This window comes from Perca fluviatilis, chromosome 19 (assembly GCF_010015445.1).
Source record: "Perca fluviatilis chromosome 19, GENO_Pfluv_1.0, whole genome shotgun sequence".
NCBI lineage: Eukaryota > Metazoa > Chordata > Actinopteri > Perciformes > Percidae > Perca > Perca fluviatilis.
Window position 1 is genome coordinate 32,935,152 of NC_053130.1, and position 72,089 is coordinate 33,007,240.

At 41.2% G+C, this 72,089-nt stretch overlaps 3 protein-coding genes across 6 annotated transcripts in view; all 3 read right to left on the reverse strand.

Annotated features, from left to right (window-relative positions):
• Nucleotides 1-238: 238 nt before the first annotated feature.
• On the reverse strand, nt 239-20,115 carry hells (helicase, lymphoid specific). Its single transcript, XM_039783380.1, has 23 exons — nt 19,735-20,115; nt 17,166-17,263; nt 15,648-15,766; nt 15,183-15,305; nt 15,036-15,077; nt 14,916-14,943; nt 14,684-14,742; nt 14,557-14,598; nt 14,193-14,420; nt 12,531-12,713; nt 11,970-12,113; nt 11,373-11,569; nt 9,960-10,053; nt 9,183-9,344; nt 8,710-8,852; nt 7,018-7,162; nt 6,409-6,492; nt 5,582-5,701; nt 3,755-3,871; nt 3,342-3,501; nt 1,777-1,873; nt 1,567-1,643; nt 239-1,016 (listed from the first exon to the last, which is right to left on the reverse strand). Exons 1-23 carry the CDS (start codon nt 19,740-19,742, stop codon nt 928-930), a joined length of 2,559 nt encoding a protein of 852 aa, XP_039639314.1. The 5' UTR covers nt 19,743-20,115; the 3' UTR covers nt 239-927.
• Nucleotides 20,116-27,320: 7,205 nt separating this feature from the next.
• Nucleotides 27,321-50,690, reverse strand: LOC120547744 (ras-related protein ORAB-1-like). Its single transcript, XM_039783381.1, has 6 exons — nt 50,274-50,690; nt 40,581-40,653; nt 38,424-38,519; nt 30,329-30,424; nt 28,756-28,887; nt 27,321-27,744 (listed from the first exon to the last, which is right to left on the reverse strand). The coding sequence occupies exons 1-6, from the start codon at nt 50,285-50,287 to the stop codon at nt 27,544-27,546; spliced, it is 612 nt and encodes a 203-aa protein (XP_039639315.1). The 5' UTR covers nt 50,288-50,690; the 3' UTR covers nt 27,321-27,543.
• A 4,157-nt stretch (nt 50,691-54,847) lies between these two features.
• cep68 (centrosomal protein 68) overlaps nt 54,848-72,089 on the reverse strand; it is a 21,041-nt gene continuing 3,799 nt past the window's right edge. For 2 of the 4 annotated variants that reach the window (XM_039784221.1, XM_039784222.1), the window contains exons 2-9: nt 66,143-66,222; nt 65,739-66,040; nt 63,531-64,541; nt 61,034-61,184; nt 59,375-59,574; nt 59,042-59,164; nt 55,891-55,987; nt 54,848-55,802 (exon numbers count right to left, since the gene is read on the reverse strand). In XM_039784221.1, coding sequence (XP_039640155.1) covers nt 55,627-55,802; nt 55,891-55,987; nt 59,042-59,164; nt 59,375-59,574; nt 61,034-61,184; nt 63,531-64,541; nt 65,739-66,008 — 2,028 coding nt within the window. In that variant the 5' untranslated portion in view covers nt 66,009-66,040; nt 66,143-66,222 and the 3' untranslated portion in view covers nt 54,848-55,626. The remainder of the gene's footprint in view (nt 55,803-55,890; nt 55,988-59,041; nt 59,165-59,374; nt 59,575-61,033; nt 61,185-63,530; nt 64,542-65,738; nt 66,041-66,142; nt 66,223-72,089) is intronic. The other 2 variants (XM_039784223.1, XM_039784224.1) reach the window with 2 other exon arrangements.

Genomic DNA, 72,089 nt, shown 5'->3' on the forward strand with positions numbered 1-72,089 from the left:
GGCATCAACTCAAGCAAAACAATTATAGTTGAGCGAGCGAGCTGTTGAAAACCAGTTTCCATTCAGCTTTCACGTCACAAGGATCTTTTTATGGATTTAAAAAGTGGGACCGTTTGTCGAGACGTATGGCAAGAACCAATGTGACTCAACGTGCACTGGAAAAGGCCTTCCAGGAACGCATCACGTTTTCTGGAAGTTTGAAAGTCGATGCTAGAAACCGAAGCTGACAGGACAATGGTTTTCAGCAAATGCTGGGGAAAAACAAAGTTATCATAGTTTATTTATATAAAAGAACATGTAGCTTAACCTGCAGGAAGGTGCTTAGATTACAACATTGTTAAAGATAATAAAGATCTATTTTGATTGGCTGACTGTTTTTGAAGCGAACAGGACTAGATCACGTCAGTACAACTTTGTCTTGTAAAACCGATGCATAGACAAGCACACTAATAGTCAGAAGACAGTTTGCGTGAAGACCCAAAAAAATAATAAAATAAATAAACTTCTTTTAAGAAAAATGTGGTAATAATGTGAACAGCATCCTAAAAGTGAAGACAGGATCTACACCAGTCAGTCTACTGGTCTAATTTACATTTGGATGGCTTTAAAAAAATGAAAGGTTGTCTTGTGCGTTTCACTGGCAGGTTCTAATGTCCTCCGATAGTCCTAATGCCACTGCCAGCGTATGGGCAATATTAACGAAACTTATCAAAATAGCTCAACGGCCATCAAAAACCCAAATGATAGTGAAATAAAAATTATACAGTAGTTACACAAAAAGCTCATTTAACAAAAGACTAAAAAGGCAGTTGAAGTAAAAGACATAAAAAGGTCTACAAACAGCAGTTTTTAGGTTTTCTATACAACAAGTGACAGCAGTTGAGAGCCGTCTAAGGACTGGGGTCAAAAGTTCATGTCTGAAGCGCTTCAGGTCAACGTGATCTCAGACGTCTCTTCGGCATCGATCACTCTGAAGACTCCCACTTTCTCTTTCTTCATTCTCCCCTTTTCTTTGTCTGAAAAGAAATGACACATGCCTTCAGCTCACTCGTTAAACTCAATTCAGGTAAGAGATGAAATCACAATTTCTACCTGCAAGTAGTCAATACACAGAAGAGTCAATGTCAATAGAAAGTGTACTATGACAGTCAACTGAAGGGACAACGTGGTCAACACATTACAGCTGTATTTGCGGCGGCGGGGGGGGGGTATTGCGCAAAGGACCCTAGGGTGAAATTACTGCGAACCATCTCTTTAAGCTTTTGGGATGGTGGAAAACTAAATTAACAACCGTTTGGTTCCGGAAACTATTTGGTGAAAAAAAGAGCTATATGAGACAAATGGCCAGACAGTATTCGGTGTTTTGCAAACACTGGGATGTTCTATTTAAAATGTAATGTGGATTTTGTAAATTTAGAGGCCTTGAAGAGTTACAGAAGAGCTTTTTACTGTAAAACACATAAGCCCGTTAGTAGGGGAACCTAAATAAGTAGAAACTCTGCTGCCCTGCAATCAGTTCTTCTGCAAGTCCCCCCTGAAAAATGAAAAAGTGGTTTGTCTCCTCACCCAGCAAGTCACTGCGATCCAACAAAAGCTCCAGGTCCTGGTCGCTGATCACCTTCCCCCTTGAGGCCTTCACCTCTCTGAGTGGAACAAAGTTACAGCCAAATGTCACTCGCCACTCACGTCGACACGTTTGTCCCAGTGAAGAACCAGCGTTAGTTATTCTTCCCATTCTCTAGATAGAGAGGATATAGAGTAGGGAGGAGTTCTTACTTCTCAGTGCCTCTGGCTTTAAGCAGCTCCTTCAGCTCATCCAGATCAATGCAGGATTTACTTTGGTTCAGCTCTGCCCTCCCACCTTTGAACTTATCTGCGGGGAGAAAAGCAACAAAAGAAATCAAATCATCAAAAGTCTACATTTGGAAAATATATTTCAGACCACCCTTGCAGAGAGTATACATCGGTTTTCCTCACAGTGGTGTCCCTTCCACCTAGGGTTGGGTACCGAAACCCGGTGCCAATATAGCACTGGTGCCTTAACGACCGCTACCTACCGGCTCATTTCAGCGACAGAAATGCCTGCGCTTCTCTGATGCTCCGAAAACGGACGTTAGAGGCAACAGAAGCATCGCTGCCTGTGACCCTAGCTAACGCTACACTTGGCAGCAGGTAGCGTTAGCCTACCGTTAACTAGCAGCTGGATTAAACCCAGTTAAGATGCTGACAGCTAAAGTTAAACAGTGTAAAGTGTGTCTGTATTTCATTGTAGAGGACTAACACCGGGACCTAACAGACTGGGCGTGTACAGGGCGGGATAAGAGGCTGATCCACGTACACACACTTGTGGGTAATCTGTGATCTGTAAACAGAACATTGCTTACGCACGGTTTTATAAATCGGAATTATTTTTTTGGCTTACGCCATTTTTGGCTTTTGGGCATGCGTACACTTTTCGTAAGAATCCTACGCACAATTTTATAAATGAGACCCCAGGAGATTTAGAGGGGTACAGGAAAACCAGGTATGTGCTCCAGAGAGCTATTAGCAGTGCCAAGAGACAAAATAGAGTGGGAAAGTGGAGTTAGGTTATACGTGCACGTGAATAAGCAGAAGTAGTAGAGAAGAAGTACACACTGGCCTAAAGTACATTTAGAACATTTAAAAAATGTGCGATTAACACACATTACTTCTCATTATGCATGTACTACATTCATGTTTACATTCAGCTTATTCATTTGCAATTACTGTCCTTTATATGAGCTTATTTCACATTTTATTACGTATATTTTTTTCCTTGCACTTTTTATGGCTTCTGTCTCAGATTGTATTTACTTGGCGTCTCCCTTAGAGAACGGGTGAGAAGCTCAGTCGTGAGGAGCTCGGAGTAGAGCCGCTGCTCCTTTGCATCGAAAGGAGCCAGTTGAGGTGGTTCGGGCATCTGGTAAGGATGCCCCCTGGGCGCCTCCCTAGGGAGGTGTTCCAGGCACGTCCAGCTGGGAGGAGGCCTCGGGGAAGACCCAGGACTAGGTGGAGGGATTATATCTCCAACCTGGCCTGGGAACGCCTCGGGATCCCCCAGTCAGAGCTGGTTAATGTGGCTCGGGAAAGGGAAGTTTGGGGTCCCCTGCTGGAGCTGCTGCCCCCGCGACCCGACCCCGGATAAGCGGACGAAGATGGATGGCCTTTACTTGTGATTTTTTGTTTTATACAAAATTTAATTAGCGTTGTTTGAGGGAGCCGGAGACTGCAGATTTTCAGTAACAACGGCTGCTTCTGAAATAGTTGTGCATCTGGCAAACCTATACACCTAGGTATCCCATTAAAGTGAAGCCACTCACTCTTGTGAATGACCATCTGCTCCAGTTTCCTTTTGGCTGAGGCCTTCTCCAGGATCTTTTGGTCGATGGTGTTGGCTGTGACCAGGCGGTACACCACCACTGGTTTGGTTTGCCCGATGCGGTGACAGCGGTCCTGAGCCTGCAGGTCTGCCTGGGGGTTCTGAGAGGAGAGTGAAGCATAAACACACACTGACCAACAAAACAAACACACACACACACACACACACACACACACACACACACACACACACACACACACACACACACACACACACACACACACACACACACACACACACACACACACACACACACACACACACACACACACACACACACACACACACACACACACACACACACGGAACACTAGTTGACTATACTTTTCTGAATTTTTTAAATCTGCCCCCTACCCAGTCACTGTCGAAGATGATAACAGTATCAGCAGTTGTCAGGTTGATCCCAAGTCCTCCCGCTCTGGTGCTCAGCAGGAACAGAAACACCTCGGGATCGTTGGCGAATTTGGTCATCTGGGGAAGAAGAAGCTGATCGTTAGTAATTACGGACACACTCTAAAGTCTACTGAGGGGTAATGTGTTGTGAATTCTTTAGAATTGCATCGCTCCTAATGAGCTGAATATACTCCGAGCCATCAACAGTAACCTGCTCAAAAAATGCTACTACAATATACCAGGGCTGTCAATAGAGCGAAATATTTAATTGCCATTAATCGCCATGATTGTCCGGAGTAACTTGCGATTAATCGCAAATTTATCACACATTTTTTATCGGTTCCATGTGTACTTTAAAAAAAGGGATTTTTTTAGGTTTTTAATATGGTTAACATGGGAGCGGACAAATATGCTTGCTTTATGCAAATGTCCATTATTACTGCATCAATCCAAATCATCAACAAATACTGTCTAGAATATTGTCCAGAATAACCTCAAATGTACCATATGCTCAAAAAATATGCTATAAGCGCATAATATGGCAAACTCAACTCTTGTCCATCAAGAAACAAGAGATGGACATATTGACATTAATGTAACATAACTAACACAATGTAGTTTCCCACTTTACACTTTGAAAGGTTAACTGAACACTAGGGCTGTGACGCTAGGAATTTTGTGGAAGCAGCAACACATCACTGCGATATGTCGGTACACAGCAACCCTGTTACAAAAGTAGCACAAATTAGACAAGAATGGCCGACAACCTCAGCCTGTCAGTCAGGCAATAGGGCATAGTGAACACAGCGGTGCCTGCCTGTAACAGAGGAAGTCTAACGTTAACCCATACCGTGACAGCTTTCACCTCGTTGTTGGAGGAGCTGCTAGACAAGATGCACCTGTCACAGGGAGATGTGCAACACATTGTGTGATGAAGAGATCTCTTTGCAGCCTTATATCCCACAGGGGCTGAAGAGGAGTAAGTTAAGTAACGTTAGGTGGTAACGTCAGTGACATGTTTGAGCTGTTGCCGAGTTTTGACTAGTATAACGTAACGTTATCGGCAGCTTGCTCGCCGTAAATGCAAACGGCGCGTTTATGTTGCCAGTTGTACAGTCGGTTTTGTAGGTTGTTAAAAAATAAAAAATGTTAAATCACACAACAACAAAAAAGCAATGGAACTCATGCATTACAGCAAAAGACACATTGTAAAGTACACTGGTTAGCTAAACGGAACAATGTCATGTAACTACTGTCATTGTGTTTAACCGCACATCAAAATAAATATGAAGATAAAGGCTCACAAAAAAAAAAAAATCCCCTTTTAATCAAAACGGGGCGATACAAAAATAAATCCAAATAAAGTGTGATCGAAACTGATGAACTGCTCGGTGGAGGCTCTGTGCGACGCATACGCTCAAACAGGAGTTTCCTGGCTGCTGTAATCGTGCTGCGTGCACCGTTGTCAGTGTACGGACTTTATGTCTGGCTACTTGTAGTAAGTGTTCGACCTAACAGTCAAAGCATTCACCCGCAGTTCCCACTGTTGGTCAAAATAACGTGCTGTGAGCCCGAGGTAACGGATTACTGAGAAAAATCTCAGGCGAGTACCGTGCGTAGATGCAGCGCTGCATCGCTTTCGGATTTCCTTAACTATGGATCGGCGGGCGGGACCAAATCAATGAACCCGTGTGCGTTAAAATGCGTAAAAAAAATAAAAAAAAATACAGCCAATATACAATCTACACAAAGCCTTTCTGCACAGCCTTCTTCAACTTCAAAACTCACATTTTCGTCTCTTTCGGGGTAGGACATGTTGCCATCAAGTCGGCTGTACTGGAAGCCCCGCAGGTAGCAATAATCCATCAACAGATCCAAGATGGTCGTAAACTGACTGAAGATCAGAACCTGGATCACAACAACGAATCCGTCACACATACAAGTCAGAAATACGCTGACATACTGTAGAATATAACAGGACAACAAACCGCATTGGCAGAGGATTGTTCACACACCAGCAGCAGCATCAAGCAGGTGTACCTGAGATTACTGCGCTAATACTGTACATGCTACATGCCTTTACTTTGTTTAGATTTTTTAGATCAAGATGGCCCTGCAAGTGGCTGCCTCGGTGTTGTGATCTCTTGCACTTTATTTGTTTATCTCTCCCTCGAATCACATGCACTAGGGAGGAACTTCTAAACCTTTGACCACCCACTGATTCAACTTTCTCACTGCCTGTTACTTAAGCAGAACTTTCAGTTGGAGGAGCAGCAGCTCTCTATAGGATAACCAGGCTAGGTGGTCATCTACTAATTGGAAGGTCAGTGGTTTGATGTTGATGTAGCGAGTTCTAGGTTGTTGTTTTTTGTGATTACCAAAAAACATTGTTATTCACAAAAAAAATAAAAAAAGAAGGACTTCCTGGTGGTTCACAGCAGGTGATTTATCTTACAGTAGATATACCCTGAAGCACCAGAGGTCAAATGCAAGTACTGAGACCTCAACTTAGATCTATTCATTAATTAATAATTCATTAATAGCTGATAAATAGTTACTTAGATAGTAATAGTACTTCATTTTGGCTGACGTTTAGCTACTGGTGTCCTTCTCACCTTATGTCCCCTTTTCTTCAGTGCAAGCAGCAGTCTGTCCAGTATGAGAAACTTCCCGGAGCTCTGCACCAGCTGCTCATCAATCTGCAGGGAGGACAGCACGATGGACAGTATGTCAAGCAGGGAACGTGTCACAAACTAGCATACCAACTGTGCTTCTTCAATTTCATTACTAAATACATTCTAAAAAATAAAAAAATAAATAAAAAGAAAATCATATTTATCGTGATTTTTTTGCAACGATCTTTAAAATCGATTCTTTTCCCTACAATAACTGTTTTATTTTTAAGCGAAGATTCAGCTTAATATTTTCCGTTTATACGATACCGCTGATGGTGACTACATCATATCAGTTTCCAGCAAAACAGAGCGAAAGCAGAAAATGCAGACAATACAGGTTATGTACCGTTTTACAAATGAAATAAATGTCAGACTGACTGACTTGTGTCTAATGATAGGTCTCTAGAAATAATCGAACCGGGACAAAAGCATATCATCCCAGCCCTAATGCATTCTGTTCATCTACTCAATTCCTGTTCATCTAAATGTACCTTCGTCCTCTGTGAATATAAAAAATAAAATAAATAAAAAAAAGTGACTGTGCGCTACCTTAAACTCCTGTGTGGCAGGGTCGAGGGGGTACTCCAACAGGTAGGGGTGGTTACAGCATTTCTTTAGAAGCATGAGAATGTTCTGCAGCTTCAGGTTGATTTGGGCATCCAGCGGGCTCTTGACTTCCAGCACCGGGGGGGGCCTGGAAGAGATAGGAGGATTCAAGTTAGACTGACACACAGTCACAAGTCTGAGAGCATTTTTTGTCTAGAATGGAGATCCTCAACAGAGGGGGTCCTCAGAGTTACAGCAGGAGGACCACCAAATTATTGTTATTTCTTTGAAAGTACGCATTAAGGGGGTCCCTGATCCATCTCTTTCAGTTAAGGGGTCCCTGGCTTAAAAAACGTTGAAGAACCCTGGACTAGAACATGCTTTCAAAACATGGCAAGGTTTGTTAAACAACCAGTACTTAAAGGGTACATTAAATCCCCAATGGTGATGAAAATATTCCAGCAGAGTATGGATGTAACGGTATGAAAATTTAACCTCACGTTATGGTGACCAAAATTATCACGGTTTTCGGTATTATCGCGGTATTTTTAAAAGTGTGTTCAATAGGTTTAGACAGCACCTACATAGGCCTACACAAGCCGACATAGTTTCAAAAAGAGTAATAGTGTTTATTATATTACAAAAATATAGGCAATAGGCTTGTAAAAACTATTTAAAACGGGCTACAGAAACACTGGCACGCTGTAGGGGGTCCGGTAAGAACTTGAACCAGAGATGTCCGACTTTGAGATCCAGGAAGATTTATTTACAACTCCAACATGAACTTAACTATGAAGTTGTATTTGACGTTACATGTGAAGTTGGATGTGGTTCTGAAATATAAGCAAATAATGTACATTAATAAAACATCTGACTTACTATGAACATTATTTACCAAAACTAAATGTTATAGCCACCAGCATATAACAAGAAACAATACTAAGAATTATATTAATTTCTCTGTAATAATTAACATAAATGTAACATATTGCTCGGTAACACAAACCGAGAATAAGCCACATCTATTACGGCACACATATCCATAACGGAGCAAATTGCCCTAACACAACCTGAATATCAACACGTGGCTGCACAAGTAATATTAAACAATCTGCACATCTATCAGCAATGCAATAAGAAACATAGCAACAGCAATATTATCAAGGCGATAATTTATATCTCTCTCTCCAAATAAATGTCTCGTCGTAACATGGGCTAAATTTATCCACATCGTAGCAGAACACTTCAGCTTTAACGTTTACACAGATAACGAGGAAGTAAAACCCATGACAGTTTAGCAAGCTACACAATAGTTTTAACTTACGATCTGGGCTACACACATCACTTCAACAAGTCCGAAAATGGGAAAGGAATGAAAAACAAAAAAAAGTCTGTTTACAGCTGAGCTGCTGCGTCCTGTCCTCGTCTCCTGTCTGAGCGCAGTGCGCCTTCAGGAGACTCTGATGAAGCTGGGAACACGCGGTTTCCACAGCGTGGTAATCCACCGTGATAATAGTGATATTTGAAATGAAAACGGTAATCATTATAGTCAACATTTTTACTGTGGTTTACCGTTACACAGGTAATTGTTACATCCCTACAGCAGAGGCAGGGATATGTAAGACCAGAAAGGGGGAAATCCCACGCTTCCAACAACTAAATAAGCAAGTGAAGGTGTGTGTAGGCAGTGCTGACCTCTCCCCCTGCTCCTTGTAGAGCGCCTCCAGATATTTCTCTTCGTCAAATTCTGCGTATCCATCTGCTTCTTTGTAGTTGACCACCTTTCGATTGCCACGCTTCGGCCTGCCACTTGACGTCAACGCTACAGGAGCCTCCGTCTAAATAAACCAAGAGAGCAGACGGTTTCCATCAGTCAGCTTTTACTGGCTCTTTTTTTCATGGTGACTGACATTTCTGTTAAATGGAGTCTGGTGGTGGTGATTTCGGGGCCGTTTCATGTTAAACAAAAAGGATGTTACTCTTTAACAAAGAAATCCCTCTCTGTAGGGATCCTTTCCATAATGTTGTCAAACAAACACTCTAGTAATAAGACTTATGAGACTAGATCAGATGAAAGTTTATGTTGCAATTTGTGTGAGGTCATGTTCCATAATGCCTGTGCCATCACGGAAAATAAACAAACAGACCAATTTATAGTACAGACAGACCTTTTCCTTGCCCAGCATCTTGGCGATGGTTTTGTTGACCACAGCAGTGTAAAAGGCCTCCTGTTTGGCCGTCAAAGGAGCAAAAACAACGATCTCCTTTTTAGGAGGAACATCCAGCGTAACGTCCGACTTCAGCCTCCTCAGCAGGAACGGAGTCAGAATCTGAAACAAAGAAAACCTTTAGAACAATGCACAAAACCCTTACAGGGCCAATCCAAGAGTGTTCGCAACATCATGATACAATAAACGATGGGATATAGTGTATGTTTCTTATATTACAGCATAAAGCATGTCTTGAGGACAAAAACAATTATTGGATTGAAGAATCATCATGTCTGTGACACAGACACACACACTTATACTTTCTTCTCATGTTGTTCACTCAAACTTGCAACTAAACAACTTGATTTTGTGATTTGCGTTTCATTTCATCACAGTGTACCAAATGAAAAAGGAGGCTGATCCTTAAGAGTAACAAGAAGAGAACTACATTCTATCATTAAATAATAAAAGGTCTCCTGCAGAAGCTGCCTCAGTACATCACTTCTCTGCTCATGAGAGCAGATCTCTGATTCAGACAGTTTAACCAAAGTTACCTCTTGGGTAAATACTGAACTTGGGAATACTTCCGTCCACCAATTTGCACTTTATAAATGGAATTAGAAGACGTTTACATACATAGATACTTATTTTTCTATCAAAACACATATTTAATGCTTGTATAAGTGCAATAGTTTCTAATGAATCTACTGTGTAGTGATGGTTTGGAGGACTGACCTGGTGCAACATGCTTAGGATGTTCTGCTCGCGCTCAGTAGCCACCACACTCTCGGCTTCATTAATGGTGTCGATGTCAAACCACGACTCAAAGCTACACAGCAAACATGTCAACAAAAAGGTTAAATCTGAGCATTGACTTAATGCTGAACAACTGGTCAGAGCAATGTCACATCTAACTGCATATACAGGGTATTCCCTACCATTATACAGCTAAGGACACCCTGTGTGTTGAGCTCTCTGTTTTAGCTACAGAGTGAGGCATCTCAATTCTGTTCCATCTTTGTTGGGAGTCGCACATGCTCAGTACCTAGGTAAGGACTACTAGCCAGTCAGAAGCAGAGTATGAGGGCAAAAACATCCGAACCGTTCGGTTCCCTTGTCTCGGTTCGGAGTGTGTGTGCGTCGCACGGTCCGTCAGTACACTGGTAATGTGAACTAACCGCTTACTGCCGTAGCGCCCACTTTCGACATCATGTTAAAACAGTTACTGGAAGTGACGAGGGGGATGAGCGTGACGAAAGCAACACCTGGCAGCTGATTGGACGAACGCGTCACGTGGGTCTTGCTGCTCCCGAATTTCAAAACAGACTCTAAATGGCGTCTCGTTCTGAATACGATATCGTATTTTACAAAAATAGTTCACCGAAACATGTTTCTGAAAAAATTTAAAGTGAGAAATAGGCCATACAGTTGCTGAACCGGTCTGCTTTTTGATCGACAAAGGTCAGTTTAAAAGATTGGTCAGATTTTGATAGGCGCCGAGCCGACCGCTCCTCAAGTGGAGCGTGGCGTGCTGCTGCAGGTCACGTCACGTGCAGAAATGTCAAGTGGGAGAGATAAGGAAGGCAGCCCGGAGCTGGAGGATGCGCCAGCGTCGTATATAGTCTGGCGTGTGGGAACATTTGGGATTTTATGTTCCCTATGATGACAGCGGAAATAAAACAATAGATAGAACTGCCACTGTGTGCATGTATTGTGCAACATGCATTCTATATCTATATCTATATCTATATATATATATATTTATATTTATTTATTATTTTTTTTCTTGTGTTAAAGATTAAAAGAAAAAAATAAGAACCAAAAACCATAACCCTAAAACCGTGATACGAACCGAACTGTGGGTGTGAACCGCACCACCCCTAGTACCTAGGTAAGGAGTATGAGGGAGTGCCATGCTAGCAGCTAGGCGAGCACCCTTTGGGGGGGGACTTTGGGTTTTTTCACTTTGTAAACCTATAACGTGCACAAAAAAGATATATAACACAATAAAGGAAAGGGAAAAAGCCAAAAAGCTTAATATGAGCAATTTAAGATTTTCTAGTTTTGCTTTACAAAAGTCAGAGCAGTTGCAGTATTGTGATCATCACTCAGTAATCAACAAGAAAAATGACCAAAAAAAATCCATACCTCTTGAGGTCATCAAAGACCTCTGGCAGGAGGAAGTTGAGGAGGGACCAGAGCTCAGCCAGGTTGTTCTGCAGCGGTGTGCCAGTCAGCAGCAGCTTGTTGTCAGTGGGCAGCAACTTCAGCTCCCGCACCAGCCGACAGTTGAGATTTTTGATCCTGTGGCCTTCGTCCACTATCAGGTACTTCCACTGGAAGCGCTGGAACACAATGCAGACATGAGAACAGGAGAAAAAAAAAAAAAAAAAAAAAAAAGGCTTAATATCAATTAATAAAACTATTGTTTTCTCGATTGATCATTTGTCTGTTAAATGTCACAAAATAGTCAGGGATGCCTGCTATAATTAACAGCCCAAGATGTTGTATTTTGTCCAAAACAAACATTCAGTTTACAATCAGATATGCAAATGAAAAGCAGTAATATCACATTTGAGAAGTTTTGGGCTTTTTTGCTTGACAAATGACTCAAAGGGTTAATCATTCATTATCAGAATAGTCGACGATTACTTTACAACTAATGCATCTCTATAGTTAAATACTGACCTGTTGATAAATGAGAGACTATTACTGTTTAAAGTAAACGATGATCATGGATCCTACCTGTAGGAATTTTCTGTCAATCATGGCGATCTCAAAGGAGGTGACGACCACAGGACACATGCTCAGGGGCCCCTGAGGTCTGCGCATCTGCTTCAGCAGCTTGGCCCTCTCCGGCTGGGTACCATGGTAAAGAAGCACAGACACCTGGGACAAACACATGGCTCTGCTCAGACATTAACAGACAAGGTGCAAGACTATTTCACGCAACAACAAAAAGTCCCGTCAAATCTGCAATGAAAGTTCTCTGCAAACTTGACTTAAAGCTAGAAGGTGGAACCTTTGTCTCGCCCCTCTGCCAGTGAGAGTATTTGCACAAATACTGTCGACATGCTTAAGAAAAGCAATTGGAGTCACAATACTAGACACCACAACTCCGGTATACTGAGAAATACAGAGCTTTCTCTGGCAGCGATAGGCTTGATTAGCATTGTGTGACCTTGATTATCCCAATGCAACTGTCTGTCTTTAACTCGCTGAGGTGGGTATCAGTTCCAAGGACCAGTCAGACAAGAAAGTCATTCAGACTTCTGCGCCTGGTGAGATAACAACATGTCCACCTACCTCTGGTGTGAAGCGCTTAAATTCATTGATCCAGTTTGGCACAGTGGAGAGAGGGGCCACCACCAGGAAGGGGCCCAGCACTTTCTTTTCTATCATCATGGCGATGTGAGCAATGCACTGGATGGTCTTTCCCAGTCCCATCTCATCAGCCAGGATCCCGTTGATGCCGTTCTCCCACAGCATCTGACACAGAGGGAACACCACAGGCTGCTGGTTTACACACAAATCTCTCTTGAGCCCTTCATCTAATCTACTTCACATTCTGTTTCCTTCCTTTCCTTGGTGAATAAAACTAAACTGCCGAACAATAAACTGCTGGCACAGGAGGCTGTTGACACGCTCTGGACAGCAGCGAGGGTGGGGGAGGTTTACCGGCTTGGACTGCGGTTCACTTTTTGCTGCTTCCAACGTTACAGGATTGCTGGATATACCACGCAAACTCATCATCACTTTCCTGGAGCATGAGCGGATAGTTGACAGGAAAAATCCCAACTGTTGTGTTGAATAAGGTCGGTGCTACGTAACGCTGGCTTTTCAGTGTCTATTATTTCACTCTGATGAAACGCAATAGTTGCTGTGAGCTGTACAGTCACAACTTCTAAACAGAGGCAGAACAGAACCTAATCTTGGAGCTCCCTCCACAGCTGTGCAAAGCAGACTCTCAGAGTAGCCGGGTTGCTCAAAGGGTAGAGCAGGCGCACATATACTGGGTTGTTTATGCCTCGATGCAGAGGTCCAGGGTTCGAATCCAATCTGCTGACGATTTCCTGCATGTCTTCCCCCTCACTCGCTCTCCCCTTTCCCACCTAGCTGTCCTGTCAAATAAAAGGCGGAAAAGCCAAAAAAATAATCTTAAAAAAAAAAAAAAAAAGACACTCGGAGCTGACCGGGCAAAGACAGCCATTTTCATCAGACTGACCCTGGGTCCGGTTAATTAAGTGCAGTACTAACTTATAACACCAGGCTGATCTCATAAAGTGGTGTATGTATGACACGCCAATTCGTATGCCATTGTGGCGTGTTATCAAGACGCATAATCACTTTTTAGCGTGTTTATCGACGCCGTTCAGCCACCTACATTACGTGTGAATTTTCGCCGTAGCGAGTAGTATGAAAGGATGTAAGGACTTTGTCCCAGGAGAGATGGGGTCGCGTCCCGCGTGTGGCATTTTTCACACTTTTTTTTAAGCCTTCCCCTTTCCTAAACCCAACCGTTTATTGTTGTCCTAAGCGTGTGACGCTGGTCACAGTCGTGTTTTTGTGTTACTAAAGCCTTTCCCAATGTTCTTTTCCTAAACCCAAAGTTTTGTTACACGTGCGCGACGTTCTGGCGATAGTACGGCACGTTCTCGCGATAAGATGCCACGTGGCGACGCCAGTTTACATCCGCTGTATACAGCGTAGACATACATGAGGATAGCTCAAAATGCGTACAGATAACACGTAATGTGTAAGCGTATGTTTACGCAAAGTCATGATGCCACGTTGTATAACACTAACAACATTACAGTCTGCAAAACACCCCGCGAATCAAATCCATACTTCAACGTGTACCGTCGAGCCACTAAGCCTTTCCCAATTTTGGAATTGGGAAAGGCTTAGTGTCTAGTCTCGAGCAAACAAACGTCACCTTCCACAATCCCATTTTCATCAACTACTCACCCTCAGCCACTCGATTCCTTCGATCTGGTAGGACCTCATGACCCCTCCAGTGAAGAGCTCCGGCTGCTGGGCGGGGACCGGCTGGCCGTTCACCTTCCTGTGCGGATGGAGCAGATGCTTGGCGTTGTCGCGCACCGTCTCCGACAGACGGTTCTTGATGTCGACGTTGGAGTCGCTCATCTTCTCGATATCCTCGGCTTCTAGTTTCTTCTGGGCCGGTGCCTGGTCCTGATCAAATGTTTGATATGCACATGTACGGTTGGACGCGTTGCCTTCAACGGCCCTAGTTTCCTATAGCCAATGTTCACCCTTCTGGATTATTAAAATATCTTGACATCTCGTAAAAAGATAAATGAACCATTACCATTTCCTCCACTTTGGTTTTCTTAGCTTGCGACATGATTTCCTGGAAGACAAAATTAAGCAGAACCAATGAGCAGATCAGTAAATGGCAAGTTCCAAGACAGACTAAAAGACAAACGAGAGCTTACTTCTTTTGACATGACATCTGCAATTTTGTAGTCTTCGTCCCTCCTCCTCTTCTTTTTAGCTAGTTCAACAGGGAATAGTCAAAAACTTCACACATATGTATACATATTTGGATTTGAAGTTTACATAAGCAGCGTTTAGCATATTCCTTAAGCTGTTAGTTTGTAAATATCAGTGCGTACTGGAGCTGTACATGTTGTATTTAGTAGAAGAGCCAATAGGAGGCCTGCTCACCTTTCTCAGGCTCTGCACCGTTTGCGTTCTGCATTTAAAAGACAAAAACACACACACCTATGAATAAGAGTACTCTAATGTTCAGCTGAAACAAAAGCTTCAGTAAAAAACTTCCCTTACCTTCTTGGCCTTCTTTTCAAATTTTTCCTTCCTGAGTTTCTCCTGCAATGGTTGACAGAAAAACGGAGTGTAAGGCGTTAGTAGTGATTTAGCCTGCAGACACAGCGCAGGTACTTACTGGCGTTCACACACACACATACACTGTACCTCATTATGTTGTTGCTCCATTTTAGTCAGCAAGAATTTGGAGTAGATGTTGCTCTTCTGAAGCAAATGCTGCAGCCTCTTGAACCGCAGGTCATGAGAATCCTTCTCCCGCGCTTCTCGGGCCTTGTGGTAAGCGTTGCACAACAATCATTTGTTATTGTTTTAAATACTACTGCCAATACCATATGATTCTTTGTACCTATACCTAAATTGACTTTTTTCAATACCTAACTGAGGAATATGTTCTCCAAAACCATTTGTATTTAACAAAGCTAAAGTTGTCAAAAGGTTAAAACTTGTCTCAACACAAGCAGCCGTACAAGAACTTTGTTAATAACATTCAGGGCTCCTATCTCGCACCCGAGTGGTATGGGCGACTCAATACCCAGCAGCAGACTTTAAAGTAGAGTAAAAACACAAAAAAGGGACAGAACACACATCCTGAAGAATTAATAAGCAACACACCTTTTCCATCATCTCCTTCTCTTTCCTCTCCCCTTCCTCCATCAGCTGCTTCTCTTCTTCCTCCATTGCCTCAGTGATGACCACTTCAGATGACATTTCCTCAGATTTCACATTGACATCTTTAAAAAAAAATAAACAGTGAGGGTCAAGCTGGGTCACTGCCTGAAGAAGTCCACATGGCCTCATTATTTTCAGAACAGTACCATATCTTTCCGAACTTGATCCAACTCCCATTAGTTCCTGCACAGGTAAGTTTACTCGTGTAATAACTGTTCTCCACAGGGGTGGGGGGGCACAGGATGTGACAGCGCGCCGTGTGATGGCTGGGTTCAGTAATAAACTAATCAAAAGGTTTATAAACTATTTATTGAAAAGAAAATTAACAGATATTTTTAACTATTTACATATTAAACAAACTAGATTAGAAGATGATACAGATGTGTAGCTTGTGTGTTTATTTTTTTATTTTTAAATCAAATCTGGTTGTATTGTCAAACTAATTTAATGGTTCAGCACATAAAATACCGGATTCCCCGGAGCCCAAATGTTATGGAGCCTGTATTAAACAACCTAACCTTGAAACAACACTATGATCTATAGTTAGGCTACACGTTAACACCATCTCCTCCTGAAGCCTGTTAAACCGTGTAAGAGTGAGACTATCTAAAGTTAGTTCTGGTTTTGTTTTCAGAGATCATTGTTCGTTCTTTAAAGTGTTTTGATCGGTGTCTGGGGGATCCTAAACATGCTGTTTTGTACTATGCATGTCTGTGTTGCAGCCAAATGAGACCTTATCTGAACAGATTTCTGTCACTCAAACAACTCTGAGTTGTAGTTTAAACGTTTTAAAAAGGTCAACTTAACTAAATCTCTGGTTTTATTCGGGCTAGAGGCCATGAATACAGTTCAGCGGAGCGCCCAAGTAGAAGCTATGTATGGGAAACACTGAGACCCTGTTTACACGTACGTGGTTATTTTTACAAAAGGAGACATTTCCCTTCGTTTGGGCCCTTCCTTTACACGCAAACGGAGAATTCGCCTCTGAAACCGAGTCTTTCTAAAAACACCGGCCAGAGTGGAGATTTTTGAAATCTTCGTTTGCACGTTTGCATGTAAACAGACAAACGGAGGTTTAGGCAGCCGAGAGAGAGAAAGAGGACGTGATTCGTTACCGATGTTGCTATTTTCGGGATTCTGATTGGCTAACGTGGGCTTGAGCTTCTCGTTACACCGCCACCTACAGGTTTGCCGTGCTCTTGACTGCATTGACGGCATATATTCACGGGTACGTGTAAACAAACACTTTTCTGAAAACTGACAGCTGTGCACAATGTTATTTTTCAAAACGGAGAAGTTGAAATGTCCGTTTATGAAAATGGCCGGCCACGTGTAAACGCAGCATGAATAAAATACATTATGTCAACCTTAAGTTAGGACAGTAACCCTATTAAAGTTGGATTGGCTCAAGGAAATCCAGGAGCCCCGTGAAATCACATATTGGGGTCCTTTGTGACTGACCGTTTGCAGCTCCGGTCTCCATGGCGGTGCCCAGCGGCTCCTCCGACTCATCAGGTTTGGGGCAATGAGGGGAACCACTTCGAGTTTCTTCCTTCACGCTGTCGGCACGAGGAAGAACACAAAATCAAAACCAGATGGTGAATTCTTTCTTGCTGCTTTTACAGGAGGCAGGACTAACTCCAGTCACATGTTGGAAAATCACTTTGCAGAACATGACAGATCTATACGTCTGTAACCAGGGAAATTAAAACATCTACGGCTTTTTTCTCTCAAATGTTGTGCACAAATGTGTTTAAATCCATGTTAGTAAGCACTGCTCCTTAGCCACGGTAATCCATCCACCTGACCTGCATGTCAAGATGCAGATTAAACTGCATCATTATTACACAGATGAAAAAAGGCCACACTAACACACCAAAAGCAGACTAAAGAAGCATACAGAGACCCCCGTGAATAGGTGGTCCCAGTAGCTTTCAATTTCAGAAACTATGGAGCAGTTTCGTTTGTGGTGAGAATACGATGCAACCTCAAAACGCACCAACTGCTCTACTTGCACTCTGCAAGTGTGAGCTAAACGGCTCCTGTGGTCAGGTGCGCTTTGCCATCTGCGATTTGGCAGAGAATCAAACTGTAGCAGCTCGGGGTGCCAGGATGGCGGCGTCGTAGGTGGGTGTGCATTTTCTCGCTCGGTCGGGCAAAGTGTGATTTATGGTACTGCGGAGGCTCCACACAGAGCTTCCGCCGTAGCCTACGTAAGTCTAAGAATTTCATACTTGTGCGCTGGTGTGTGCGTCGATCTAACAGCAGGGCCGGGATGTGTGTGTGTGTGTGGGAGGGGAGGTGGGAGAGCGAGTGAGAGAGACGCCTTTGGAGCGAGTGGGAAATCTGGAGCAGGAGAAGTTAACCCTCTCCTTGATTTCACGTTTATGGAGAAGGAGAACCAGGAAATGAGTCGGGGGGGATGCAACGCTACCAAGCCACGGCTGAGCGACATGCGTCGCTGCGACGTGTAGTTTAATTTTTTGAGAGGTGAAGGTCAGGCTAAGATGTAGGGTCCAAGTCTCCTCGTACCTACGTACGTAGCCACGCCGTAGATTTTACGCTGACGCATAAAATCACGTAGCCTGGATGCTAGCCGAACTTAGCCCCGCCCACAACATTTGAGGACAGGAAGTTCGGTCTGGACTTGATTCGTTGTGAAGCAACTATGCTCGAACAAGAGCTGTTCAGACCAATCAAATTGTCAGGGCGGGCTTTATACGACGATGGACAGATGATCAACAGTAACATCACCAACCGCGTCACCAAAGAGCGCTTGGGTTGAATTTGTTTACAACAAAGATGGCTGCCGCTGTAGAATTGAGATGTGCAGATTCCGCCATCGCGTCTGTTATAGAAGATATCGACAGCACATTCATTTTAAAAGAGGAACAGATCGACACAGAAACCGCCTCCTCTGCCTTTTCTCTGTCGAAGCCTGCCTTTGTCTCGCAGCTTCTGTTACTTCTGGCTCCGTTGCTCTGATTGGTTGTAGGTCTATCCAATTGAGTGCAGAGTCATTTTCTTTCCTGGTTGGGTTGAAACACGCCCCATAATCCCAGCCCAATGGAGCAGCATCAGACATCAGACTATAAATCACGCTGAACTCTGAGGGTTTGAGATAAGACAAGGAGGCGGAAGGCTCAAAGTTTCTTCTAGAGAACAAACTAAGGCTCACAGAAGCCCTGTCCCCTGGGGAGAAAGCAGCCACAGAGAGCCAGAGAGACCATGTCTGATTATTTGAATGAAATGAGCTGGTTTGACCATAGAAGAAGAAATATGCACTAGTCCAGAACACAGGACCACCTTCCTGCATTTACTTTCTTGCCCAGACACAAAAACAGTGCGAGTAAACACAAATGATCAAAATGTGATCCTGCGATCAAACTCACTCGATTGGCACAACACAAATATTCCCTTTGAACAAGCCATTAGTGTGAACTGGTATTAGGCGAATTATGTAGATCAGAGCAGAGGGTTTTGCTCAATAGGGTGTTAAGTGGCAGATCAACTGCAGTTGAATATCTAAGTAAGAGACATCCTCTGCCCCAGACAAAAAAATAATCTTTATGTGGACGACAACTGGCAAGATAATTTAATAATTATAATATGACCACGTGGGAAACCTATGAACCTAACTCAACTTGAAAAAGGATAATGGTCTCCATGTTACATAAACCCCCACCCCCAACCCCACACCCAAACTGTTAGATAAAATGTACGCCCATAGTTACTGAATTACGGACGTTTAAATACATATGTGTACAACATTTGAGAGAGAAAAGCCTTTTATGTGCTTGGAAAGAGTCTTGGAGTGCAATAAGGAGAAGGCGTTCGGTCAGTATTTAGCTAGTTAACGTTAGGCCTCCGTATTAGGAAAACACATATACAATACAGTTAACGTAAAAGAAAAGCGAACCCATCATGCATGTCAATCCGTGATGTTTAGTAGATAATGTTAGCATAAAACGTTACACGTTGAGCTACTTTGACTACGAGTCACTCAACGAAAAATATAAATTTAACTTACCTGCTCATCTTTGACAAAAGCAAAGCAACCGACTTGGATAATGTGGCTAACTTAATTTAACGTTTCGAGGTAACGTCACGTTAATTTAGCTACGTTAATAGAACAGGTAGCTATATTTTGCTTCACAAAAAAGCAACTGGTCGCAAGTTAACGTGACACAAGCAGGTTATTAGTAATACAAAGTTACCGTTAACGGTAAAGCTCTGTCTTAACTAGCTAGCTAGCTGGTTAGAGGTCGTTTCTGAGTGAGAAGGGTCGTAGTTATCGCAATAAAATTTAAATATGTAGCTAACGTTATGCCTTAGCTATTGTGCAAATGTCCTGCACAGTTTAACTTTACTCATTTACTCTGCTGCAGCACTGAACAGCGTGTTTCCTAAAGCACGGTTCGCAGCAGAAAATAAGGAATCTACATCCGGTCAATACCTTTCAAAATAAATCTAGTTACGCTGGCGACCTGCCTTGAGAGGGCGTGATTATCTTTTATTTCTATGGCAAACTCTCTTTACTTCCGCTATTTTCTACAGGAGTTAGGCTCACTTGACGCATCTAGTAGTTTCCATTTCGCGCCAGTTAGGACGAAACTACTACTTGTAAAATAGGGTGGTGTATGAACAAAGTATGGGTATTGCAGTATTTTAACAGGAAATGCGAACATCATGAATGAAGATAACTAGTGGATAGTATTTATAGATGAAGTGAAAAACATATTTTACACGCTACAGAGGATTTCATGTACAGAGAAAACAATTTCACATCACAGCCGCCCCTCTGAGCGGAAATATGGTCCACACCTAATCAGATTTTTCCCGCGAATGCCGGCATTATCCCATAGAAATAGAATACATAGAACAGACATTGGACTGTTTGCCGTCATATATAAATATCATAGAAGGTTGGTCCATAGAGGCAAAATATAAACTTAGCACAAAAAGTAAGGAAAGAAATTTGTGTTTGGGAGATTATTTCTCTGTGGTAACAATGCTTTTTGGCAATAAATCTTATATCGTTGGAAAGCCTGTTTAGTTCCCTTTCAAATGGTGCCCCATTCGTAAGGAACATGCATTTGGGATGAGCAGCAGCGCTGATTATGTGGGTTGCGCCCATGAAAAATTTGCCAAATCTTCCCAATGCCAAACAGCTTATTCTGCCATTGACTCGTTTGGTGTTTGGTGGATTGGATGATTGAAGTTTGAAGAAACAAGACATACATTTGTTGCAAGTCAGCCAATGTGGTTGTGTTGGTCACTCTGGCACGAAAAGCACGCCCAAGCTGATCCCACAAGTGTTCAATGGGGTTGAGGTCAGGACTGCTGCGGCTGGTGACCAGCATGAGGAGGAGGTGCCAGGCTGTTGTGTCTGTGTATGGTTCTTCCAAACGCTATTGATGCGCCTCAATCAACCTTTTTTTGAGAAAAACATCTTTTATTTACAATCTTATGGAAAAAATGTGACACTACCCACAATCCTAAGCGTAACAGCGACGTCTCTGATTGGTCCAACTCGCTGTTGCCATGGAGATGTTCACCTTACCCGCGAACGGCTAGAGCAAGCTTTTACCATTGAAGTTTGTGATAGTTTCTGTACACAGTCTTGTACCTATTTTATGGTCACGATTTCTCTCCTAGCTGGTTGGCTTGGTTCCAGGCTGAAAACTCTTTATATAAGGGACTGTTCATTTTTTATTTCAAGGGCTACCAGAGGAGTTTTGGGATCTTTAGTCAAAATAGACTTGACCCTCCCTTCGCCAGCAATACATTTTTCCAAGACCCTCCAAAATAATTGGAAAAGACGCATGACCCTCCCCAACAAGTTATTAATGCCTTCTGTACTGGTTTGCCCTTGGCAAAGATGTACAGATAGCCACTGTTTTTCTTTTTACAATCATGACATACATGACTTAACCTCTGCTTTCTCATCTTACACATCACACTCCACTATTATGGTGGCCATTTCAGTAGATTTACTCACTAACATTCTTGTAGAAACACAATAAGCATGGAAACTCTAATGTACACTTCCTGCATTACTGCATTACTTCAAATACTAAGTTACTCCTCTAGTAAACTAGTATTCACATGAAATAAAACAGTCAAACATTGAGACCATTCAACAAAGCACGCTGGGTAATAACCCATATTGACAGCTGGCCCGCTCAATCAGAAATTCAAAGTTAAGTGTGTTGGTGTGCAAAGCGCTTCAACAATCACAACAGCCGTGGATTGCTGTTGCGGCCAACAACGGGCTCTTTATACATTGCTCGTCTGCTATTTCATTACTAAAATCACTTCTGAGACTTTTTCATGCAAAAAAATCAACTATGTAGAGCTCAAATATGGTCAGTTTTAGGAAAATGGATGGCTAATTGCAAATTTGGTCTGACTGTGCCAGAGTTCAGAAGCTCCACAGTCTGACGTGGCAGCCGGCGGGTGCCTGCCGGGGTCGCTGGCTTGCCGCCCGGCCTGTCCACCTTCACAGACCCCGCTGTCAGCTGGCTGGAGCTCTATAGATAGGATTGGAGATGAGAAGTTTAACTGACACGTAACCCCGACAGCGCTCACACGCTCCACTTTGCACCAACTGCAATGTTTAATTTTAAATGAATGTAGCCTACTGGCAGCCTGGCACACGTGGATGCTCAATATTTTCCGTGAGTGCTGGAGCTCGAGGCAACATGAAACCTTTGAGATAGTCAGCTTCATTATATTCTCGTGTTGCTGTCATGTTGCGATTTTTGTTGGGTCAGACCCATCTGCTAGCGATGGGGGGCCGAGACTGAGAGCTACATGGAAAAGTATGCACCAAACAAGGCACTTTGAAATTTTGTTGTTTTCATGAATATAAAAGTTGGGTGACCCTCCCCCTAGACTAAAAACAGTTGGGTGACCCTCCCCTCAACAAAGAATAAAAAGACATGACTCTCCCCTATTTTCCTCCAATGGTCCATTCCATAAATACTGAACGGTCCCTAAGCATGTCAATGGAACAACTGAATGGAGAAAACCACATAAGGAACCAGAGCCGTCACTGTTGAGCTCTATACAATCATGGATTCATACAGTAGCACATCAGAAAATAAATTATAATGTGCACATTGCGAACTAGCCTACTTTTGAACACATCACTAAAAACTAGATTTTAATTAGTCCTTTTCAACATTGGCCAACTTTCCTTTGTCTCCACGTACCTACGTACGAAGCCACGGCGTAGATTTTACAGCGTGTGTTCAGTGTTGCGGTCTGCGTCGCCACAATGTGTATTTACATTGTTTGAGAGGTGCACGTCAGGCTACGCCGTAGGGCCCGGCACAGGGTCCGTATCTTCACGTACCTACGTACGTCGATGTAGTTAAATTTTTTGCGATTTTGTGATAACTTAACAAGATTAAGTTAAAACTACACATCGCTTCAGTCAAGTGTTTGGGTCCAGGGTCACCAGGGTCCGCTGGGCAAAATAGGGAATATATCACAGCAATTAACGTTATATTACAATTTATCAAATATTATTTCAGACAACAGACAAGGAATTTAATATATTGTGATCATTATTTTAACCCTGCAAATAAATCAGACTAAAGTCAATCCTAAATAAAATGCCAGAAATGTAAATGAAGGAAATACATTGGTAATTGTGTTGATATTTTACTGACTAGACTTCTTCTGACTTTACTATACAGAAGACAGCCAGCCTTTACTTTTTTTTTGATTTTTGGAAGGCTGGATGCAACAGGCCTCCCAGCAGCTACTGTATGAAGGTAATCTCCCAACATGGAAAGTGACTGGACCCCTCCCCCAGGCAGAAGAACTCCCTTAATGTTTGCTTTGTTTTTAATCATTCCAAATTGTCATGGTTTTTGTTTTAACACTTTAAATCAGAGGATGCTGTGTAAAATTCCCAAAGTAGCGTATGGGTGTTGCATTACCTGACAGGCTTCTAGTGACCAATCATACAAGGGTTATTCCCATCCAGAGCCCGCAGTCATCGTTTTTAAGAAGTCCTGTAAGCCATTTCTTGTCAATGCACCATAACGCCAAACCAAATACCTTCTATGCGAAAAACATACTTTGCAATAAACCGGATTCTGATTTTAATTGTTTTACTGCTGCATTTTTCAAGTGAACACAAGAAAATAGAGATAAGTAGGCAACTTAGCATGAATCTAACATGGTTCTCTTCAATCAGAAAGCTATAGTATTATGTTTGCACGTGTCTTAGTGTGCTAATAATGTTACAAGCTAACCTTACTAGCGGCTAACTTGTCCTCTGACGCGTGCCTGTAGCTGGCTAAAAACATGAGAACGTGTCCAAGGATTATTTTAGCAACCTATGTCTAACTGAGGACAAGTTAGCTGTTAGTAAGCTAATGTTAGCTAAGGCGCTTGCAAACAAGACTTTAGCTTTCTCATGTATCCACATTCTACTGAAGTGCAAAGCTAAATAGCTGGAATACCTTAACCCTCGTGTTGACCATGCACTTGTTGTCCTCTCGGGTCAAAAGAGAAAATGAACACTTTTGTGACTTTTGTGACAATGTTCATTTTATTTTATTTTTTTTACTGTTGACGCTTTTTTCCACTACCACCATACTGTATACACGCCACGGACACCAACTTATTTCCACTAGTGTTACACTTATTTTTCGGAATTCATGGTCAGTAAACCTCGTTGGATTTTTAAATTATACCTAATTTTTGAGTCAAAAAAGCTGAAATTATGAATTATTTTGACTAATATTAGAGGGATGTATGTTGATGGATAATCACAGACTGGTGTATGTCAAAGTTGAATCAGAATACTGTTTATAAAACCTTTTTCTTTTTTTCAAATGCTATAAAATTGAATAAAACAACTCAAAATTCAATGAAAGTAGTGATCGTTAACTGGACTTGCGAACCTGGAACCATCCATGTTATTTTCTCGGTAATTTGGTTGGAAAAGAAACCCATATATTTTTTAAATATAGACATTTTGATAACGGGTCCAATTTGACCCGGAGGATAACAGGAGGGTTAACCTAATACTAAACCAACTAGACTTATGTTGTCTAATCTGTATCTCCTCATGATGATTTATGTACTGAAGTTCTATAACTGATCGGTCCAATGCTGCTTGGTCAGTGTAACGCTTAACAGTTTAATATCCAATTTTTAATTTTTTTTTTTTTGCCTTGACAAATTAAAAAATTGGATCTCTAAACAGTTTTTCCAATTTTCTGTTTTTATTCAGAGGATCAGAAATTTAGAAAATTACAAAATTGCATCCGGGCTGCAATTATACAATACTGCAATGGTATTCTCTCCCTCGTTCCGCCTAGTTACACCCACCCCACACACTCGAAACCATCAGTTGCACCTCTGACCCCAAAGTCTATCAGTTTTTTTTCCGTTTCTTCCATATGCAGTTAATGACCTGCATATTCCGCAAAGTAGAGGGAGAGAATACCATGGCAGTATTGAATAATTGGAGCTCAGACACAATTTTGTAATTCTCTCAATTTCTGATCCTCTGAATAAAAAAATAGAAAATTGGAAAAATAGGTTAAAGATCCAATTTTTTAATTTGTCAAAATGGAAAAAAATTAAAAATTAGATATTGGAACCCATTTTTCTGTTTTTCCAAATGTCCATTTGTGCTTAGAAAATTGAACTGATAAGCGTTACACTGACCGTGCTTAACCAAATGTTGAGATTCTTTATATTCCCTCAGTGTTGGGTAATGTCCAACTGGATCAGAAGTCCTCAGCCACTGAGGCTCCACTGTGAGCCAATGCTGTTGTTGCAGTGTCTGCTTTCTGCCAACAGAGGTCCATAAAGGTAACAGATGACGTCTTTTCCATGATGTAGGCTACCAACATTCTGTAAAACATGAAGCTATCACAGGTTGATTTTTCCACGTACAAACTTGGTGAATCGTACACTCCTCTTCCCCATTTATTTCTTCCCTTTGTCCTTTCTGTGAGTATCTTTTCTGCCTTTCCTTCTTCCATTCTTGCCTTTTTTCCTCTTGACCCCATCTTCCCTTCTTTTTTCCACTCTATTTGTTCTTTCATTTGTTCCCATTCTTTGCCCTCTGTTCTTTTATCATCCCCCTTCCTTCCCTTTGTCCCCTTATCTCTTCTTCTCATCTTGCCTTTCTTCCTTTTTGTGATTTATGTGACATAGCTGCTGAGACAAGTATTTATCGCTCCGCCTTATACTTATTAAAGTTCTTATAACCCACCTATACTAGTCATATAAACAATACTCCTGTCTCAGATTTAGTTTAGAGAAGTATCTGATCTCGGTACACATGCTGTTCAGCATTAACTGCACTTCCCATCTGACTAAACGTGCATTCCAAATGCAGGAAGAATTGTAACCACCACAGGTTTCCACTTCCACAAGCATTTTTCTGTCGTGGACCGTAACACTGGGTGAGCCACGCTTGTTTCAAAGGTTTCTGGGAAGTCGGTGCGTTTCTCTTTAGCGATGCGTTCCATGCAACATTCAAGATGTCATATTTAATGTAAGTGCTCCCTCAGACGCTTCCTCTCTCCCGACGTTACCAAACGCTCCAGTGATTCAGGCCCTTAAATCAATCAGTTCTGTAGAACTCTGAAACTGAACCACTATCTTGCAGTTTAGGATTGAGGTCAACTAACTAAACCATTGATGAGTAGGTCTACACACACACATATATATGGCCATTGTGTTGTGACCTGACCTTTATATACAGCTGTACAATAGAGCACTGTTCTAACATTCTTCTTCACACAGCAAACATTTGTCCCAGAGCCCTCTTTTAAACTGAATCCAGTTGCCTTTATTATGAAAAAAAAGAGAGAACATTGTATGTTATATATGTGATTCTGTACTGATATTACATAGTGATTTGCAAAAAAGACCATACTGAACTAGCAATAGATATGCCAAATGAATGTAGAATAAATAATTCAAACAGATTTTCTACACATCTCACCAAGAATCGCAGACAGGTCCTCCCCTTTTCTACAGTCTGGTAGTACAATATTTATTTTCATTGTTACATGTTGAGCAACAAACTTACAGTTGTCTTCAGCCACAGATGTAATGCAGAGATAAAGAGTCAAGACTATCCCAATAACATAATTAACACTACAGAACTGGCAAATCAGATTTGAGAGTGTGTATGTGTACACACACACATAATATATACACACACACTCACACGTAATGTTTATGTACATATACTGTTGCACTAGAAATTAACAGTGAAACACTGCTGTGCAGAGGTTGGCAGAAAAATAAAACACTTCAAAATGGGGACAGACATGCTGATCCAAACAGCAAAAAATAATTACAGAAGGAAAAGAGAAACAGAGAGATAAGGTCCATAGAAACAGAAACTGATTAATTTACCAACCCTGCCATAGGAGAACACACACACACACACACACACACACACACACACACACACACACACACCCCCCCCCCCGGACCCAAAAAAAAAATATAAAACCCACAACAAAAAGAGTCGTAAAAGCCCGAGGTCTAGGTTAGGGGGTGATGGGGAGCCGGGGGCCGGGTTGAATGATCACCTATCTGTAGAATTAGTCATCAACAACAGGACAGTATGACAAGAAGGATGCTTTATTTGTTTTTGGTAGTGTGGCTATACTATGTACAGTACAAATACAGGCAACCTCTTCATCTTGTTCTCACAGACATGTGAACCATGTCTTCCCTGTCCTGTCAACTTGTGGTGGGGCTTTGCTGGAACACAGTCGAGTTTCAGGGGTATGCAGAGCCTGCAGAGGGGACGGGCAGGGGGACGGGGAAGAGGTTTTTTCTCTCAGCAGCATCCTCCTGATGAAGGCTTGACAGTAGTGCCGGGGGTCAACTTTACGTTGGGCTTGTCCCCTCCTCCAGCTGTGGCCCCAGGGCCCATCCTCTTTTTGATTTCAGCAGCCATGGTCATGAAGGCCTGCTCCACATTGGTGGCGTTCTTGGCGCTGGTTTCCAAAAAGGGGATGCCCAGAGAGTCTGCAAACTCCTGGACACAATAGAGAACAGAGCACGGCAGCTTAGGCATCTTTTTTTTTGTAGTAGGGAGGTTCTTTACTGTTTATTTTATTGTATTGGTGCAAAGCAAAATATCGTGAAATGGCAGAAAATACTAAACATCACATGAAGACAGGGAAGAGAAAAAAAAAAAATGTCATGTCCGTTGTATGGGCCACTTTGGCGTCAGTCAACACGATATAGGTCAAATGGAAGCTGAATATGAGGGGCCAACACACACTGGTTTTTCTAACGTTACTAGTTGTTGCAACAGCATGTGAAAAAAACTACAAAGTTTGCTAGGCCAAAAAGAACGTTAATCTTGCAATAAAGCTCCAGATAACCTCCAGTAGTCCCCAGGGCATAGAGAAGAGAAGGTCGTTTTGCCGGTCTCAGAAAAGTGTAACGTTAACCCCACCGGGAAGGCTTTTGGCTTTGTAAATAATGTAACCACATCGGCAGTGCCATGACCCACTGTGACTTGAAGAAGCTGCAGAGTCAAAGTAGTCTGGTTCCGTCTGCACGGAGTCTGTGGCAGAGCTGAGCCCCTCTCTCTGACACCATGCAGAGCAGAGAACAGAGACGCTTGCTTGCTCTCAGGTACCGACATTTGTCAACAATTGATTTAACGCAAATCTGTAATAGTGCTGACGTAAGTCGGCCAACCCTATCCCTTGCTGCAACTGACAACTACTAAGCTTAATGCAAATAATTGCATGATGATGCTACATACAAGTACATGTAGTGAAATGTATCAAACTCCCAGGCAGTGCATAAATGATTCATGCGGTTCATTATTGTTGTAAATGTCAAGTACAGAACCTTTAGTGTGCTCAATTAGTTACATCGGGATATTTTTGCCACATAGCCCACCCCTAGTTAGGAGCATGACAATTTTTACACAACAGCTTCTGTGTGTGTGTGTGTGTGTGTGTGTGTGTGTGTGTGTGTGTGTGTGTGTGTGTGTGTGTGTGTGTGTTGTGTAAATACCCAGGTGCATTACCTTTGCTGTTGTGTAATCCACCACCTTCTTTGTCGTCAGGTCACACTTGTTCCCGACCAATAGCTTGTTGACGTTTTCACTGGCATAGCGGTCGATCTCCTGTAGCCACTGTTTGACATTGTTGAAGGACTCCTGAGACAGGGAGCAGTTAAACATTAACATGTAGCTAAATCTGCTACAGGACATCAGCAGCTTTCACAGAGCTAAATGGAAGACATTTTATGCAATATGGATGTATTTTAATAGTGCGTTCCAATTGTACTTGGAAGTCGGAATTTCAGACTTGGAAGTCAGAAAAGTGCCCCGTTAAAAGGAGAATTCCGGTCGATTTCAACACGTAGCTCTGTTGTTTGTAGATTTGGAGTGCTGTCAGTAGCAAGAAAAACTAAAACAATCAGTTTCGCCTACACCGAGTTATGCTCCTGTATCACTTTTCGGTGTTGTACTTTGCAGACGGTCCCTAAGCACTTACTGCCGCCTCAACACTGGAACTAAACCGAGCTGAATTAGCACAACTTTTCTTTCACATCGACTGCAGTCAGATTCACTGTGTTCACTCAGAGGGAATCACTTCACATGGGTAGGCACTTGTAATGACATCTTGAACATGTTAAGAGGCTAAAAGCATGTTTAAAACCTGCCCCGTTTCAGCCTCCAGGGTGCTAACGCTAGCAGGAGGATAACAGTGTAGGAAACACCCATTGTTTTCGCTTTTCTCGCTACTGACAGCACTCCAAATTTACAAACAACAGAGCTACGTGTTGAAATCGACCGGAATTCTCGTAGTACCCCAAGCAAGTCGACCTCGAAATCCCAAAGTCAAATCCGACTTGTTTTAACGGAACGTGGTCAACTCGGGTGTGACGTCATTCCCAGAACCGGCTTCCGAGTTCCGAGGTAAACGGAACCACTAGAAGATCAGTGTTCACTGGTTTTGGCACTTTTTTTGAGGGGAAGTTGGTTCAAAACATTGTAAGGACAGAAAGCAATACAAGACAACATGATGTTACAGCTTATGAACTTTGAGCGCTACACAGAAGCTATGGCTCCTATCAAATGAGTTTGCGCAATTTTCAAACTTCCAACACTTTATGAAGAAGAGCGGGGCATGCAGAGGACAGTGTGGCTGCAGCATGGACTCACAGCTGCTTATAACTTTTGAAATCTCCATGTTACATATCTTACATGTCTGATCTCAAGTCAGAATGTTGTGAAGTTAACTGAAGCAGGTGTTTACTAACTGACCAATGTGGGAAGACCACATGCAGTTGCCAATTCCACACAGTCATTCCCGCTTAGAATTTCCAAACAGTTAGCCCTGAGCAGCAGTAACTGTATGTCATTTTGTTTAAACTGAACTATCATCACCCCATGGTTTCAGGGGGAATCTCCCTTTAGTCCCACCACCGCATATTAAACCATCTCTGGGTTGTAAAATAAAAACCAGAACTACTTTCTGATGTTTAAGGACTTGTGGTGGAGCATCGGTGGAGTTGTGGCACAGGGGTGTCATCTCTTAGTTTATAAATAAATAGTTGTAATAGGTATGAAAGGGTGTGGGTGTTATACTGACCTGGTCTGTGACATCGTACACTACAATGATACCATGAGCACCTCTGTAGTAGCTGGATGTGATCGTACGAAACCTCTCCTGACCTGCCGTATCCCACTGTCAGAGGAAAAACATGATTACAGTTCATACTGTCGACTGGCTTCGACAGTTGACAAAGGCAACACACTTACAGATTTTATTTGTCAATACAAATGTTATCACTAACATTTTTCACCGAAATTACCCATCTCTAGATTTAACCATTCATTAGACAAACACACATTCAAGTATTGTCTCTCAATAGAGTTTTATTTTAAGTGGTTTTATTCTTAGTCTAAAAGCCTTCTGGGACTTCTCCACTAAAAGCCACAATAACAACTTATCGTGGCATTAGGCAGTCCCTCCTGGAGGGACTGATTAGGTTTGGGCATCGAGAACCGGTTCCAAAATTCCGATTCCAAAGGAGTCATTGAAAAATTTAATTCACAGATCACATACTTAATTCACACTTTTTAAAGATTGTTTTCTGGGCAGCAAAGGGCCGCAGGTCAGAATCGGGTAAGGTTACATAGGGCGCACGCTCAAACCAGGTGAGCTAACAGGGCGCCCCAGAGAATAAAAATAAAAAATTACTTTACACAATTCATATTCACGATTCACTTCATGCAGTTTATGGAACCTGTAAATTATTTTTCAAACCGTTTAATTTGGTTGCAGTTATTAAAGAACATGATTCAATAATTATAATCCGTTTATTCTTTTTTGCATTCACTGTACTGTAACCTGCCAAAATGACACAGGGTCCAACATACATCGGGCCATATACAATCAGCCAGTTGCCCAAAAAGTTAAAAAAATAACAAAGAAATTTCATTCAAATAAATTTCCAGACCTAGCTTCAAGAGCAACGTCGATATGTCTGCTCTTTTCTCTGAGACTTTTCTCAGACAGACACAGGAAGACTTGTTAACTTCATACATGGAATGGTAGTCAATATAAACATACTAGCTAAAATGCAGAAGAACATACACTGTGTTTTGGCGAAAAATACCACTGGGTTGACGATGTGTGCATACTGTGTGTGAGAGAGACGGCAGCTGCCCGTTGTGCCGATTGCAAACTGAAACCACTGTTGGCATTCGTAACTGAGTACAAATCAATGGCTCGCAAACGCTCTTTTGATTAGGGAAGACCTTGCAGCATACAGGGCAGAAACAGCTCTCTGCTCATGAAGTGGACACATCAAGAAGACTTTCAAATGTGAGAATACATGTGGAAAGAGTCATTGGAAGAAATTCAAGCTTTTAACATCTGTAATTCCACTTACTCAGGTAGACACCATGAATATGGTGATAGTGTGCGGGGCATTCAAAATATTTGCCAAAGTGTAGTGGCTAAATGTTAGACACACTCAGAGACAGCTAATCATTCACAATGTGAAAAAGGAAATAGCAGGCTGAACTGAGATGGGTACTACACACAAACCAGTTATATTGTGGGTTAACTGGTATGGTTCTCTCTTTATAACTTGTTTGTCGCTTTTGACTGACTTAATATTGACACCTACAATTAAATGAGTGCTGCATTGACATTTTACAGAGCATTTAAGTTCTAACAAAGTCTATTTCATGTGTCATACATATAAATACTCAGAACTATTTGTTGTACTTGCATTCTTGTCTGGTCTCATTACCACATTGCTCTTATAGTTAAACATAATGCTCAGTCTTTGAATTCTCCTACTGTATTCTCTTACTGTAGTCGATATATGTCCACTGTATATACAACGATGTGACAAATTAACCTGGACTTAAACAATAGGAACAGAAGTTCACAAGGATGTATTTGGAGTAGTGAACTTTTTATTTCTGTAACAATTTAATGAATTCATATGCAGTTTGTGAGCTGACAAAATAATGAAACATTTAAAATGTAAACAAATCAATGGATCAGTTTTTACTAACCATTTTATTCCAAAAGAACACAACGTTTGGGATGGAAAACGTTCAAATTTGTATTTGGTATATGGACATTCTCTTTTAGGTATTTTGTTTTTAAAATTTTAATCCATCGACCAAAATCTATAGATGTTAGGAGCCATTGCAGCAAATGTACGCAGATAAGATGATCACCAATCTAAAATTACAGATTGTAAAGGAACTATTTGCACTTCTTTTAACTGTTTACATTATATGCATGTGGAGCTATATTGCCTTTTAGGCAAAGCCACTTAAATGGTCTTCTTTTGATTTGAACACCCGTAGTGAAAACAACTGTTGTACTTGAGTGAATCAGCTTGCCATATTCTGAACTATTGCAGTTTGATCAGTAAATTGTGTGTTCATCCAGGAGGCTGGGGGTCCATGTTCCGGGTCAACAGCTCTGGCAGAAGACGGTTGAAGAAGAGTCATTCAGCCTTGTATAAGCCAATATTGTAATGCATGTTTTTAAATGTCATTGTCTGTAGGCTCTCCATCTGTGCACAAATGTTGAAAGCCTGTGCTTGTTAATCTGCCTTCTCCGTGTGTGCCAGGCCCTGCATTTTGATTGCTCCCTAATAGTATGCTCAAGGGTTTCACGTTGATCTTAAGTAAGCTTTTTTCTAAACCTCCGCAACATCTCATAACACGTCTTTCCACATGCAGACCCCCGATGCGCGTGCTGTGTCTGTCCTTCCCATCCTGACATACAAATCAACCTTAAAAAGCAGCTGCAAGGTTGCAGCACGACCCTAACCTGCGATGATTCGACTAGATTAAAGCACAAATTTGATGTCAGCAATAATATTCACATATGCAATTCATAGAGGGCATACTGTATTAACCCTGTAGGCTTATAACTAAAAATAACATGTTTACATTAACCTAAATAGTAGTAGTAGTAGCACCAGTAGCTCTAGGATGAGTGTCCATATAGCATCTTTTTTTTTTTGCATTTGTTCCCAATGAGAAGAAAGAGCATCTTTTTTCAGAGCGCTCAAGCTTTTGTGGCCACTCTGAGCGCTTCTAGTCGAAAATTAGCAATATCTCTTTTTTAGAAAGAGATATCATATATGTTATGGCTGTGTCCGTCTATCCCAAGATGATGATATGTCCGACAATCACAACAAAGACAGAAAAGCCAATTTGTGGAAGCAAATCAGCTGGACACTGAATATTGTGGGTGAATGTTGTATTGGCATTTATAACCATAGGCTTGTTGTTAGCTGTGTTGTCAACCACCGGTAACTAGGGGTGTCACGATTCTCCAAATCCTCGATTCGATTACATTACGATTTTTTACATTTTCTTTTTTAAAGCACAGGTTGTTATGCCACCTTTATTCGCAATGTACCACACTACATTGTCAAATTTAAAACATTTATTAACAACATAATGTTACAATAACATATCTTCAGTCAATTGGAAACTTGATAATTTGTCAATAAAGTAAAAAGAAAAAAAAGTTTGCAGACAATGCTGAGGGCAGATGCATCGGTGTTTGGTGTTTTAAGCCCCCCAACGTCGTCTTCCAGGCAGTGCTGCCTGGAAGTAGGGCTGGGCGATATGGAGAAAATCAAATATCACGATATCTTTGACCAAATACTTCAATATCGATACTGCAACGATATTGTAGTGTTGACTATTGGTGCTTTCACAAAATATTTAAACAATGAGATTTTTGATAAATAATCATCAGTAATGTGGATATAATGACTAAGTGGGTAAAGGCAAATTATAGAACAGTTACAACTGTCTGGTAAGTTCAGAAAATGACATCACTTTACTGTAATGCAGCCTTTAAAACCAGGAACAGACAACAGTTATGCCATATTACGATATTATGTTATCCAAAATCTAAGACGATATCTACTCTCATATCACGATTTCAATATAATATCGATATATTGCCCAGCTCTAAGGCACTAGGATTAGAAAATGGTTATGGTTAGGTGCCTTGAAGACGACGGTCGCAGCCCTGCCTTGAAGGCTTAAAACACCATTGAGCCAGCACAGTGGTCTTAGCAGCTGAGCAGACCGAGAGGGCAACTCAGCAGTCCGCTAACTTGTTGCTCTCTCTAATATAACTATAAGCTGCTCTGTTTAGGCTACAAAACGTGTGAAATACTTCCACACCGGCGACTTCAGTGAAAGAGGAGGGGGTTCAAGTTCTGTCGATGGTCTCTTGGATCTGCAGTTGCCATGCTAGCTTTTGACTGATTGTAGCTACATTAGAGGAGGTTGACTGACTCGCAGCACTTCAACACGTGTGTTTTTCCGCTAGACAAGCCGACCGGACGTGACATGGGGGCATGGCAGCATCGACAATTCCATTTTTTTATTCGAAATTCAAGATTGTGACTTAATTTCGGTCACCCTTACTGGTCACGTTGCGTTAAGTTAGCTAATGTCGTTGTCAACGACACAAAACTTGGCGCTGGGATGAAGCGCTCCCCAGCACCCTGACAATTCTTTTTTGCAAGAGAAAAACGCTGTATGCCACTGTAATACTCTTTAAGCTGGGGTCTTCAACGTTTTTTAGGCCAAGGACACCTTAGCTGAAAGAAAGAAGGAGCAGGGACCCTCCCACTATATATTGTATTAAATTTAGTTGCCTTTAGGCATACAGTACCTTTTTATGGTGCATTAAATATTATATATTAAAATTAAAATAATTATTATTGACATTCATATATTTATACATTGTGTTTTAATATTAAACATACATGTAGCAGTATATCCTTGAAGTGTAACTGCAACTGTGAATGTGGGCTGTGCCCACAAAATACGTCACAAACCCAAAAAAGGGAAAAGGTTATTGAATCTTATTTAATACCAGCAACCAAATTAAACTGTACATACTTGTTTTATAGGTTCCATAAACTATATGAAAGGAATTGTGAATATGAATTTTATACAAGATTTTATTTCTAAAATAATCTGTGAAATAAGCAACCGGTTTTGACCCCACTTCTCAAAGAAGCAGAATCAACTAAATCCAAATGATACCCAACCATTGTAGCATTCATAGTTCATTTTTTACACCATTAACATGCTTATTCCAGTTTATTAAAGGGGTGATAGAATGATTATATAGGGTATTTCACACTGTTCCTTAAGGTCTCCTAATAGGGTATGTTACATTGGTTGGGCTGAAAATTGCCAGAATGCCATTTGATGGGCCCTTAACTACCCTGTGAATATGGCTCTATTTGTAACAAGAGCTTTTCTTCCAAATATGGTAATACTAATGAATATTTAGATGAGCTGCGCACTGATTAGTTTGAGCAAACCACATATAAACACATGGGAGACAAGATAGCAGGTCTCATATTTCAGACACTGCAAAGTTATACATTGTTTGTCTACTATTTCGTTATTAAATTCACTTCTGAGACTTTTTTATGCGAGAAATCAACTATACAAAGCTCAAATATGGGCCGCTTTACGAAAATTGATGGCTAATTGCAAATTTGGTAAGACGTGTTGGACTTTAGGAGCTCCACGCAGTCTGACGAGAAAGCTGCAACCTCCATACCCAGTGAAAGTCACCGTTTCTTGGTTACATACTACCGGGGCTCGGGGCTCCGCGGAGCTGGCCGGCTGCCAGTTGCCGGCATAACTAGAGTATATTTACAGTTTGAATATCATCACGCCACTTATAGATCAGCTACCCCAAGGTCTTATAAAGCTAATAATTGTGTCTGATTTCAATTTAATGCATTTTTGTGAACACAAGGGGTTTCGTTAGCTGCTAGGGTCCCTTCAATCCTATGCATACAGATCACGGCTAGTTAGCTACACTTTCGGCATAACTATCGTATATTTACAGTTTGAATTTCGTCACGAGATGTATATCACAGCTCCCTAAGGTATTAACAAAGCTAACATCCGATTTCAATTTAATGCATTTTTGTGAATTTTAGAGGTCTTGTTAGGAGGAGGCAAGCTAGCTAGCTGATCGAGCTCCATCCAGCTCACTCGCGTACAAGAGGCGTTTATTTCCCCGATCGTTTGTTTAAATAATTCAATACACATATCCATTATAAGATTAACTGGAACCTGTGGTAAGAGACTGCGGGCATAACAAGCTCGCTGACCGTGCCCTCACTCATACAGACCGGCCATTTAGCAGGAAGAGGAGAGCTGCAGGCCCTGGAGCTCTGTCAGGGCAGCAGCGTTTGGTAGTCCACTAACCCAGAAATGGTGACTTTGCGCGGGTATCGAGCACCGTGGGCGGCCAGCCTTGACGGAGCTCCATCTACCTCACAGCAGGTCGGTTTAGCCATCAATTTTCGTGAAATGGCCCATATTTAACCTCTACATAGTCGATTTCTCGCATAAAAAAGTCTCAGAAGTCTAACCCAGAAATGGTGACTTTGCGCGGGTATCGAGCACCGTGGGCTGCCAGCCTTGACGGAGCTCCATCTACCTCACAGCAGGTTGGTTTAGCCATCAATATTCGTGAAACGGCCCATATTTAACCTCTACATAGTTGATTTCTCACATAAAAAAGTCTCAGAAGTGAATTTAGTGGTAAAACAGCAGATGAACAATTTCTGAGATCTGCGCGACCTATTCAGAAGACTAACTGACCTCAGATCAGTTAGTGGCTTATGTAAATGTTGGTGCGTTAGATAGAAGGTAGAGCCAAATAAGGAAGAGTTGAGAAGTTGACATCAACTTTTAGCTTTGTTCAGATTTGCGCGTTTTCAGAGGCAGTTTCAAATTGTGAGATTTGCAGAGGAAAGAGGTATCAATGGGATTTTGAGTTTCTATGTATGTCCTATTTACCCACCAAACTGTCGTTATTTAACTATGACAAGGTAAAATCGGTTTTGCATTCTATCACCCCTTTTAAAAAAAAGAAAGATTATATTTAATATTTTTTGTTCTTGTTGACAAATCCCATGTGCAGATCCAAACCAACAGCGAATGTATCCATAGTTTCCCCTAGCATATTGTAAGCCTGGTGGCCCACCAGACCTTAATTGTCCCCCACAAGGCCTTAGTGGATTAAAAACTTGCATTCAACAAGTCCATCTTCAAAAATTGCAAAAAAGCACCCATTTACATGATCAAGAAGCTGTAAAATGCATAAAATTCTAGGGATTTTCCCCTACAAGGGACAATGATTCTCTTTACAGTGTGAAGCATAGTCACGTGATGAAAATTCATCCAATCCGTGACTGAGACTGCAATCCTCAGCACAAAAACACAGCACAGTCTATTGTTAAACAGTGGTAAAGAAGTATTCAGATCATTTACTTCAGTAAAAGTACTAATATCACAATGTTAAAATACTCTATTACAGGGTGCCCGGATAGCTCAGTTGTTAGAGCAGGTGCCCATATATAGAGGGGAAAAAATTAAAAGGTAAAAGTATACAATGCAAAACTAGTAACTAAAGCTGTCAGAAGAATGTAGTGGAGTAAAAAGTACAATATTTCTCTCTAAAATGTAGCGGAGTAGAAGTAGAAAGTGGCATGGAAAGAAAAGACTCAAGTAAGGTACAAGTACCTCAACATTTGGATTTAAGTACTGGAGTAAATGTACTTAGTTACATTCCACCACTGGTGTTAAGTTTGTAAAAATGTAAATAATTATTTGTGTGAATTATGTACAGCCAAAATTATTGTATATGCATGTGTACCTTTAGGGAAATTTTGTATTATCCGTTTCAACTCACTTTCTATAAAAAAAAATATGTTGTACTGCTAAAATAATTTAGGAGCTATTCCCACTCCTAGCCATGGTTGTGCTTTTTTAATTTGAGATGCCAGACTTACAGATAAAGTGAAAAATGAGCTCACAGTGAGTTATAATGTGACAGGAGCAAAAAACGCTCAGCAGTGGCTTGGTTTAATATATGCGTAGGAAAACCCAATCGCCAATCGGCACAAGCCTAGTAGAGAAGTTAGAAAGTATTGAGGGACAGACCAACACATGGTCGGTTTGGGTTTATATGGCATTTTTTTGACATAAGAAAAATCTAGAGTAAGGGCAGACTAAAGCTTTAATGTTTCCAGTTGTACAGAGAAGGACAAATAGTTCTCCTGTCCTGAAAACTGGACTTTCTGAGTAAGCTATGGTTACTGAAGGACACTGATATAATAGTGAAGCAGTAGGTTACTTACAATCTGAAGTTTAATGGTCTTTCCATCTAGTTCTATGGTTCGTATTTTGAAGTCCACACCAATAGTGCTAATGTAACTTTCTGTGTATGTGTCATCCTGCAGAGAGAAAAAGTCAGTTAGATGGCTCACATGTCCTGTTTACTTCCTGCTTCTCACTCTCTCTCACACACACACACACACACACACACACACTAGTGGGAGGTAGCCAAGGTGTTGGTACAGTGAAAGTTTTAATAGCATACAATAGGGCTGGGTATTGTCAAGAGACCTCACAAATCTATAAGGATACAGTTCAATATCAATTCAATACTTCACATGAAGTCAATAGTCATACACATAGGTGACAGAAATGTATATAATTTATAGATATTTACATTTGTGATAAAATATATAACAAATTTAACCCCAAACTTCACCATTTTATTATTTTCTATTAAGCAAAAAATAAAACATTTACAATGCTGTATGCAATACTGTAATAACAGAATCCTCAAAAAAAATGCCTTTCATTAAACCAAAAGAAATGTGTTGCAGCCTAGTGCTTCACTTCAGCTCCAGTCCTTTAAAGTGCTCATATTATGCTCATTTTCAGGATCATAATTGTATTTAGAGGTTCAGAAAACACCATATTTTTGTTGTACGCACATTGCTGCAGCTCCTCTTTTCACCCTGTGTGTTGAGCTCTCTGTTTTAGCTACAGAGTGAGACATCTCACTTCTGTTCCATCTTTGTTGGGAGTCGCACATGTGCAGTAAGTACTGCTAGCTAGTCAGTTGCAGAGTACGAGGGCGTGCTACCAAGGTGGTAAGCTTCGCTTCAGAACTCGAACCTCCTATGGCGCCATTTTGTTGCTACCTGGCCATCACCTCCCGTTAGCATTCCACTGACTAGCATTCATTTTGGCGCCACTTGACAGCGAATAACTTTACATCTGAAGCGTTTAAAGACTCTATTTGTCCATTGTTTAGTTCTAAAGAAACACGACAATGTATAAAAGGCTCCATTACCTTGTACCTCACGTTATGGCTCCGTAGCAGACGTTTTTGTAAAAATAGGCTAGAGATTGTGTCACATAGTAGAGGAATTACCGTATAGTACAGGATAAGCTTGCAGGCAGTTTCGACTTACATGAGCTGTTTAGGATTAATTACTAATGTTAAATAGCATTTTATTTAGCAATAATTAGCATGTGCCCATGTTATCTCCTTTACATTTACCTACACTCTCCTTCTCTGTAAGATTGGGAATGATTGAGATTTCTCTTTGCACAGCTACCAGAAGACTTCACACTTTCAGACACGTTGCTCACGTCACATTTACGCTGTCTCTCTCAGTTGGAGGCTGCGCAGTAAAGCTGGCCATCAACGGAAAAGTGCTTCTAATAGCCTTCACTGGTCTCCGTCCAGAACAACGGGGTCTGTTGGTCACTTATATACTGTCTATGCGTGCTACGCTAGCAGCTAGGCGAGCATTATAACGTGTGTTACAAAGTGACCCACGTTTGTCTCTGAAGTAAAGGCTGGACTACAATAGAGCTGTTGGGAGCAGTTTGTGAACAGTGTTTCCTTTTGGAGATGGTAAGTCCCTTTGGGGTGGACTTTGGGCTTTTTCACTTTGTAAACCTATAAACGTGCACAAAAAAGATATATAACACAATAAAGGAAAGGGAAAAAGCATAATATGAGCATTTTAATCTCTGTTTCACAGAGTGACTCCTCCAGGAGCGGAACTTGATAACAAGCTAAATTTAATAAAACTTGCTCTTATTCTACACTTCTAACAACGTTGTTACAACTATTGTTAATGAATGTTCTAAATCGATAATATATTGGGGAAGTTCATATTGCAATGCAGTAATTAATCAGTTTGTTTGACACAGCCCTAGTATACAAAATGGAGCGTGTTGCGCAGTAAATAATTGAGTTACAGGCAGGTTAACTGCTTGAATTTGCACATTTAAGCTGCTTAGTTTCTTATTGAGTTAATGAGAAACCCAGTTAAGAAAGCAATAATATATGTTTCTCCAACTGAAGACAGCTTTCAATAGTCTGTCTGCATGAAATCATTGCATAGTTAAAACTCAAAATACTGTAAGACTGAATCCCACTTAAGGTGAAAAAGGAGTTAATATAAACGTGCTATTTTGGGGAAACTTACTGCAAATCGGAGGAGAAGGCAAGACTTTCCAACACCAGAGTCACCAATCAGGAGCAGCTTGAATAAATAGTCACTGTGAGGGAAAGATAAAAAAGTATATTCAGAAATTGTTAACCAAGTGAGAGAGTGACAGCTTTCCCGTTCAACTACATAAATGTCTGCCAAAGTAAGGGCCAGGAAACACATTTAAGATCTCACACTTCTCATTTATAGCAGTGATGGGTCATGTACTACTAAAACAGTCTAGCTCTTTTAAGGCTTGCCGGTGTTTCCGTTGGCCTGGTGTACACCCATTACATTACTTGCCCACCACCCCCACCGACATTTTGTTTTTATAGAAATAAAACCCATTAAGTTCATTTTCACGTACTGTAAGGTGGTCATAAAACTCAATCCGAGTCAGTTTTTTTTCCCCCGTCTTGACTTTTGACGAAAAAATCTAACTTGTTTGAAATTATCGGAAGTTTGAAGTCTTAGGTAGTGAAGTTAAATCACGTGAACATTGTCAACAACCAATGGGTGCGCTCCCTCCAGCACCAAACAGGAAGCAGCAAACCGCTAGAGGCAGTGTTCTTTATGGATGCTATAAGTTAAACGCTAAAGAAGAAAAGTTGCCAATTTTCGACCCTTTTGAAGCACGTCATCCAACAGGAGTTTTACCGGCGGATAAACACGGACCTCCGGGCACTGCCGACATTCATCTGCATGTATGGAAGATCAGATCATCTGCAAACTTTCCATTAAGTTACCAGCGAACGCTAACGGTAGCTAATAGGGCTGCACGATATGAGGAAAATGTCTAATTGCGATTCATTTGACTGATGTTGCAATTGCGATGCGACTCACGATATAGGAGGGAATTATAACATTCATCATCATTCTGATTTTCATTGAAACACAAATACAAATGTACTATAGTCATGTAGTGTGATTTTTTTTTAAAACAAAGAGGTTTTCTTTAGTCTGTAGGATAGGATCTGTAGGCCCAGGACGTCTCTGCAGCCCCACAATACTTCATTCTGAATGGTTAGAAACATATTTTGCCTTTAACAAATATTGTGCCCCCCACTGCGATTTGGATATTGCGCTAGTCCATATTGCGATTTTGTTAAAATTGCGATTAATTGTGCAGCCCTTGTAGTTAACTAAATTGGTTAAGGTCTAGTTGTAGTCTTGCAATTAGTGACCCTGCAAGATCCCCAGTCTTTACATATTATGACAGTCTTTAAAGTTATGTGTGAGATGATTGTCTTTAGATGTGAGATGGTGTCAGACTAAAGTCTTTTCAAAGTCTGTTCAAAGTCTTGGTGTTTGGTAGGCATTAGATGCAAGTAGGTTCATCAGCATTAGTGTCAATCGGCCAGATCATCTGGTAAAGAGGCAGTATGCTGCAGTCCTGGGGGGCAAAAATGCTAGTTGATGTTAGAGGTCAGAGGAGAATGGGCTGAGTGATTCAAGCTGATAGAAGATCAGCTTTGACTCAAATAACCACTCGTTACAACCAAGGTATGCAGTAAAGCATTTGTGAAGCCACAACACGCACAACCTTGAGGCGGATGGGCTACACCAGCAGAAGACCCCACCGGGTACCACTCATCTCCACTAAAAATAGGAAAATGAGGCTACAATTTGCACAAACTCACCAAGATTTGTCTGATGAGTCTCGTTTAAACACCACAGCCTACCTGAGCATTGTTTCTGACCATGTCCATCCCTTTATGACCACCATGTACTAGGGCTGCAACGATTCTTCGAATAACTCGAATAATTCGATTACAAAAAATCCTCAAAGCAAAATTCTTTGCCTCGAAGCTTCGTTAAATCAATGTAATTAAGGTTGTACGGCTCACTGTGTTTCCGCACGGAGGATTATTACTAGCGCACAAGAGGTTTGCGCTTCTGCGGACACAAGACTGACGGCCCATATTACAAATGAAGGAAGACGAAAATAGCGAGGGTCTAAAAGGGAGAGACAGGCAAGAGAAAACGACAAAGTTTGGGATCATTTTAAGCTGCAAACATGCTGCTACATCACCTCTGTAACAAACCTCCAGTGTACTCATCCATTCCACGGAGCCAACCCGACACAAGGTATCTAACGTCTGCTGCTCTCGTCCACCGCGCTGTTTACACAACTAGCCTGCAGCATGCTATTTTGCTAATAGCGATGTTTTACACAACTAGCCTACAACATGCTACTCTGCTAATAGCGATGTTTTACCAAGCTAAAACGAAAGCTGTCGGTTTGTAGTGTAACTTTTTATTAGTTTGCTTCTAATCTTTGGAAATGTAGCTGCTGCCGGAGACAAACCGGCTCCTCCCCCCAGCATGGCTACTTAATATGCACGTGAATGACATCATCATGCATTCTTTATTCTTTCTCCTCACCATAGATATATCTATGCTCCTCACTGTGTATTAGGCTTCTGAAAATGTGTCCCCCAGAACAGTGTAGTTGAGTAGCCCTGCTGTAAACCCTCTGGTCAGTGAACAGCTCTTTTGCATATCCAGTGCAAAGAGCCAGAGGCAAGAAGGGGAATTGGGTGAAAAATATTAATATTTGGGCCACCAAAAATGTACTATTGTAATGTATTTCTTTTTAAGGGTCTTGGAATTTGGCAATAAAATTTTTAGCTTTTTCTAAAAAAGGAAACCAGTCTTTTGTATATATACAAGCGACAGGTTTCCTTTTTTTTAGCAAACAGCAATAATAAATATTTACTATTGCTGTTTACTAAGTATTTCTTACTAAGTATTTCTTATCCGATTACTCGATTAATCGATGGAATAATCGGTAGAATATTCGATTACTAAAATAATCGGTAGAATATTCGATTACTAAAATAATCGATAGCTGCAGCCCTACCATGTACCCATCATCTGATGGCTACTTCCAGCAGGATAATGCACCATGTCACAAAGCTCAAATCATTTCAAATTGGTTTCTTGAACATGACAATCAGTTCACTAAAATGGCCCCCACAGTCACCAGATCTCAACCCAATAGAACATCTTTATGTGGTGGAACGGGAGCTTCGTGCCCTGGATGTGCATCGCACTAATCTCCAACTGCAAGATGCTATCCTCTCAAAATGGGCCAACATTTCTAAAGAATGCTTCCAGCACCTTGTTGAATCAATGCCACAAAGAATTAAGGCAGTTCTGAAGGCGAAAGGGGGTCAAACACGGTATTAGTAGGGTGTTCCTAATAATCCTTTAGGTGAGTGTATGAGAGTTTTTGAACTGGAAATTCTGCTAATGAAAGACTCCTTTTTCCCACTGCAAGTAGACAATAAAAACGCTGCGATTTTTTCTTCTGGTGCGTCACATTCAAAGTCCAGAACGCACCGGAAAACTTTATTTTTTTTTCCTGCTACAGCTACCTCTGCTCTGACCGCTCGCTCGTCAAGAAACAAAATGGGATTCATAATAACGCGTTTCAAAACACACCATAATGGCAGCTCGTTTGGAATAGGAACTCTTTATTTTATGAAAATATTTCACCGAAATGTGTTTCTGAAAACATTTTATGCGAGAAATGGGCTAGCAGTTGTGGAATTTGTCTCTACAGCTTTTAGCTGAGAAAAAGTGAGCATCATGCAGCGATGACAGTTAGGAAAAGGCACCAAAAATGACTAGTCATCGTTGCTTGTGTTACTATCTGGCCTTTTGGGTGCCGTCTTTTCAGCCTTTTTCTACGTTTTGTTTGTAGTACCGTGTGCGCACCTGAGCGACCATGTGCAGCTCCTGGCCAATAATGAACAGGCAATCAGGTACAGGCATCCAGTTGTTGCTCTCGGCAGAGTGTTTAACTTTATGTGTGTGTAGTAGTTTATCGGCGGCTAGAAGAGATTAATGCCGAGCACCAGATCACGTGTTTTTAGTAAATATGGGCCAATAATTATCGGTGTTCGATCAATTTGGGGGTATCACTATTGCCGAACTCGGTCACATTTTCAGAAGGAAGTGCAGGACTCCAATTATGTGATTGGATATAAAGCCAGCTGAAAGAACCAGGAAAAACATAGCAGAGACACACGTCTCACATACCTCTACTCCTTATGTATACGGTAAATGGACTGCATTTTTCTAGTCTTAAAGCGCCCATATTATGCTCATTTTCAGGTTCATAACTGTATTTTAAGGTTGTACCAGAATAGGTTTACATGGTTTAATTTTCAAAAAACACCTTTTTTTTGTTGTACTGCACAGCTCTCTCTCACTGCTGCAGATCCTCTTTTCACCTGGTCTGTGTTTTAGCTACAGAGTGAGACCTCTTTTCTTCTTCTGTACTATCTTTGACTGCACTCGCACATGCTCAGTAGTTCAGATGTAGATCATGTCAGCTAGCTAACTCTAGAGAGAGTAAAAGAAAGCCTGTTTCTCCAACTTTAGTCAGTTACAAGGCAGGATCAGCTGGGAGACTTCTAAATGAGGGCACACATGTAAGTAGTTCTTTTGTAGATTATGGTGAACTTGTGTGTGTTGTAGCAGTGCTTTGCTATTGAGAACGACGTAGCATGCTAGCGTTAGCATTAGCGTTAGCATGCTAATGCTAACGGTTAGCATGCTAACGAGCTAACGGTTGTGGTTAGCCAGCTCATTTCGGACTGTGACGTCACAGTCCGAGCCGATTTTGAACAGCTCACTAGGAGACTGAAGGCAGGACACATTCAGAAACCGTATCTCACCCAAAACAGCATGGATGGATTTTTTTCAAAGTTTGTATGTTTGTGGAAGCACCAGAGACACAAAAGAACACCCCAAATCCCAGAAAAAGTGATTTTTTCATAATATGGGCACTTTAACGACTACTCAAAGCGCAACATGGCATCATGACGTTGCGTAAACCTACACGCCACTTTCCTAAAGCCAAATGGCGTGTTATCTGTATGCATTTTGAGCTATCCACGTGTATGTCTACGCTGTATACAGTGGATGTAAACATACACACCACTTGGCGTCGCCACGTTGCGTGTTATCGCGAGAACGTGCTGTGCTATCGCTAACGTCACACGTCAAACCGTTTAAAAAAGCCACACGCAGGACGTGATCCCAGCTCTCCTGGGTGAAAGTCCTGTGCTTTACCCATCCGCGGACTTCCATCCTTTCATACTACTCGCTACGGCGATAATTCACACGTAATGTAGGTCAATGGAGGCCATACAGCGTTGATAAACACGCTAAAAAGCGATTATGCGTCTTGATTACGTATGCCAAAATGGCATACGAATTGGCGTGTCATACATACGCCACTTAATGAGATCAATCTGCAAAGCACATTACACACTACAGGTACCATTCACACCACACACACATTCACACACACACTGGTGGCCAGAGCTGCCATACAATCTACTACCTGCTAATCAGTTGATGGGGCCAGGGATCAAACTGCTCTACCTCCTGAGCCACAGCCGCTCCCTAGTCTGATTTGTATTTATTTAGCTGATATAACAGCTCAATAGTTCATATAATTATATTATTGAATAATATTTTTAAAAAATTTAAAAATGTCTTCTTTGCATCAAAGCTACATGAGCGGAGCTAACTGCTAGCAATGAAAAGGCAACAGATCTGGATGCCAGGAGTAGCCGTAACAATATTTGTATTATTGGACATCCGACTCAACTCCTGGGCGAGCAAAGCCTGTCGAACCCACCCGAGCTGGATCGCACCCACATGTCTTTTGCCCCAAAACCCAAGCAAGGTGAGAGGCCGAGGCCCATCATCATCCAGTTCCACAATTACCAAACCAAGGAAGAGTCCCACAGTAAGCTTGCAAAAGGAAATCTAAGCTACAGTGCCAGGGTAAGCCCGTGGCCATCTTTGAAGGTTTCACCACCGAGGTAGTGGAGCAGTGGGCTCCTATACAAACACAGACTATAGCCCACTCAGAGTGGCTGACCATCAAGGCGGGCTGTGGGGTCAAAGTACAGCCTCCATCGGTCGAGGAGACAAAGGAATACCTCTCAGCTAGAGGCATCTAGCCACAATGCTAATGCTAACAACAATGGACCCATGCTGTGTCTCAAATGGCACTTCAGTACTTACACTTGCTATTTGGAGTACATATACGTGCAGTTTAGTGTCCAAAATTATTTTCCAAAATGATGAGGGTCTTATTTGAGACAGGTTAGGGTTAGGGTAGCACATGAGGTTTAGCAGGTTCATAATTAATTAAAGACATTGTATGGGGAATTTGAGACACTAAACTGCACGTATACCACTAGGGTTGGGCATCGTTTGGATTTTAACGATTCTGATTCCAATTGTGATTCTTCCTTTCGATTCCGGTTCTTATCGGTTCTCGATTCCGATTCTTTGAGGGGTTGAGTTGAAACGGGTCACATGCCTATTTTCACAAATAAGATGAAAGTTTTAATTTTGATTCAACGGTGGTTTGCGGTTTTACAGCTTTTTCAACGTAAAATAAAGCCACACTAGAGCACCACTTACTGTGCTCCATGGCTGCAACACAACAAGCACCTGGCCGCTACGGAAACCCAAACTTGCGCATGTTAAATTGGGATGTGATGATCGGATTTGAAACCAAATCCTCCAAACGATTCCAATAAAGAAACGATTCCGATGGAATTGTAATTTTTGAAACGATTCCGATTAGGAATCGGTTCTCGATGCCCAACCCTATATACCACATAATGCATTCACACTGACAAAGTATGGCCAAGTGCATTATGAGTACCCGGATGCTGCACTCAAAATGACAAAAAAAGTGTGGAACGCTGGACACTACTTGTTTTTTAACAGTCGCCATTTTTGCTATGGAGCAGACGCTACAGGCGAGGAAGCTGCAGCGGTTACAATTAATACATATGTATCAATACATGCGTTTTTCCCCCGATAAGTACCACTATACTGCAGTCAGTTAGTGATAGAGCAGTCAATCTTCCTCTATAATACCATTTGAATTTCATTTTTTTTTTTTTTATATTCGAATAATATTTGAATATTTATTGCTCAAATGCAGCCTGTTAAATAATATGTACTACACTACTCAGGATAATGCATTGTCAATGCCACTATAAGCATTTGGTTGTTCTTACACGTTCTGTCCACTAAAGGGACTTCCAACATTAGCCTAGCCTTGAAGGGGACCTACGTCAAGGCACCTTTGTTTACATATATATTCCACCACGAGCACACAGCGACAAACACTTCTACAAGTGTATTGAAGCGGCTCTGTTGTAAAGGCTAACGGTGCTCGGTTAGCACAATGACATCATGTTAGAAAGCACAGCCGTAGCTAACACTAACAAATAGTGTTAGCTACGATGCTAACGGCATTGATAACTAAGCCAAACGGTGCTGCCATTACTAGTTTAGTGATTTATAAGCAACCTGTTTCTTGCAGATTGTCACGTTACTGAGAATACAGCTGTTAGAAAGTATTATATGAAGTCGAAACTAACTGACAGCTGTAGGGCAGTTGACATTGACTTTAGCTTTCTCCATGAAGCTCCCAGCTAAGCTAATGTTACTATAACCCGCAACGCAGTTAGGATTTTAAAGTCATGTTAAAACTATTTTCCATCCTTCTTCCGCAGCCTGTCACTCCCCCGTAATAACGTTACTCGGTACGTAACGTTAGCTTAGACCTCACAATGCCTTGTGTTTCTCACTCCCGCTAACTTAGTGTTCCATAAGACGTAAAATGAGTGACCCGTAGGCCAAAGCAAGAAGAGGTTCGCTAACGTTAGCCAACATATTTAATTAAAAAAAAGGTCACATTTGAATAGTATTTTTTTGTTTTACTATTCAAATTATATTTGACTTTCAGTATTCGTTCCAACAGCCCTATTTAGTGATTAGTTAGTATATATTTTGTTGCGAGACAATAGGTCTGCAATCTACTATTAAACAGAAGAACACAAATTTCTAATGTCGCAAAGTCAAGTCGATCGACATGGGTTGAATAACCCTTATAAACACAAAGTCAACCCTGGTTGAGCCCTCGGTGTGGAAGGGGTATAAACAACACGCTCCATGTCATTAATGAAAATTACAGACTACTCTGGGTTTAAAGATGCCTCCTTTTCATTTTGACAGTGACTCTCATTGAGTAAAAAGAGGTTGGACCTTGCCTGGACTATCTAGTCCACATGTGTCAAACTCAAGGCCCGCGGGCCAAATCCAGCCCCTCGCAGATTTTGATCCGGCCCGCATATCAATTTAGGTTCATAATACATTTTGGCCCACCTACTTTTTGATGCTTTATCTGTAGTTTTTATCACTTTTGCCAATGCTTTTGGTGCTTTTTTCAGCATTTTTACCACTTTCTCAGACATTTTTTCCTGATGTTTCTGTGTCGTTTTATTTCTTTGATGGCCAAGTTACATTTTTGGGGGCTTGATGTCGACCAAGCTGTAAGTGAGAAGACTATATGAGACATGCAATAATATAATATGTTGTACAAATGTTTGACTTTTTTCGATTAAATAAAGCATGTCAGTAAAATGAACATGGCTGGCCCTTGATGGGATTCTTTTTTTCCCAGTGTTGCCCTCTGGGAAGTTGAGTTTGACACCCCTGATCTAGTCTATACCAAAGAGGTGAATCATTAACACAAGATAAAGCAGTCTACAAAGCAGAATGGGGATCGAATATCACTAATTTAGAGTAATGACTAGAAAAAAAGTACTATACAATTTTTTGATTTAAGAGTAGTATTGTGTAACAGCTTGCCAAACAAGGAAAAGCTGGACTTCAGACGTTCTACATTACACTCATGTCAGCATTTATGAATGCAATACCAAAAGCTAGCTGAACTAAGTGATTGCTCAACGCTGCTGTGGTGAAATCGAGGGATTGTCCTATAGCATGTGACCTACACATGACTAAGAGGCTGCTTCAGCAATACCAGACCATATGACTAGCTAATAACTGAGTCATGCTCAACACCAGGTAAAGCGTAAAACCAATAAATACCTGGATGTAAACATCAAATGACTGCTGCTACAGTACGTGTGCTCATAGTAGCAAGGAAATAACGCTTTCACAATGACACACGCAGACAAGTAAAGTTATTACGTTAACCATCGGCAACCGGGCAAGATGTGTCGTTTTTCAAGAACTTGAATTAAGGGAACCCTTGTTGTCAAGTCATCTTCATTAAGATTGTATGGATTTAATAACGTGATTTAGCTAGCCAGCGTAGCTGATCATTGTGTAACGTTAATCTATCAAAATCTAAATAACAATTGTTCAGGCAAAAGCAATTGACGTTAATCCTAACCCTAACGTTAGCAGTCAAAATTCTACAAGGCCCCCTTTGTCCAGTAACATATTTAACGTTAACGTCACACCTCAGCGTAAAACGCAGCGAACCGAAACCAGTCACAAAAGCTTACGTTATTGCAGCTGGCCCAACAACTGGCTAAAATGTGTTAATAAGCACTTGTTTTATTTATCTATCGACTGATAACAAAACAACATTCCACCGATACCCCTAGAAAATGTCAACAGCATCTCAGGCAGGCACAGCCAGGTGGTCATTAAGGCTTAGCTAGCTAGCTAGCTAGCTATGTCAGCTGATGTTACGGAGTTCAACTGCTGACAAGTTATTTGCAAACGCTAACTTACTTGTTAGCACATAGCTAGCTAACCTTAGCTAGCTAGCTAGTTGACTGGCCAAAATGTAGCTAACACAATGTTCTTAAGTATGATACTTACTATTCGGGATTCATTGTTGACTGGTTGTACTGTATCCCCTCTCGTCAAGCGTATCCTTGTCCTTGTCTGCAGATAAACAGCGGTGTTACGAAAACGGGAGCGGTGGCTAGTTTACTGCTCCCAAAACCACGAACCCGGCTAGCTGTTCCTCGGTAAAAATCCAAAATGGCTGCAACTCCAACCAGGAAACAGCTAACATTAGCCAGCTGGTTAGCCAAACTCAGGAATAACACCAAATACGTGGCTTGGTTTTACGGAGGCCTTGTCTTTTAAATGAGACTGCTAACACACTCTACAGCTGTACACGCAAAGCGAATAAACAGGGGGGTGTGAGGAGATGTCCCGCTAACCGGCCCTTGGTCTCCCTCTCACTGAGTGCGCGGTGTCCAACTGTCAGCCCTCAGAGGGATTACGTCATTTAGTGAAACGTGGCAGAGCCGAGTCAGCCAGTGCATGTGTCAAAACTACACATTATACACAACTTCCGGACAAATACTAAAACCTCTCAACGATGTGTGTTTTGTACTTATGTTTAACAGTATTATTTCACAGGTATTTTCTCCAGTGACATCACACAGTTAAATGTGATTAGACCCCCCGTTTTTTCGTTACCACATTGACACGATTGAACTTTGTAGAAAAATGTTTGTATCAATTATATTATCTATCTACATTATATTTATAGTTTTATCAAGACGTATTACTGCTATCTATATATATATATATATATGTCAGAGGTCGCACGCCTCTGGAGCAACTATGGGTTAAGTGTCTTGCTCAGTGACACATTGGTTGATGTAGGCTATCACAGTGGGAATCGAACCCAGATCTTCCGCACCAAAGGCACGTGTCATATTCACTGCGCCATCACCACCATCACATCTATCTATCTATCTATCTATCTATCTATCTATCTATCTATCTATCTATCTATCTATCTATATGTCTGTCTATCTGTCTGTCTGTCTATCTATCTCTCTGTCTATCTATCTATCTATCTATCTATATCTATCTATCTATCCGTCTATATATCTATCTATCTATCTATCTATCTATGCTATCTATCTGTCTATCTATCTATCCATCTATCCATCCATCCATCCATTTATCTATCCATCTATCCATCCATCTATCCATCCATCCATCCATCCATCCATCCATCCATCCATCCAGCCTCAACGAGCTCCCGAAAGCACGGTACCGTTATATGGTGGAGAGAGGTAGAGAGAGACTGAAGAGAGAAAGAGCGCCCAGCGGTTAGAACCATAGACCGTGTTTTCGCCGATTCATCACTACAAGTGTAACTGTTGCAAGACTCTCTATATCACTAACGTTATCCACATTCATAAGTAGAACGGAAGTACAACGAGGCGTTGTCATGGAGATGTTACATTGTATAAAAATGCAAACAGCCAGAGAAAATCTTACCTCAAAGTAAGAGAGATTTCCAGTTTTTTCCTTCCTTCCAAGAGATTTTTTTATTTAAATTTTTTTTATTTATACACATAATTACAGTAAAATACAACACAAAATACACAGAACAAATAACATACAGCATTACATCAGATACACAACATACAGGGGTACAGCCACAGGTGGACAGTCTGGTAGGCAGAGAAAAAATAAAAAAACCTTATTAATAAACCTTTTGAGGTCACACGCAACTCATATAGAACCAGACTTTTTATGGCTTTAGTATTTTTTGAGTACTTAATAATTGAATCAATGTAATTTCTAAACTCAGTCATAAAACCAGGAAAGAATGGTTTAGAACCACTGAATTAGAAAATTTGTGTTTGGTAGATTATTTCTCTGTGGTAACAATGCTTTTTGGCAATAAATCTTATACCGTTGGAAAGCCTGTTTAGTTCCCTTTCAAATGCTGCCCCATTCGTAAGGAACATGCATTTGTGGGATGAGCAGCAGCGCTGAGTATGTGGGTTGCGCCCATGAAAAATTTGCCAAATCTTCTCTGCCAATGCCAAACAGCTTATTCTGCCATTGACTCGTTTGGTGTTTGGTGGATTGGATGATTCTGCCTACGGCAGTTGGATCGTAGGTTCAAACATGTGGAGTAGACGCGGAGAACGCTATGCTGATTGCTGCATCGATAGAGTAACACCTTTTGGTGGAGGCAGTGTGATGGTGTGGGGCGGCATCTCCCTCAATGGAAAAACGAGGCTTGTCATCATTGGAAGCAATCTCAATGCAGAGAGATATAGAGATGAGATTCAATCCCATATCTCCACGGTCTGGGACCGAACTCTATCCTCCAAGATGACAACGCTCGCCCCCACAGGGCGGGGTTTATCAGAACCTACCTCCAGAATGTGGGAGTGGAGAGGATGGAATGGCCTGCCAGCAGTCCTGACCTCAACCCCATTGAACACTTGTGGGATCAGCTTGGGCGTGCTGTTCGTGCCAGAGTGACCAACACAACCACGTTGGCTGACTTGCGACAAATGCTGGTTGAAAAATGGGATGCCATCCCACAGCAGTGTATGACCAGGCTGGTGACCAGCATGAGGAGGAGGTGCCAGGCTGTTGTGGCTGTGTATGGTTCTTCCACACGCTACTGAGGCTTTGTGAAATGAATAAATTGTTCAATTGCCAATATGTCTTGTTTCTTCAAACTTCAATCATCCAATCCACCAAATGAGTCAATGGCAGAATAAGCCGTTTGGCATTGGCAGAGAAGATTTGGCAAATTTTTCATGGGCGCAACCCACATACTCAGCGCTGCTGCTCATCCCACAAATACATGTTCCTTACAAATGGGGCAGCATTTGAAAGGGAACTAAACAGGCTTTCCAACGGTATAAGATTTATTACCAAAAAGTATTGTTACCACAGAGAAATAATCTACCAAACACAAATTTCCTTACTTTTGTGCTAAATTTAGAAATAAAAGATTTATAATGAAATGTTTACCTTCATATTCAACTTCAAAGTCAAACATGCCGCTTCCAAGAGATTGACAGGAGAGTGTGTGATTACGTGATAGAAAAATGTAATGATGGGATGGCCATTACCAGAGCAGTCATTCAGCTGAAGGCCTTGGGAATATTTACTGTTAATTTAAATGTGACACTTTCATCTAAAAAGATATAGAACATATACTTTTATTTAAAAGATGCCACAGCCTACCTTGTTTTCTTCAATGTGTTTTTATTAGAATTAATTTCAAATAAAATTATTTTCTTTATGAAAACAATATTTGGCTTTATATAAAGGGGGGTTGTCTTATATTCGGACCAATACGGTAGTTACTACATGAAACTACTCATTATCTTGAATAACCCAGGTCATGATTTATGTAAAGAGGGACATTGCTATTCTCCAACATTGGGCAACTCCCACCAAAACAATCTAGATGGATAAATAGAACTAACGTTACAGGTAAGAGGAAAACAAATATTTTAGATTTTGGGATGAACTGTCCCTTTAACTCCTTTGTTCCCTAACCACACATCTTGTCCCTCTACCTATCAGCAGGTACTGGCATGTGCACTTTTTTCACTCTACATGAACTGTTCCTATATCTTTTCACATCCAGTCCATGGCATTGATGGCCTTGTGGTTTTCCAGCATCAAGACTCCGTATTAAATTAGATTAGATTTTTTTTTTATTGATCCCAAAAAAATGGGAAATAATGGTGTTGCAGCAGCAAAACTATCAGACACACAGCACACATACAGAGTATACATTAAATAATAGGAAACAATATACATTAAATAATAATTGAATACTACACGAGCAATATTTAAAATATATACAATTTGGAAATAAAATGTACAACTGATTCAACAGATATAGATAAAGTTAATGTACAAGTTGGGGAGTAAAAATGTACAACTGTTTCCCTAGTAAAGATAGGATGTAGATAAACCTGTTGTGCAAGGTGCATTCAGTGCAGTTGTGATGTATATGAGTCTTATCTCACACTCAGTGATGAAGTGTTAAAAAGTTGAATTGGCTGTGGTAGGAATGATTTCCTGTAGCGGTCCGTGCGACATCGAAGCTGTCGGAGCCTCTTAGAGAAGGTGCTCCTCTGTTGGACCAGTGTGGGGGGGTGGAGAGGGTGGTCGGGGTTATCCATGATAGATAACAGTTTGTTCAGTGACCTCCTCTCACCACAGCTTCAAATGTGTCCTGTTTGCAGCCAATGATGGGTGCCTGGTCAGTTCACCTGGTTGAGCGTGCGCCCCACGTACAGAGGCTCAGTCCTTGTCGCAGCGGCCGCGGGTTCAGTTCTGACCTGTGGCCGTTTACTGCATGTCATTCCCCCTCTCTCTCTCTCTTCCACTTTTCTTGTCTTAATCTGTCCTACAAATAAAAAGCAATAAAAGCCAAAAAAATCTTTTAAAAAAAGACTCCATTTGGAAACATGAACAGCTGTTCATAACTCCTCATAACTGCCATTAACCCAAAATGGGGTCAATGCCAAAGTCTTTGAAATCGTAAACTAGTCTGACCTGATTGACCTGTCAGTGCAGCAACCTTTCCAGTTCCCTCTTAATGTCCACATCAGACAGACAGCACACAATATGACAAACAGAGATTAAAACCACTATTTGAAACAAAGCGCTTTATTCAATGACTTTGATTGAATTACAGTACAGTGAACAGGTTGTGTTTTTTCGGGTTGTAAAGGCTTTTTTAGAGAGTGAGTTCACACAAATGACCAAAACCACACTATAATTTACAGAGACCCAAAAATTCCCCTAAGAGCAATTGCACGTATTGCAAGGACAATACCTGTCCTGGTAATTAAATCTACGAGAAGAAAACGTTAAAAAGTAATTGATCCCTGTAAGAAAATCCTGTTCTACAAATTAAGATCATAGTGCAAGTAGCCATATCCTCCAGTACAGTGCAAATCAGAGCTAATGGGATTACATTTCACTGGAATTGTATCATGTGACAAAAAAAAAAGAATTGTTGGATTGGTGTATGACTGTAACCTGCCAACTGGACAGAGATCAGACTGACTGGTGTGTATGAAGTAGACCAGACACACAGCTGTTTATGTCCACTGACATCACAGTGTGCCATCGCAATAATTATCCATTTTTGAAATTTAGCATGTGAAGGACCTAACGAATAAATTCACAGTCTGTGAGGTGGAATATGAAAGACAGATACTGTCTAAGAATCAGTTTGAAAATGTAATTTATCATTTAAACACAGACATTTCAATTGACAGATCAATGCAATGGTGACAGTAACTATGAGTAGACCATTTATGTATTAGAAACAGAAATGAGAGCCCTGTATTATGAAACTGAAGAAAGTAAGATAACAATGGAATAAGTGAAATTAATTATATCACAGACGCGTCGTGCAGTCCGTTTACAAAGTGGATCCTTGGACCCCCACAGGGCCCGGGTCCTCCTCTTTGTTCTGCTGGACCGGGCTGGGCTGGGTGAGGCTGTCCATGGCAGACAGGATGGAGGAGAACAAGTGTTCATTGTGGGTGTCCAGAGATCCACGCTGCCTCTCAATCAACAGAAGGGTGTCTCTTAAAACTGGAAATGCAGAGAGAATACAAAAACACTTAGTGAGGAGATAATGACGCCGAGTTTGTGTTCGTAATGTTGCATGTTACAAACTGACGTGGAGACATGGCGTTGATGCAGCTGAGGAGAAGCTGTCCGGTGTGCAGAACACAGGAGGTCAGGGGCTGTTGACCGCTCACTTCTCTCTGAAAACTCTGACAACAAGAGCGTCACATTACACAGTTAGAACACAATGTGGATGAAGTGACTTTTTATACTTATTGAGTAGAGTTGATTTTTCTTTTCCACTGTAATATACACTCCCCTAAAGGATTATTAGGAACACCATACTAATACCGTGTTTAACCCCATCCTCTCAATATGGGCCAACATTTCTAAAGAATGCTTCCAGCACCTTGTTGAATCAATGACACAAAGAATTAAGGCAGTTCTGAAGGTGAAAGGGATCCCCCACACCATTACACCCCCACCACCACCAACCTGCCCAGTGGTAACAAGGCATCACGGATCCATGTTCTCATTCTGTTTAAGTCAAATTCTGACTCTACCATCTGAATGTCTCAACAGAAATCGAGACTCATCAGACCAGGCAACATTTTTCCAGTCTTCAACTGTCAAATTGTAGCCTCATTTTCCTATTTTTAGTGGAGATGAGTGGTACATCTTCTGCTGGTGGAGCCCATCCGCCTCAAGGTTGTTCGTGTTGTGGCTTCAGAAATGCTTTACTGCATACCTCGGTTGTAACGAGTGGTTATTTGAGTCAAAGTTGATCTTCTATCAGCTGGAATCACTTGGCCCATTCTCCTCTGACCTCTGGCATCAACAAGGCATTTTCGCCCACAGGACTGCAGCATACTGGATGTTTTCCCTTGTCAGACCATTCTTTGTAAACCCTAGAAATGGTTGTGGGTGAGAATCCCAGTAACTGAGCAGATTGTGAAGTACTCAGACCAGCCCTTCTGGCACCAACAACCATGCCACGCTCAAAGTAGCTTAGACCACCTTTCTTTCTCATTCTGACATTCAGTTTGGAGTTCAGGAGATTGTCTAGACCTGGACCACACCCCTAAATGCATTGAAGCAGCTCACATGTGATATGTTGATTAGATAATTGCATTAATGAGAAATTTAACAGGTGTTCCTAATAATCCTTTAGGTGAGTGTACATGACACACATGGTAAGAGACGTGACCAGACAAGCCAGACAACTTGAGCTAAATGACCAGCTATGAAGCAATGACTGAAACGTATTTATTTCACACTGATTTACTTCTGAAATGAATCAAAAGGAAAATGAGTTGTGAAATTAACTCTTGTGTGCGCTTGTTGTTGATTCTTAAAAAGATGGACCTTTTGTTGAACTGTTTATGAACGTTTAACAAAACTGTTCATGAACTCTTGACAAAAAAGGACACTTTGAAGGACTTCCATTTATTTTAATGAAGAAAAAAATGGACAATTGACTCTTGGTCTTTAATGTTGTCACCAAGGACTTTTGAGTTCATGGCACCTTACAAATGTATGCATGTATGAATCGCCTTATAATGGTCAATTAAATGTATTGATTTATAACAATGTTGAGACATAAAATTTCTGTCGTGAATCATGTGTTGGAATGTCCTGTGTTGAGGTATTGTTGTTTTTGTGTTAATTATGATAATCGGTTGTCTGATAGGGTGAAGGGATCTGTAGGCGTGATGGGCCCTTTGATTTAGGACAGGTGAACAGGTGTTCATGAAGTGCAATCTATTTCCAACCGCACAACTAAAATCAATTGTTGCTCAGAATATGAATCCTTTTGTTTGAAGTTAAAATAATTAATTTGCAGTTTGTCCTTCAATAAAAGGCCAAATCATGACATTGAAAACATGAGAATGCATGTTGATTAACTGACCATTTCTAACAACATGTGCTCACCTCAAGAGTGATTTTACCTGACTAAAAATAAATAAATAAAATAATTAATAATAGCTAACTATTTCAATTCAGTAGTTTTAGCTAACTATTTTAACTTTTTAGTCAGTAGTTTTAGCTAACTATCTGAACTGTTTAGTCAGTAGTTTTAGCTTACTATTTCAATTGTTTAGTCAGTAGTTTTAGCTTACTATCTGAACTGTTTAGTCAGTAGTTTTAGCTCACTATATAAACTGTTTAGTCAGTAGTTTTAGCTCACTATATAAACTGTTTAGTCAGTAGTTTTAGCTTACTATATAAACTGTTGAGTCAGTAGTTTTAGCTTACTATTTCAGCCGCTAATAGCTTTTATTCCTACCGTTTATTCAATACTTTTAGCTAACTATTTGGACCGTTAAGTCAATACTTTTAGCGAACCATTTCAGTCGCTAATGCAGTATTTTTTACCTTTTTATTTCTACCATTCATTACCTTCCATTTTAGCTGCCTGTTTAAAATCCCTGTGTTCAGGTGTTACAGCTACCCTGGTTGGGAATCACTGACATACATGACCTGACTGTCCTCACTGGTAGCTACAGTCCTGGTCTTGCATTGCCAGAACTTCCTCCACAGCGGTGCGAAGGAGGGTCTGGCTAGTCCACACAGCATTCCGGAATGGGAGAAAAACGTGCTCTGGTTTATTGGCATTTCTTTAAACCTAACCTAATTCAATTGTTTAGTCAGTAGTTTTAGCTTACTATTTCAACCGCTAATAGCTATTTATTTCTACCATTTATTCAATACTTTTAACTTGATATCTGAACTGTTTAGTCAGTAGTTTTAGCTAACTATATGAACTGTTTAGTCAGTAGTTTTAGCTTACTATTTCAGCTGCTAATAGCGATTTATTCCTACCGTTTATTCAATACTTTTAGCTAACTATTTGGACCGTTTAGTCAATACTTTTAGCGAACCATTTCAGCCGCTTATGCAGTATTTTTACCTTTTTTTTGTGATAGGCATCACCGAAATGCAACACAGACATGAATGAAAATGACTGTTGCTTACTTTTGTACAGTGTTTCTCCACAAAGAGAACAGCTAAAATAGAAAACAGGTACAGCACAGATACGTCACTGTCAAGTTCATCTCAGATGACAGATGGCCTACAGCCTATTTTCTGAACAGAAGAGGGACCGAGTGAATTATTAAACCCAGCAGAAAAAGTGTTCCTGGCAAAAAAAAAATCTGCACTTTCTTTCAGGGGAAATCACACTCACAAATGTGTGTCCACCTATGCAGACCTCCAGTGGAGTAAAAACAGAAGCACATGTGCAGCTGCTGTCTGCACCTCACCTGATACTCAGCCAGAGATGACTTTACACTGTCTATGTCTACAGTGGGCGCCGCCAGCAGCTCCATCTTCTCTGACACTGTATATAACTGCTTTATGAGCTGCTCCAGGTGTGAGCAGAAGACCTGAAACAAACGATGGTTACGTCCCAATGTAAATCAAAAATAAAACCCTGCAGATTTTACATTTCAAATCGCAATCAATTGTCAACCAGCAAATCAATTGTTAAAACGCTGTATGTCACTATGAAGGCAGTGTGTTCCATTGTATCATACGGTCATATTCAAGAATACTGCAGTCACACTCTTGTGTGGAAGGTCAGATCATGTCTCTACCTGGATGTGTTGCATCAGGGAGTCACTTTGCTCCTGGTCCTCCTGGCTGCCCCTCTTGTTGCCAGGCAGGGTGAGGCCACACAGCTGCTCCACCAAAACCTCCACCTCCCTGAGACGGGATGGACTCAGTCCCCCTCCTACAGGCTCCACCCAGACTCCAGAACTCCTCCTCACTGCCTCAAAGTCCCTGCGATCAGCTGCTGATGGACAGGAGATGGATTCTTTGAGATGTAATTTGTCAGTGCATTAAGCACCACAGACTTAACTCCATTAACCTCCATTGCGTTGGGGTGGAGGAAGATATCTCAGAGAATGATTTCTTCAAACTTGGACAAATGAAACCAAAACTATCTGCATGGAGAGATATCACCAGAGAGCAAGAGAGAACATATGTTCTGTTCTAATTTGACACTCCTTGTAGTGGCAGTAATGGACTGAACCGTCTTGCAGCTGGTCTATATGGGCAGTGTTGAACTGACTAAAGACAGCTTGTTTGTTTGTGGACATGTATGCGCACATACGTGAAGTACTGTTTAGTCAGGAGTTTTAGCTAACTATTTCAACTGTTTAGTCAGTAGTTTTAGCTTACTATTTCAACTATTTAGTCAGTAGTTTTAGCCAACTATCTGAACTGTTTAGTCAGTAGTTTTAGCCAACTATCTGAACTGTTTAGTCAGTAGTTTTAGCTTACTATATCAACTGTTGAGTCAGTAGTTTTAGCCAACTATCTGAACTATTTAGTCAGTAGTTTTAGCTTACTATATCAACTGTTCAGTATATACTTATATTTTGGACCGTTTAGTCAATACTTTTAGCAAACCATTTCAGCTGCTTATGCAGTATTTTTACCTCTTTATTTCTACCATTCATTACCTTCCATTGTAGTGGTCTGTTAAAAGTATTGGTCCAGCATGATGTACTGGACCAATTTGTGTTGTAATATATATTTATTATGTAGTTATCATATACCTCAGTTATCATCATACCTATTGTTTGTAGGATATTATTTGTTTAAGGTTGCCCTTTGCACCAAAGTGTGATTGTTTCATCACTATTTTACCATGTTTCCATTTTTATCCTGCACCAATATTTAGCCAATAGAGGTATAAGCATAAGCTAATGGCACATTTATTTACCCATTCTCAGAGATGCTCACAAGTCTCTGAGCTCGAGTCTAAGTCAAGTCTCAAGTCTCTGAGCTTGAGTCTAAAAGCCGGTACACACCAACCAGACGGCCGACCCTCGGCAGAAAAGCCAGTCGAGATGATCAGTCGGGTCCCCGAGGTCCAAAAAACTGCCTCGAAACACACTGAGGTGACATCGACTTGAGAAACGTAATACATCTCCATAGCAGCAGGTGGCGCTACTCTGTATTGTTGCCCAGGAAATGAAAACCGGCAGCTGATTGGACGAACACATGGGTTTATTTTCTCCGGAAATTCAAAGCCAGACTGTTATGGCGGCCGTTCAGAATACGATCTCATATTGTACTAAAATAGTTCACTGAAACATGTTTCTGAAAACATTTTAAGCGAGAAATAGGCCATGCAGTTGTCAGTTGTCTTAAGACTTTGAGCTCGAGTCCAAGTCAAGTCTCAAGTCTTTGAGCTACTACTGCTACATTGTTCTCCTCTCTGCCCATCTTATGTTTTCCTTCACCTGTGTCCTGATTGCTGCCCTCCAGCTCTTTGACTTCAGCCTTCTGTTTCTCAGGCAGGGTGATGGAGGAGAGGATGGAGGGGGTGCCCGGCTCCAGAGACTCCCAGCTGGCTGTGACAGGCCGGCTCAGCTGGGCTGTTACTTCCCTCACCTGCACACAAGGACCAAATACTAACTTTAATTAACTTAATAATAATTAACTTTCCATAGTGTACTTTTGTTTAAAAAGATGATGGTGTGTCTGTATGATACATTTTTCCAACCTTTTAGACACTATATTTGTTTCAGAGTTGTCATCTGTTCAGCCAACAGAATCAAGTAGGCATGTTTGTGGCCATCAATGCCAATTTATTCTGAACAGGATATGTATCTGTATATATTTCATAAATAGTTCATGAACTTCAAAAACAAAACGACGCCAAACTGTTTTCTCTGTTATTACGGTGACTCAGTGAAACGCCTGCAGGCAAGAAAAAGTAGGTCTTGCTGTCGCCTAAACTATTTATTCGTTTAGAGAAAGTTGCTAGCATGGCGGTGGCTAATGGAGAGGTAGCTAACGGAGAGGTAGCTAACGGAGCAACCGATGTAAACGCATTCTCTAACATGGAGGACTTAATACGCTCGCGTCTTGGAGAAGCAGCTAAGTGTGCTTGAATCAGTGATCTCCAGTAGCAGCTCAGTATCATTATTAGCAGACGATATTTTGTTGTACATTGCTGATCTTGAGGACTCTATCCCAAAATTCTTAAGATCGTCAATGAATTTGGCTCAATCTCCGGCTATAAAATTAACTGGAATAAATCTAGTCTTCTTTTATTGAACAACAGGCAATGTGGCATCAGCCATTAGTGTTACAATACCAAACCAAAGCAAAATTACATATTTGGGCATCACCATACACACATCCCTACAGCGAGTTGTCCAGCAAAACTAAGAAACTATATAAAGTAGTGTTCAAAGAGATCTGGCCAACTGGTCTGTGCCACCGGCATCACTACGATCCAGGATTGCTGTTGTTAAAATGAACATAGTTCCTCATGTGTATTTCTTAAGTAGAATCCCCTTAGCCCCACCGATACATTTCTGGAAGAAACTAGATACCTTAATTTGGCAATATATTTGGAATAATTAATAACCTAGGCTAAAATACTCCACACTACAACGTACCTCAAACACGGGAGGCCCTCCCCAGCCTTAAAGTGTATCACAGAGCCTTTCAGCTACGAGCCCTCAGAGTGTGGATGGACCCCTCATCTACAGTCCCATGGAGATAAATAGAGCAAAACCTCACTGGAAGTCTAAGACTGCAAGACTTTGCCTTTGCAAGTTTTAACCGGTTAAACTAATCCTCTAACACAGCGTTTCCATATTCTGGTATCATAAATAGGGTAGACGCACAGGGTTTCCGCTATAAACATGTAGCAGCGGCACACCGCCGCTCCTTCAGCTGTTTATGAAAAGTCATAAAGTCGTAATTACATGACTCTGCAGAGCCGTCTGCTCTACTAAACTCAAGCGAACCGTCATCCGCTCTCTCTCCCCTTTTGGGCGAGCAACTGGAACAGTGACAGGACGTCATCACTCGTGAAGTCACGGCAACCAAATAAACAACAGGGCGAGTACTACTTGTCACTCAATCTTTGGAAAAGTGACAAACAGCGACGAAAGCCGCGACATGAAATTCGCACTCACGCTGGTCCCGTGAAATAGGACAGCTACAGTTTAATGGAAAATAGCATTGTGGACACTGAATTTGATAAATTTACTGTTTATCAGACACCAGATGAGACAAGAAGCTAATGTTAGCTAACGCTGCGGTGACGGTCCCTCTGCCTCCGACTCCCGTTAAAAGGAGAACGCTGTATTCACGTTAACGTTTTAAAACCATTTTCCATGTTAGTGGGGGTGCATACTGCTCAAAACCAACATGAAAAACGTAGCTAGTAATGTTCGCTCAGCGTTTAGTTTAGTTGTTAAACTGTGTGTAAAATGAGCGGTGACGTTGAATCACGGGTTTCAGCTAACGGCACCCTACGGTACCGTCTATTTGCTGGATGGTTTCTAACGGTCGGTAGCTAATATTAGCAGATAAGCCCGTTGACAGCAACATTATTGTTCATATTTTGGCACAATGTTTCTGACCGTAGCAGTGGTCATAGTGTTCAACACCCAAGTTCAAGTTTTTTTGGTATTATGTTATTGTTGTAGTATGCTGTTGAACACATACATATATTATTCTGTTACTGTATTACCCAGTATATATAATGTGTGTCTCTGCCGGCAAGAGAGGGGCACTTTGAAGAAAACTGCTACTTAAACCAGTATTTAAGTCTCTGCAGGTAGTTTATCAGACCATGGTTAAATGAATGCAATTTTAAAACATATTATTTTGGAAAATGATCAGCAATAATGCAGCTTGAGTGATTTGGAGTGAATGGGTTTTAACATGCAAAGGCACCAGTGTGGTCCTTCAGTAAAGAATGTCGACAACACTGACCTGTCTGGGGAGCAGCTGTAGCTCCTCCAGCTGCTCTGGAAGAGGCCAGAACTCCTCGTCCACCTCCCCACATACACACCTGGACTGTGGGAGAGCAGTAGTGGAGGAGGACAGTGCATGGTGCTGATGATGGCGGCCGTCACACTTGTGACGATTCATTTCATCTCTGTTCTTACTATCATCCAAACTGTCAAAGGACAAAGCCACAGGGTCTGTTCGGTAGAGCAAGGCACCGGAGGGCGGACCATCGGGGGATTCAGGTGACTTATGACCCACGCTAAAAGAAAAGTCCAACCCTGACAGGCTGGTGGAGCTACAAAGATGGTCCAGTTCAATCCCTGAGTCCTGCAGGTTGGGGTATGTTTGGAAGAGAGAGTCTTCCTGGAGCTTGGAGCTGTGCCCCTCACAGAGCACCTGCCCTGGTCTAAGAGGGTAGGTGTAGTCCAGCAGGGCCTGGTACTCCCTGTTCGGGTCCCAGCCTGCAGAGGTCCGGTCTGGAGATGGAGGCAAAGCCTTAGGGATGGCACAGGCCCAGTAGTTGGCCTGGTGGGGAGACATTGGATGTCCTCTTATATGTCCTCCAGAAGAGCATGGTTTGGTCTTTTCCTTGCCTCTCTGCTCCCTCCCTCCCAGCCTGAGCTGGGTCTGGCCTGGCCTGGAGTGCTCTGAGCGAGGGGTGCAAGTAGGATACAGAACAGTGGAGGTCAGTTGTGGCCTAAGAGGTGGGTTCGGTCTCTGGACCTCCAGGGTGGAGTTCAAGAAGCTCTGCTGAGCTGATCTGCTCCTAGGGAAAGGTGATACAAAACTGGGTTCTTCATGGCACAGCCTGGCCCCGAGCTCCGAGACACCCCAGGGTGAGCCGGGGTCTTGTCTTGAGGCCGAGGGACGTGAAATGTCTCTCTGAGAGAGGCTGTAGCTCTCTGGGGTCAGCTCCTCTCTTGGTCTGGTCAAGAACTGTAGGTCACTGGGTTGCTTATTTTCTTCACTTCTGCTAACACCCAACTGGTTCTCCTACAAGGCAGAAAACTGACAGAATTAAAACATGAACAGTAACATTGCTGGCTGTATCTGTCTGTTAAAGCAAATGCCTTTTTTTTGCATTTACTCCATCATGTAAACGTTCTGTAATGGATCTTTAGGCAGACTGATTATTAAGTATTGACTTATTATTACAACATATCTGGGCTACCGTGAATAAAAAGAAAACGTAACATTTCATGAGATAAAGTTGTCGTTTTACGAGAAAAAGTGTAATCACGAGACAAAGCCCTTTAATCTTGAAAACTGTTGTAATATTATGGCTGTTTATTTGAATACTTCCTTTTTTTCCTGGCAGCGCATCACCCCAACCCTTGCTTTAGGTCTTACTTTCTGCTGTGACTTTTGAAGAAAAGTGACTTTGGCACTTGGATTCATATAGAAGATCACATCACATTTACATAACTAGAAGGGCATTCCTCAAGACCTCCGCCAAGGCCATCTCGCAATTTTAACAAACGGAAAAAAAATATAAAAAATTGAATGTGTTCTTCCTGGGCCCATGCTACACCTTTCCACCAAGTTTAAAGGGAAACTATACAGTTATTTTTTTTTTAGCTTAATTCACCTTAACTGAACAGCTTCGGAGTCATTGGAATGGTTATATGACTTTATATGACTGCACACATCAAGGGACCGGCTAGCTATAAGGACAAGGTAGCGATGGAGTTTTCCACACTATCGTCGTGGCTGAACCGGCAAAAAAGAAGCAGAAAGCTAGGAAAGCATTGTTGGAGGAACAGAGGAAGAGGAAACGGCAGACTGACCGAGAGAGGAGTCAGACACGAGTAAACATCGGAGCTGCGTTTTCAGATTGGCGAGAATGGAGACAAACAAGCCTGCGAATCTGATGCTGACCTGGCGTTCTTGCTGTTGCACTCATCTTTGGGATGAACTCTGTTTAATCTTTTCTTGTTATTGTGACCTCAGGCTGTTCGTTATTGGCTGTAAAGGTTTTTATTATGATCGCTGTCTGTCACGGGCTTACTAGCTATGAAAACAAATGCACACGACCAGAGGGAGAAGATGGGAGGGGTGGGGGGAGAGTAGTTACTAGTTCAGTTCAAAAACATGCAATTTAATTTCCTCTAGGAAAAAAAAAATGGATTAAACAGAATCAGTTAATAAATAGCATGCTCGGAGAAGTCCTTCGCTCTCCGTCCTCCTCACCTTCTCTGTGTACTTCTGTGGATGGGTCTTCTTTAAGATAGATGCATGTTGTTCAGGGGAGAACAGAGGCTTTCTCATCACATACTGTCTGTCTGTCAGATACCTGGAGGTGGGAGCCACAGTAACATTTCTGTGTGGCCTTCCTCTGTCTCTCTCTTTCTCTGTCGTGCCACTTTCACTGTCTTTTGTAGTCGGACTCGGGCATCCCCGGCTATGTTTAAACTCTGGGAGATGCGTCTTCCACCTCTGGCTGCATCCCTTGGCTTCCATTGGACAACGGAAATGTAAGAAGATCCTGTCAACTAAAGGAATATAACAATTTAGTAACTTTCAAATGAAAGAATGAGATGTGTTGCTTTGTATCATTGAACCATTATTTGATGCCATGGGTTTCATGCATGTACCTTGAAGGAACCGCAAGCTTTTGGTCCAGTGTCTTCTCAATAACAAGCATCATGTTGCTCAGTTGAGGCACACAGAAGCACTGTAATGACACAGCAAAGTCCATAAAAACACATTTGTTCATTTAATGACAAAAAACACAGCATCTAACACAGGAGTGTCAACCTCAATTCCATGAAGGGCCACGCTGGAAAATAAGAATCACATCCAGGGACAGACATGTTTAGGTTATTCACATGCTATTATTTCATCGTAAAAGTCAAGCATCTTTTCTTGTATTATTGCATATCTCATATAATCTTCTCACTTACAGCTTGGTTGACATAAAGACCCAAAAAAGTAACTAAGCCATCAAATAAAAAACGACAAAAAAAGTTGAAAAAAGCAACAAAAACATTGGAATAAAAACGTCGTAAAACGGGCCAAAAAACACATTGGAAAAGTGGCAAAAAGTAGGTGGGCCAAAGTCTATTGTGAACCTAAATTGATATACGGGCCGGATCAAAATCTGCGAGGGGCCGGATTTGGCCCGCGGGCCTTGAGTTTGACACGTGTGATCCAACATATCACTAAAGCTGGGCGATATGGAGAAAATCTAATATCCCATTATTTTTTGACCAAAAAGCTCAATGTCGATATTGTGTTATTATTGATGTCATTATTGTTGGGTTTGATAAATAATCATCAGTTATGTTGATATACTATGTGGGTAAAAGCAAATACAGTTTTTTTTCCAGTTGCTAACACACTAAATAATGACATGCATAGCACAATTATTTAAACTGACACACAGAGAGCAAAAAGCTCTTCTCAAGTCTCCAAAAGTCTAAACACATGTTCTGCTTTACACACATTTTGCAATTCAAAATATCACTTTTTAAATGCAAAGAACATGGTTCTCTGCATAAGACTCAAAAATCTGACATAAAGTCACGTTTGCCATTTCAAAACACTGCCATTCAAAATGACACTACGTGAGCTAATTGGCCAATATATTTGCCACCTACCTGGCCAGTAAGCACTATGAAAAGACCACAGGTAAGCACTTTATTTTTTCACAACATTTCTGCAATTTTCTTTTTCAGTTTACGGTTTTTTGTGAACATATTTGTGTTCAGTCCAATGTTAACATATCTGCTGTGCATATGCTGCACTGACTTGTTTGGTGAAAAATAAAAAAATATAAATGTTTCAACAGCACGTGTGTGTATCTGCAAATATTTCTGTGTATGTGAACAATCTGAAGACTTTTCTACAATTTGAACTATTTTAGTATTATGGCAAAGCATACTAAAGATGAGAGTGCTTTTCATTATGCCCAACAGTGTGTAGTTGGTTAGACAAAAATCTGGTAATATCAATGAAGTGTGTGCCATATGGTGCAAAAGTTTGATTTTGATAATGCTATTTGTAGTTTTGGTTACAGTGCTTCATTTTGCAGGATATATGAGGTCTTTTGCAGTTTGGGAATTGTGTTAAGTATTTTGATAAAACCAGCCTAGTTTGCAAAATTGTGTTTTAGCAATTGGAAAAAAAACTGTAATGGAACAGCTAGAACAGTCTGGTAAGTTCAGAAAATGACATCACTTTACTGTAATGCAGCCTTTAAAACCAGGAAAAGACACCACGTGTCATATTACGATATTACGACATCCAAAATCTAAGACGATATCTAGTCTCATATATCAATATCAATACAATATCGATATATTGCCCAACCCTAATTATCACCTTATAAAGTTGTTATGGCAAACAGTTGCCTATTTACACAACATCAGACCAAAGTTCTGCACAGGTCTAAGACCCACACATGACCCATACCCATGTCTTTGAGACAAAACATTCTGTGAGTCCAAATGCTTAAATAAAATAAAATAATAAAAAGAGAGAAATTTTTTAACATGGTACATTTTAAAATGATCAAATCCCAAACCAGAAACTTTACGCAACAAAATGGGCCAAACCAGATATTTATGGTGCGTTCTTTTTGTCCACCGAAGTCGTTTTACGAGTTGTTTTCTGGAGTTACGACCCGGAAGTTGCAAAAAGAACGCCCCCGAGGTCGTATATATACGACTCGTCTGAACTCAGAGGACCCCGAGCTCACTTTCAAAGATGGCTACGTCGTGCATCACACGTAGTAAACATTGTGGTTATCTACAATTTTAAGCACTTTTGTCTTTGTTGTAAACAAATGAAGAAGTCGTACACAAAGCGCTGTATACTGCTACCTATAGGCATGTCTCTACAGTCTTATTAGGAGTTAAATACCGCCTGATTAGTTATTTTGTAGCTGGTGCAGCTGAAACTGGCTAGAGACGCTCGGTTGCTATATGACAACAACGGCTTTAAGCCGAGTCTTGAGCAGAAAGCAGAGCAGTAGCCTAACATTAACGTTAATCAAAACGTAATTTTCATGTATCAAACTGTGAAATATATGTGTGTAATATGTCAATAACTGGGTGAATAGAATCCTAAATGTTACTAAAAATGTTACAAAAATCCATCTTTTCTCCGACTCGTAGTATTGTGTGACAAAAAGAATGCCACAACCCGCGGTTATTCGTTTTTCGACACGGATGTGACGTCACGCTCGAGCTACTAGTCGCGATTACAAGACAAAAAGAGGAGAGAGGCGGCAAGATGGCGTCGCGGTAACATCACTCTGTCGTTGCTCTGCAATATGAAGTAGCAAACCTCGGTTTTTTGAACAACTAACATGAATTGAGGGCTTTCAAAAGCTACCCTAATAACTCACAACTCGGAGGCTTCTTGAAGAAGATATTTCCTACACGTTTCCCCACTTTTTTTGGCTTTTTTAAAACTGGCTAAAAGTAGTGGCTAATGCTAACTACTTTCTGATAACCTAGCTAGCTGACGGCTAACTTTACAAAAAGGAACGGACTGTTACTTCTTCTATTCGACCAATAACCCTCGGTTGACCCAAATACTCTCGAAACATGGACAAAGAGGAAGACATTAGCAGCACAATGCACTCATACGCCAAGAAGGCTCCGCAAGTCGAAGAAGGCGAGATGGAGGTAACTTTGCCTGAGCAGGAGGGCTCGGACTCGGCGCTATCGTTACCAAAGGCGCCGAAGCAGCGAGCCGCCAAGAGAATTAAAACAAATGATGACAACGAAGGTCAGTCTGTGTCCAATTCTGTTCTGCTTACTATAATGGAGAGGGTTGAAAAGATGCAAGAAGAGTCGCTGAGGAGGTTGCAGTCTTTGGAGGCGACAGTTAAAGATAATACTTGCTCCATAAAAAGTGTTACTGGCCGCTTGGAATATATGGGGACACAAATAAAAGAAGCAACAGACAAAGTTGAAACCCTAGAGAAAAAAGTTGGATTCCTGGAGAAAGAAAACTGTGTGCTCCGTGACAGGTGCAATGAACTTGATAATTACAAGAGGAGGTGGAATCTACGTGTCGCTGGGGTCAAGGAACAAGCAGGAGAAAATGTAATAAAAATGATGGTGGACCTACTCAGCCAGGTCTCACCAGACATCGCAGGCCAACTGGCCTTTTCTGTGGATGTCGCGCACAGACTGGGACCCCGCTCGGGAGAGGCACGTTCCAACCGCCGTATCATTGTGCAGTTTCTATCACGAACCCACAGGGACAAGATTTGGAAGGATGCCAGAACATCGACCGTACTCAAGGAAAGGAAAATAAAAATCTTCGAAGACCTGACTCAAGATGCCAAGGACGCCAGGAACAAACTGTGGCCGCTGGTCGAACAGGCAAGGAAGGAGGGGAAAAAAGCGGGCTTCAGAGGACATTTCGCACATATTGATGGTAAAAGGGTTACAGTGAATGACATCTAACCGAGGCCTCTATATGCTTAGACTTGCGCATGTGGGTCTTAACAAAGGTAAGGATAGTGGTCATGGCTTGTAAGGCTATCTGCTTTACCTCTGGGTAGATTATTCATCTCAGGGATATATATAAAAAAAAAAAAAGGAAATTCTACTGTAAACGCTAAACAACAACAAAAATCAGATTTAATAAATAAATAATAATAATTTATAAAATAAAAGGGTCTAATTCACAAACAAAACAAGTTTTTTCTAAGGGTTTACCTACTGTATTTACAAACTCACCCAAGGTTATCTATGTATTTCTGTTTCACTCTTGCCAGTGTGAACAATTCACACAATACCTCTGTTGTAAAGTTGCTAGACCCTACTATGAGTTGTATGAATGGTAGCAACTCTCCATTGATAGGATGGCATGAATATGGGTCTTCTGTAGATGAATATATAGTTTTTTTTTTCATGTTTAGATGTAATGCTCTCAGTGCTGAATATCATTTTATGGATAGGACCTCAGAAAAGGTGGGTAGAACAGAAAAATGAACAGTACAGATAAAAACAGAAGATAACAAGACAGAATTAAATGTGTTACTCTCTTGTGTAAAAAAAAAAAAAAAGAAAAAATGCTAGGCAATCAATTAGTTACATATGGCTCTTGCAGCCATACTTTAAACACTAACTAATTGTAAGATTAACAGCTCTTTTATAGCCTACCTGGGGAAGGAAACAAAAAAAAAAAAAAAAAAAAAGCTTTATTTTCGGGGTAAATTTCTTAAAATATTTATACAGAATTTACCTGCATGCCCGTGGTATTTTGCTAGGGGTTTGTTTTTTCTATTGCAGAGTTTACAACTCTACAACTAACTAAGTGTTCAGAGAGAATATTGTGTATTTTCCAGTTCTCAGGTTATACCTGATATTGTTCTATGTCTTTGTCCTTAATGTCTATTAATGCCAGGGGTCTTAAAAATAGTGTGAAACGCAAGGCTCTGTTTCTGTTTGCCAAGAAAAATATGACAGATTTTTGCTTTTTCCAAGAATGTCACTCAACAGCCAATGATTGTAGCTTTTGGAGGTCACAGTGGGGAGACGACATCTGGTTAGCACATGGATCAGAGCACTCAGCTGGTGTAGGAATCTTTAGGTACAGTTTTAATGGAAATATTCAAACAACCGATTTAGACTCTTCGGGGCATTTCCTCATAATGGTAATCACCAAAAATAATCATACAATAGTAATTATAAACATATATGGATATAACTCCTCTGTGGAGAATAACATGCTTCTTAATACTATAGAGGATAAAATATCACACTGGTTGATCAAATACCCTTACGCCTCTCTAATTGTAGGAGGAGACTTTAATATAGCGATGAATAATATGTTAGACAGATGGCCACCAAGGAAGTCAGGATCTCCTAACTCTGTGATAAATTATCTCATGGATAAATTTGACCTCGTTGATGTTTGGAGGGAACAGTTTCCAAATGACAGACAGTATACCTGGTCCAATAAGGACTGCTCGAGACAATCCAGAATTGACTACTGGTTAGTTTCCAGATGTTTAACGAGGAACAACATTTCAGTCAATATCAGTAACACTCCACTGACCGATCACAAAGCGATTTACCTCTCAATAACTCTGTCCTCGGATCAGTCCTCTGGCCCAAAAGCCTCATTTTGGAAACTTAATAGTTCCCTCCTTGAACATGAACAGGCCAAACAAAAAGTCAAAGAATTGATTGAAAACTTTTGGAATAAAGCAAACTCTCAGAAAGCTTATGGGACAAATTGGGAGCTTCTAAAATATGAGTTGGGAAAGTTTCTCAGGAGGTTTGGTGGTGATCTGGCCAAGAACAGACGAGCAGCTGAAGACGAGGTTATTAAGAAGCTTGCGTTTCTTTCCCAACAAGAGTCTTTATCTAATGAGGAAAGATGTGAATATACAAAATTACAAGATAAATTGGATGACATCTATAAATTAAAAGCTAAGGGAGCCTATATAAGGTCAAGGGAACGATGGATAGAAGAGGGTGAACAAAATTCAGCCTACTTCTTTAGAAAAGAAAAAAGTAAAAATGTATTGGCTACTGTAGATCAAATTAAAGTGGAGGGGAAATTATTAAAGAC

Excerpts from the sequence above, each read along its gene's own strand:
- LOC120547744 (XM_039783381.1), bottom strand. Across the intron at positions 28,888-30,328 it reads TGTACGATGTCACAGACCAG|GAGTCCTTCAACAATGTCAA; the intron begins GTCAGTATAACA and ends TCCCTGTCTCAG. Across the intron at positions 27,745-28,755 it reads TGGATTACACAACAGCAAAG|GAGTTTGCAGACTCTCTGGG; the intron begins GTAATGCACCTG and ends TATTGTGTCCAG.
- hells (XM_039783380.1), bottom strand. Across the intron at positions 7,163-8,709 it reads TACAAGGAGCAGGGGGAGAG|GCCCCCCCCGGTGCTGGAAG; the intron begins GTCAGCACTGCC and ends TATCTCTTCCAG. Across the intron at positions 1,644-1,776 it reads AAAGCCAGAGGCACTGAGAA|AGAGGTGAAGGCCTCAAGGG; the intron begins GTAAGAACTCCT and ends TGTTCCACTCAG.